Source organism: Alexandromys fortis, unplaced genomic scaffold (assembly GCF_014885135.2).
Source record: "Alexandromys fortis isolate MF-2015 unplaced genomic scaffold, M_Fortis_MF-2015_v1.1 scaffold_85, whole genome shotgun sequence".
NCBI lineage: Eukaryota > Metazoa > Chordata > Mammalia > Rodentia > Cricetidae > Alexandromys > Alexandromys fortis.
In genome coordinates, this window is record NW_026067975.1 from 5,665,773 (window position 1) to 5,737,861 (window position 72,089).

Below are 72,089 nucleotides of genomic sequence, written 5' to 3' on the forward strand. Positions count from 1 at the left end.
TTCGTAATCTGGGCACAAAACATAGGTTTATTATTAATTAGCTCTTACAACTTAAAGTCATAATTCTTATGCATATTTGGCCATGTGACTTGGTACCTTTTCTTAGTAAGGCATCTCATCGCGCTTTCTCTACATCTGGCCGATGACTGTGTCTCTGCCTTTTCTCTTCCCAGAATTCTTCTTAGCCAGGTCATTCCGCTATACTTCCTGCCTAGCTACAGATCAAACAGTGTTTTATTAAATCAATACAAGTGACAAATCTTTATGGTGTACAAGAGCATTATCCCATAGCATTTCCTTTGTTTTTCTTTAAAAAAAAAAATCCTTAATCTAATCTTCTTTGTTTAGCTTTTTTTTTCCTGAGTCATCCACAACAACTTGTTACCAACACCCTAAACAAAGACAAACATCCATAATCCATTTTTTTTTAGGAATGCAGGCATAGTTCTAGGCTACTTCCTGATGATTGAGGGTGCAAATAATCTCTATGGAGACCCAAAGAAATTCAGGATATTCTCTTTAATGACCCTTATACTGTTTTATCAGTGGGGAATTTATTCAACATTAATGACTTTTGTTTAGTCTCTGATTCTTATCAGTCACTGTATGGACAATGAAGCTATACTATAAACATTGCAGGTAACGTCTTTAGTTTCTCAGAGCTTGGGGTCTTTATTTTTTTAATTATTTTTAGCTGTGTATGTGTGCTTGTGTGCATGTGTGCCTGTATGTATATATGTGCACAATGTGCGTGAAGGTCCCCTCAAAGGCCAAAAGAAGTCGCTGGAAATCCTGGAACTAGAGTTATAGGTAGATATGATCTGCCTGACATGGGTGTTTAGAATGAAACCTTATCTTCTGCAAAAACAGCAAGTGAGCCATCTCTTTAGCTAGCTCCTTCAGAACTTGTTACAAACAACTAAATAAATTATATTTCTGATGACTGAATTCTGAAAATAATAAGAAAGCAACTTTGAAGGACAGGAAGGTTTTTTAAAAAATATTATTTTAATTTGAGAATGGCAATACATTAATCTTATGCTTGTCCAGTGTGTGAGGGTCAGGTTAGGGTAGTTAACATTTCTCCCTCCACAGAAACTTTAAAATTTTGATTAACAAATAATAATCATAATGATTTATGAAGTATAGTGTGATATTTTAACATATGTATACAATATGCACTAAGCAAGTTGGTGTGGACAATATCCCCACCTCCTTATCTTTGCTCAGTGTTCGGAGACATTGAACTCTCCTTTCTCCTCATAAAAACCCTGTATTACTCTGGACAGTTCCCAAGCTGGGCTGTAGAATACTGTAATTCTCATTTCCTGTCTTCTCAGATCAGTTTAAAAAAAAAAAAACCCTCTCATTGTTTCTCCCTCCAGTAATCACTGTTCCACGTCTGGGCCTTCACTTTTACCAAACCCTTCCTTCCGTTCATTTTCACTTCTGAGTGTATGTGGGTGTTTAGAATGTTTCTTTGAAAGAAGCATTCAAAGAAACACTTTCACGTCCAAGTTTATTGCTACATAATTTGACATGACCACGATATGATATCAAAGCAATTACTTATCAACAGATAAGATGGAAGAAGAAAAGGTGGTATACATACATGTCAGAACAATATGTAGCCACAGATATGCTGACATTTTTGCAAACTGATGTTGTAGGGTAAAACGGACAACTGGAGCAGGAAACCAACCAATCACTTGAGCACCCTGACTCTGAACCCAGAGTCAGAGAAAGAAAGACACCCTGTATTTAAGACCTGGACCAGTGAGAGAAACATCTTTATCCCTGAACCCAGGACTAAAGACATGTACCCTGAGTCTGAAACTAATGTCAAAGAAACACCCTTTTCTCTAGAATCAGAGCCAGTGAAAGAAATATGCCCTGGTCCTAAGATTAGAGTCAAAAAGCTAAAAAGCACCAGTGAAAGAAATACAGTTTGGCCATGAAGTCAGAAGCATCTCTGCCCCTGATCAGCTAAACTGACAAATCCCTGAGCAGGGAAAAACTAACCAATCCCCCTTCTCCCTGGGAAAACTCTGCCCCTAAGAAACCCTATATAAACCTCTCCACCCTTTCCGTTAAGAGCTGCCATTAACCCCTCCCTGGCAGAGCCAGCCACTCTCCTGGATTCCTCCTTTCAAACAAATTTCTTTCTCAAAAGAGTCTTGGGTTACAACCTTCATTCATTTGCCAGTGCAGAGTAAAAGAACCTGGCTGGGATGTCACTTAAGGGACTGAGCTGAAAAATCTTACTGAGACCTCTCTAGGGGGCCTCAGCAAGGAGGGGCAGAACAGAAGAACCTTGTTAGGATGCTCCTTAAGAAGGGCTGAGCAAGGCCGGAGCCAAAGGAGATTGCTGCATTTCTACAGGGGGGCTTCCTTTTAGCAGAGTGTTAACAGAAGAAACATCTTGGACCAGAGAAGAAGCAGATAGCTCTGCTAGAACAGAGCAGAACTCAGCTGTAGCGGCTCCAAGAGCAGGATCGTTATATCCTGCGAGGAGGCCATGCCCCCAGCTTCAGGTAGCCTGGCTTCCCAATAGTCAGGATATCCCATCACCACTATGGTACAACATTCCCCTACAGATGTAACTGCGGACCTTGTGCTAAGTGAAATTAGACACAGAAGGTCGTATGCTACACTTTTTTCTTCATTGATGCAAGTATTTTCAAAAGAGGGGCAAGTTGTGCCTTTCTGCGGCGATGACTTCTGAAGAAAAGATAGTTTGAGATAACAAAACATAACACGGGCTTGTTTGATCTCTCATTCAAGTAAATGTAAAGTCAGATGTTTTCAAATGGACCCCAATTTGCTAAATCCCTAAAAGTAAGTGCATGAAGGGAGTAAGAGATTCTAATTGATCAGAGATTTTGTAGCAAACTGAGTTTTGTGGTTTGAGGAGTAGTAATTCACTTCTAAGAGATGGTTTCCCAAACAGCACAACAAAGAAGAGAACTTAAGGCATTCCTGTTGTTTTTTCATTAGCACAAAGGTTGTGCTTTAATCTGCTGCTCCTCCAGGAAGTAATCACAGCTCTGCAGTTGCTGATCTGCTTCTCGGGCACTGGCCAGGCTGATCAGGTGGCAGCCTGGTGGGAATTGCGTTCCCACAAGCCACAGGCATGGACTCTGTCGCTGCCACCAAATGCAGCTTTTAACTAAATCTCTATTGGTTTGTTTATCAATAAGACTTGGGAGTCAGAGACTGGGGTGAAAACCTTCTAGCTCAGCGAGGTTGAATAGCAATTAGCTGACATTTTTGCTGGTATCTTTAAAGAGCCCTTCCTGCTCCTTGAAAAAAAATAGAAAAAAAAGCACAAAAACCTTCCTACTACTTCTTGTGTGTCTCTGTCATTTCCCATTCTCTGACCATGATTACTTTCTGTCAATTATTTGCTAATTCAGTCTAGGACTTTACATTGCATTACATTTTTTTTTTTGAGACAGGATAGGATTTCTTAGTTTTGGAGTCTGTCTTGGAACTAACTGTTGTAGACCATACTGGCCTCAAACTCACAGAGATTCGTCTGTTTCTGCCTCCCCAGTGCTGGATTAAAAGCATGCACCACCCCACTCCCCTGGATTGCGTTACATTTTTAAAAGAGCTGCATAGGTTCAATACCTTAAACAAGAATACAAACATGTATACATTATGTTAAAAACAAAATAATTTTAATTTGTATCAATATATAAAAGTTCCTTAAACAAGAGTGGAAACATACATATAGCACCTTCTAACAGAAATAACTTTAAATTTTTATCAATATACAAAATCCCTTAAATAAGGGTAGAAACATATATGTATAAATATATATTATGTTCTAACAAAATTAATTTTAAATTTCTAGCAATATACAAAAATCCATAACAATGTAAATTATTTGAGATTGATAGTTGTTTTTTAGTTTAAAAGTAGATTTAATAATCTACCTATCATCTCTATATCCTCTTTTTTTTTCATTTAAGAAAGAGATCTCTGAATCTAACCTCCTTTGCTTAGTTTTTTCCCAGACTGTGACCAGTTGGAACAATGGTCAAGTACTAGGAGAACTAGCTATAGGAGTTGTTGTCCAGTCTCTGTGTAAAGGAAAATTTCATGGCGTACCTGAAGTCCTGCCTAGAGTAGTCTGTGAGGCTGGACCCTCTCAACTAGCAATTTTGAAGTTGTACTGAGTAGTTTGTAGTCTAAAACTGATCTTTGGGTGGTGTTTGTCAGCTTAATGGCATTACCACACTTCAGGAGGATTTGTCATTGTAGGACATCTATTTGGAGACCTTAGATGTTGCTGTTAGGAATGGCCATAGTTCACTGCAGATAACTTAAATATTTTAAATCCCGTATACAGATGAAATCTGAAAGGTTAGAGAGCCACAATCTATTAAGTGCATTTGGGATATACAAACTTATTTCCTAATTACCTGCTTCACATTCAAACACAAACTCATATACATAAAGGTAGGTGAAGCTTATTTCTAGAATTAGTTAGTACCCTTTATGACTTAATATTCTGGCAGAAAGATATATAGATACAGGTATTCAGATATATACATATATGCAATAGTCTTGTAGATTATGAAATAATACTTATATCTTAAGAACAGATTTAAAGGGATAAAATTAAAGAAGTGACAGATTTGTGGGCAATAGAATGGTTACTTAATTTTAGTTTCCTTCTGTCCGAATTCCATGTGGCCCTTCTGACATAAGACAGAGATTTTGAATTTTTAGTTAACAAGCATGTTTGGGTTTAGAGAATGAGAAAGCCATGTTCCAACTCTAAAGCGAGCTTAATTTTTGCTTGAATTGAGACCAAAAGAAGACGATTTGCCTTCTATGTTTTCAGAGAGCAGCAGAAACAAGCATTTGGGAAGACTTATGAAATTCCATCTGGTTGGCGGCATGCTAGACCATTAGGCCAGTTTACTCTTTTTCTTGGAGCATTTTCTCTGGATGCTTCATCCTTCTTCTTCAGATGTTTCATTTGTCCAGTGCTCTCCAGATTCCTTAGTTGAATGTTTTTATTCTCCTGGAAAGACAAAAACCAACTCTGCCCCAAACCTAACTTTGAGGAGTTACTTTTTTTTTGACAGGTTATATCTTTGTTAAGACAAAATGTACTTTAGCAATAGAAAAAGCATGGTCTTCTAATTGAAAATTTTTGAAACTAAATGTATTGTGGTTTATGTGATTATATATGTATACACACACACACACACATATATATAAACTTAAGATGTATTTAATTTAGACCACAAGGGACCTTCATTTTGAATTCTAACCTGTCTTTACAATAATCCTTTGACTTTTCTTAAATCATTCTAAATCCCTTAACTGGGTTTTTAATACGAAACAATAAAAATATCCTTTTTATTTAAGAAGAAAATTCAAAAGCTGATGTCAAATATGGTGTGTGCCATATGGCAATCTACAATTTAACATTCTAATATGGAATTAAGAAATCCATTTTTCCTTTCATGTCAGTAAGGCAATTGTGCTTCTGGGAAATTATCATTTAAAAAGTACTATTATTATTATGCATTTTTTAATCTTGATAAAATGAAAGGCATTTGTTAGCATTATAACGGTGTGGACTGAATGGCCACACTGTTTAATGAATTATCACCCCTCTTTAATCAAGCATTTTCTCCTGTTCAAATCTAATCTTTATCAAGCTTGATGGTATCCATAGCTTTTCTGATTCTATAAAAATAAAACTTCATAAGAATTCTTATAGGTGAATGATTAGAAGGTAAAATAAGCAAAATACAATCAACTCTGGATCCAAACGATTCACATGTGCATCCTGTAATTTCTTTTCTACTAGACCCAATTCTCTCACAACTTCAGCTGATAATTTTCTTGGACTTTTAAGTCCTTATCATCTTGTAAGTTTTGAAATAAATTATGTACTTCATGGGTGGTCAAACCAATTGTGAGCCATAGCCAATTAATATCTCCCAGCAATTCTTGTAAATTGTTTGTAATTGGTCTCTCCTGATTTGTACTTTTGTAGTTGTATTTTCTGGAAACCTGTCTTATATCCTAGGTATTAATAGACCCTCCTCTTTATATTTTTTAGGAGCAATTCATAATCTCCAACAAGGCAACATTCTCTTTTCTTCATAAAACATTTTTTAAGATATGTGCATCTAAATCAGCTACTAAGATATCATTTATATAATGGTAACTTACAGATTGAGGACAATTTTAAGATTTCTAAAGGCTGTTTTAAAAACCTTAACATAAGGTGTGGCTGTTTAACATTCCTTGTGGCAAGACCCCCCGACTGGTACCTTCTAATAGGTTGAGAATTATAAGTGGACACTGTAGAAGCAAACTTTTCTCTATACTGTTCTTGTAAATGTGTAATAAAAAAGTACTCTTTTAAATCAGTCACTATAATAAACCATACTTTAGGTAATAGAGGAGGCAGGAGAATTCCAGGCTGTAAGGAGCCTGTTGGTTAAGTCACCTTATTTATGGTTCTTAAATCTGTCGATATTCTCCATTTTTCTTTCTAGTGACAAATAGAGGGGATTTCCAAGGACTGGCCTAGTATCTAACTGGTCGAGCATTTAACTGCTCCTGTCAGAGCTAAGGTCAGAGAGCTTAGACCTACTCCTGCTCCTTCAAGGTGATATGACAGGAGATTTGACCTAAGCTGTGGCTACTAACAGGATGTTCTGACCTAGGATATGGTTACTAGATAGTTTGTGTACTAAGAAGGTAACTAACTACGTTGTTTGTTCTTTGCATCTTGGTAAAGTAGTCCTTTGCCTTCCCCTGATTTATGGATTAGTGTATATACAGGCTATGAGAAATAAACACAAAGCTTTTTTTCAGTATTTACAGAGTGGCCTCCTGACTCTGTTGTCTCTTGTCTATTTCTTTCCCATTTAACCATTTTAAAGGTAGGGTTGTTGATGCCTTTGAAATATCAGAAGCTGTTGTGCTCTGCTTAAATACAACCTGAATGATTTTTGACAATTCTTGATAACACCTTTTAATATTTTTCTCAGACGCAGTCTTTATTTTATGGCTTGTTTCTGAGACTGAAGGAATATTAATCCATGTTTTCCATTGCTGTAGTAAATCATGTCCCCATAAATTCAATTGTTATGTAAGCCACATATGTTTTAATTTTCCTATCTGTTATTCTGGTCCTATATACTCAACCCATTTTTCAGTTAGTTCACCTGAGATATAGTTCCAATCACTAGAAGCTAAATATTTACCTCTTGAAGAGGTTAATCTGGATGCCAAGTTATTTGATGAAACTATTATTACAACTGTGCCTGTGTCTACTAAATCTTCAATTACAATGTCATTTACTCTTATTTTTAGTTTTGGTCTCTAATCATTTATAGAAATTTGCCAAAATACTTGTTTTATGCTCTCTCCTGAATTTTTTGTTTTATCTACTGAAGATATTCTGTTATCCAGAGCAGTATGGTTTTTAAAAATAGGCATTAAATCATTTAATTGTTCTGTGGATAAGTTTATTCAATGCTAACAGAAAATTATTGAAACAAATTCGATATTGTGGCCCGTGAGAGGCCCCCTAAGGTGCATGTAATGGCAAAGGGTTATCTTGCCTGTCCCATGTGAATCTGCATTCCTCAGTTCAACACTGGCCTTTGCCACACCTTTTGCGTACTCCAGAAAGCTGGAGTCTTTTATTTCAATTATATCTAGAAAACACAAAAGAAACCATTGTTTCCAGGAATGCCTTGCCTACAATCGTTCTTCGGATAACCTTGCTTGCCACAATTAAAATATCTGATATTTTGATTTTTTAAATATTTTAGAAATCACTTTTTCTATTAAAGCAGCATCATAAATATGATGTGTAATGTCAGGTGTATTTTTAATCCATTCATCTATGAGTGCTGCTGATCTTATCTTTAAAGGCCTAATTATCCTCTTACATCCTAAATTAACATTTTAAAGAGCCAAAAATTTAATTAATATTTTTCTGACTGCTAGATCTGATACTATTCTATTTACAGCTGAAAGCAATCTTTGAAAAAAAATCACTAAAGGTTTCTTGGGTACCTTGTATAATTTTAGTAAAGGACTCAGACCTCTTTCCTGATTCTCTAACCTTGTCCCAAGAACTCAAAGCTGCTAAACAACACTGGGTCAAGGTGTGATCATCAAATCCAAACTCTCTTTGGAAATCAGCGTATTGGGCTTCACTCTCTGACTCTCTATGATTACTTTCCACCAACTAGCTGTAACTTGAGCTCCTGCCCCAAGGTTGATTTTAATTAACCCAAATGAAACTCGCGTGCATTGAACATCCCACAACACATTCCTCTAAGCAGTCTTCCTCACCAAGTAAGTAATTCCTCACTAAGAATAAATATTTCGTTTAGAATAGATAGACACATGCAGTTGATCACATTTGTAAAACTTCTAGAATTCTAAAGTGAACATCTGAAGTATACCTAGACAGGTATTTCTTTTTGAATGGTTGGATTTGTTGTGGCTTGTTTAGTTCATGAATACTGTAAGCTTGGAATGATTTAATATCACTTAAGAAGACCCTAAAGTAATGTGATTTCCCTGAACTCTGAAAACAGAAATGGAATCTGAAGCTTACTGAGAGTTTTGAAGGAGCTAACCAAGGCATAAGGGACCGACATTTTTCAGTTTTCCCTTACTTTGTCTCCCAGACTGGAAGGGTATTCCCGTAAGTTTGTCTGTGACTCAGAAGTATGTTCCAATGACTTCATGCTTCCACTTAGAGGGGAACATGACTATTTTCTCTGTCCATGATCCCCAGTTAGGATGGCTGCAGTCTCAGAGGAGATAATCTTGTGGCTTGGCTTTCATCTTTTCTCTTTCCCTTCAGAAAATCAGTACTTACAGTTAACCTTGTTACCAGATTTTTTTTTTTTTTATCTCTTTGGATGTTTCTGGGTCAGTTTGCTTTGAGACTGTACAAAAGCCTGTCTAACCTGCCTTACATAGAGCAAAGAAAATCCTTTTTTTTTTTTCATTTTTACATCACTGCTACATCAAGATTCAAAAAATCCAGTTATCTGAAAATTCTCACAATAACATTGTCATCAAAGCAATCAGGTCATTGTGGAGTTAATTCTTTAGACACAGCCATGGAGAGCACAGAACTTCCTTCCTAGGATGCAGGCATTTTAGCAAGGGTGGCTGCAAGTTTCAGGCCACAAAGTCTAGTGAACAATTGCAGTGACTCCTGGTGACTCTAGAAAACACCCAGAACTTGAGAGGGCGATGCATACTACTCACAGTTGGATATCTTTCATTTGCAGTGCAAGCATTTGTTATTATTTTTCATTATGTCTCTGTTGTGTGATTAATGGAAAGCTCTGGGAAGCGGCGTTTCTACATTGGCAGGGATTATAGTCTTTCCTTCAGAAGAAGGTTGCATAGTTTATATTGGAAAATGACATTGAAATCATCAGTTAGGAGATATGTTTCTCTGAATTCCTAGCTGAGCAGACACAACACATCTGTACCCTGAAGTTTCTTTCCACACAGATAGTAAGTTGCAAGAAAAGACCTGAGTTTTCTACACACACACACACACACACACACACACACACACACACACACCAGCCCACCTGTACTGTCCTGATTTAGAAACATTTGCATGATTCAGATTTAAAAAAAAAAAAAAGAAAGAAAAAAAGTAAGATTAGCAAAGCTAAAGCAAGTACAATTGGTTAATACAGTTGGAAGGGAAATGTGTTGGGTTTGGGAGTCATCTGTCTATTTATTGTGTTGAGTAAGGGAAGCTTGTTCAATATTCAGGACTTGTAGAGAAGGAGAGAGATAGACATTTCTAGTCAACATTACCTAAGAGATTCTTCTCTGTTACCCTCCCCCCCCAAATTTACCCCCTTTCTCCTTCTTTTCAGAAGAATTGCTTTTCAGTGACTTTTAGAGTAATTTTATGTCTGCAGGGTTGCAAGATTTCACAGGTAAATTCCTAGGGAAATACTACAGGATGCTCCAATTAGATTGCATTTTCATCAAGTGTATTCAGAAAAGCAGACTATTTTATTGTGAGTGTAAGTAAGTTTCAAGTATTTTCTGGAACATGTCTCTATTTAAAAAAAAATGGTGTTTGGGGCCTGGAGCGATGACAGACATTAAAAGTATGTAGTACCCTGTTAAAGGATCCAAATAGCTCCCCAGCTCCCATTTGGGTGGCTCAGAATTCTATTTAACTACAACTCTAAGATCCTGTGTGTCCAGACTCCTAGGACACCTACTCCCCTATACAACTACCCCCCTAAAATGACTGAAAATAATACTTAAAAATATCGATTTCTGAAATTGACATTTATGTGTGCACTTGTTTAGAGACAGGGTCTCATTACGTAACCCAGGGTGGCCTTGAGCTTCCTGTTTTAACTTCCACAGGGCTGAGATTACAAGGTTTGGGCTTCCACACCTGGTTTGAAATTTGCATTGAAATAGACTTCTTGTATTCCATGTAGCAATTTCATTAAAATTCATGAAAGCAAGAAAGTGTATTTTATTGTTTTATATGCAAATTGGGTGAAAATTTCCTGGAGGCAGACATTCTTAAATTTGAAGTCAGGATAGAGTCCTGGGGAACTGTGGTACCCTGCTGTTGCTATGGAATCCGGTCAGGATGTAGAATTTCCCACAACTTCTAGGTGACTTCCAAGTGTAATCACAAGAAACTGGACACCAATGCTCAATAGCTCTTGATCTAACCAACACAAAACCCACATGAGTCTTAGAACACTGTCTGGCATCTATCTTTAGAAAACTAAATGAATAGCTAAGGACAGATGCTTGTTCATATTCCAAGGAAGCTTCTAGTACTCTGGAGCATGACTACTTCTGGCTCCAAGGAATCCTACATTCTATTTTGGCCTTTAGAGGTAGCTACATGCACACACATAACACACACACATACACATATACATATTTCTTTCTATTTTTTTTTAAGAAAAACATTTGTGTTCAGGGGTAAATATGTTGTTGTTGTGCTTAAATGTAAAAGTCCTTCAGGACAAAGAAAACATATTCTTCATTTTTTACACGCAGGTTTGCCACTGGATTTTTCTGACAGCTATGGGGTAGCATTACTTTATTTTAAAAGTCTTGGGTAGAAGTCCATATTTCTGTCATCTTGTTCTATCATTCAATTTCTGCTCTTAAGATCTGTGCACAGTATAAGAAACTCTCTGTGTCAACCATGACATTGACACTGGAGTCCACAGGGGAAAAAAAAAAGACAGAGAAGGTCATTGACAAAAAACATAAAAGCCAGTTACCATTGCACAGAATGGGCAGCCACCAGGTCTCCATCTAGCTGTGCAGAAACACTTTATGTCCCAGGCTTCATAGTAAATTAGAAATGCAGTGTTGCCTAGGAAACGGGCAACAGGCTTGAATGGATGAGCATAACCTCCACCTTGATCACTCACAATCTACAGCACTCTTGTGCAGAGAGAAGGTGTTAGAGAAGACACCTGAGTCCTTTTCAGCCCTCGTGTCCTTGCTGTGAATGGAGTTGACTTTCTCAAGGAATCAATGTGAAAGGCAAGAGTGGGCATGGGCAGATCTGCCCCCTTTTGTGTGTCTTTGGGGAGGCAGCCTGTTTAAGAGAGTGCATAGTCTTAGCACACCCATGGGACACATTTTATAGAAAAGATGCTGTGGGGCCTTCTAGTCGCCTGGGACAGGGAAGAAACTCAAGCTGTTGTAGCATTGTTAGGCTGATTGTTACAAGAGAATATGGCATGTTCTTTAATTAGCCTAACCAGGATAAAAGTGATGTTTGTTTCCTTCCTGTCCCTGTTTCAAAACCAATTTTATTCACACAGGAAGATCACAAAAATACTGGTGATGAAAGCATTTTTTCTATAGAAGTTATAAAGTGAAGAAACAACACCATCTGAATGTGATTTCTTCTGTCCATATTTCAAAGAAATAGCAGGGACACTTTATAAACAGAAAGCCACAGGAAAGCCAAATGGAATGAAGAAGATAGTAGAAGCAGAGGAACCAGAAAAAAATGTAATAAGAAAATTAAGTAGATCGAATAGCCACCCCGTCTTTACAGCTGATGAGGCTTCACATTCGACTTGTCAAATTTTTTGCATAAAATATTCTCACACACCAGCCATTTGTCTAAAAGGTGTTTGCTGGGCCAGCAGGCAGGCCAGGCCACATGTAGGCAGAATTAATGATGCCGTTGGTCTTATTTCCATTATCTACTAAACTCAAGGCAAACCCTTAATTTATTAGGAAAGTAATAAAAATATAAAATAAATGAATGAAATAACAAAATCTTATTTTTGCTTGTCTGAAACTTCTCTTAGACACCTGGAGGACATGGCTAGGGATATAGGAAGAGTATCGATTTATTCAAATGAAATATGTTCGTAGATTTCCCTGCTTTGAAATTGCCATCACACACACATAAGTGAAACATACCCTTTTTAAATTTTTAAATTTGTGTTTTTATGCAGGAAGGTTATCATTTGCCCAACAGTTACCTGGAACAGATGGATCATTTTCATTATAAAAATACATTACAGGAGCTAGAGAGATGACTCAGTACCCACATGGGGGCTCCCAGTCACCTATAATTCCAGTTTCAAGAGATACGATGGTCTCTTTGACCTTATACATACAAGCGAGCATGCACATACGCACATAAAATAAGTAAAATCAAAAAAAGATCTCAAAGCTGTAAAAAGTGTTTGCTTCCTTACAAAACCATGTTTATTTGTCCTTCATGCAATAGATCTGCCCGCAAAGTCTTGAGTCGTCAGCGGTGGCCACAGAGCTCCCGTTATTACACAGCTCATTACCCCAGAAATGGTATGCAGCCAAAAGAAGCCACACCCAATGGCTTCTTCCTCAGGAGGACCAAGGTGTTCCTTAGAGCTCCTTAGGGTCCACATTAAAGGATCAGTTCAGTGAATCTCTGGAAAGAATCATTTTCCACCAAATGACTGAGATTGACCACTCTGATGTCTGGCATTTTCCACTCCCCTGGGATAAACTAACCTCCGAAGCGGCAAGAAGAACGTAACTGTTGCTGATGTTCTTTCTTCTTGCCCTGAGGACTGGACAGTGAGAATGCTAGGTTACTTATGTAGACTGACCACATGAATGCTGAAAAACACCCTTGAAAGCTAAGAATAATTCAAAATACCAACGTTGTGAATCACGTTGCGTTAAATGTTTTCAAAACTCTGCGAAAGTCGTGGTTTTATGGCAAGGACATGGAGAAGAAAATAAAGAAAAAAACAAAATCCAGACCTGTGCTTTCACTTTTGTTTCTGCGGTGGGTGTCTCACCTCTATTTCTTTCAATTCCCTTATTTCTTTCAATTCCCTTATTTGTAGATTCGAATGTACAGCAAGTGGCCCTAAATGTCCCTTCCCGGCTCAAATCCTTAAACCTCCTGGACGGAAACAGATTGAGTCTGGCTGAGAACGACTGTGGTTTCCGAATGAAACCCGTAAGCCTGTGCTGCCCCCTGTCGCCCACCATCGTATTCAGCTTCCTGACTCCAGCGGTCGGAAGGCTGCAAAAGCAGACAATACTTTGGTCTTCAGTTGCTTTACAGGAGGATCCTCCATACTTTGGTCTTGAGTTCCTTTACCTGAGTATCCCCGCCCCCCCATTTATGCATTCCTACAAAACCAACAGTATGAAAGACAGTACAATTTTAATTCTGTTGTTATATAGTACAACGCAAGAATTGAAACTCTAATTGTTCTTAATGACTGTTAGTGAAGACAATTTGGGTCAACTTTTTAAAAGGTTGTTCAGTGAAGATGCCCTATAATTTGGCAAAAGACTTTATTTGAGTCTAGGATAATGAATGTGGTAGGGACAAAAGTTCTTAGAAGTTGTACCTTCCACCTGAAGCACCTTCTAGGCTAATTGGAACGTCTACAATTGTGGGGAGGTTGAAACGTTCTCGAGCTCAATTGCAATTTACCCTGGGCTAGCTTTAGCCCCTAAATAGCTGTATCTTGACCACCTCAGTGTGGGACCTAATGTTCTGTGATGGCTGAAAGCCTTTGGAACATATTAACTTAGCAGAACACCAGTTTCCACCAAATCAAAGGCTAAGAGACAACACAGAGCACCTGAGGCCATGGCTGAGGTTCTCTGTTTTGCTATAGCCTGCCTCTCTGATTTCCCCACCAGTGTATCTGGTTTATGACTTTCTTTTGTCTGTCACTATGAAAGCTTCCTGAAACTGCTTTTCCATTGAACACGGAATCAGGGGTTACTAAATCTGTGTTCATGGCCACACATATTTGGCTCCAGAACAAACTCTTCCTTGTTCCCTTTGAGATGAGAGTGGTGTTTCTGCATCAACAATCTTTTATCTAACAACAATATTAGGAGTTTTAAGATTTAAATACAATCTGGAATTTAATGATGTGATGATTGAAAGATGATGTCATTTCAAATAGAAAACAGAGGCCTAACATACTGCAATGATCCGCTAGCACAATGTAACTGCTTGATACGTATATTATAGAATTTCCCGTGCTTACCTAGTACCAAATTTCATGCTAGCTTGTTTGTTTCAGCAGTTCCCTTCTATTGCTGTTATGATTGCAAAGTAAATGATTACAAAATTCTCTTGCTGTAGGAAGCCTAGAAATTCTGGCTGAAGTATAAACCAAAGATGTACTCTGATGGCAGAGTACAGCTTGATTCTAGACAAGTAAGAATTGGGAAGAAGTTAACAGTGAGAAGTCATCTGAATGCCTGACTATGAAGAGAGGCTGGATGGAAGTCTACCGTCCCCATTAACAAACAGCATCAATTTTATCATCCCTGATGATGCTGGTGGTCAGCCTTGGTTTTAACAAGGTGTGGTTTTAGAGCAGAGACTTGGGCTGGGTGGTGGGGGGGTGGTGCATGCCCTTAATTCTCAAGAGGCAGAGGCAGGTGAATAAGCATGAGTTCAAGGCCAGCCTGGTCTACAGAGAAATTCCAAGAAAAGTCAGGGCTGTTTTAGAGAAACTCTGTCTCGAAAAACCAAAAGAACACAGACTCTTCAAGCCCTATAGGTACACACAATGTAAAGAGTGGACTAGAAAAATTCACCCGGTGTTAAGCGGACAAGAAAAGAATTGTGTATATATTATGCTATAATTAATATTATGTATTAGTTATATAATGTTTTATATTATTTTTCTTGTGCTATAGGTAAAAATTACATTGCTTGTGGAGAATTTAAAAACAAAGTATTGTCCTCATTGTTTAGGATTTTATGTGTTAAGACGTGTATGAACACAGGAAGTATGATTGCTTGGCACCACTGTGGCACTAGCAGGAATGATACTGAGCTCTGAAGAGAGCACACCTCAGAGAAGACCTCCTTCCTGCCTCAAGTCCTTCTCAGCTCTATTCCAGAATATCAAACATGCTGCCATTCTGCTCTGTTTATATATATGACATTAAAATGAAAATTAACTGAACACTGCCCAGAAGAACACAGCATATAGTTAAGGTATAACTCCTGATCCTTTTATGCAAAGTAACATGTGAGAACCATATTCAGGATGTGTTATGTGAGAAAAAAATCTATTTTCAATAAAAGTTAAAAAAAAGTGGTTAGGGATCTGAGCAGAGAGGTCTCAAAAGAAGAAATGAAAATAGCTAAGAAATATGTTGAAAATTCTCAACATCCTTGGTGGGACTGCAAACTGGTGCAGCCCCTCTGGAAATCCAGACAGAAAATTCTCAAAAAGCTAAAAGTAAAACTACCATATGAATTTGCCATACCTTTGGGTCAGATACCCAGAGGACTCAACGTCCTACTCCACTGATAACTGCTCAACCACATTCACTATTCTATTCACAATAGCTAGGAAATGTACTTAAACTGATGGTGACCGCCTGCGCAGTGATGGCCTGGGTTCTTCTACATCAATTATTAATTACAAAACTTGCCAGTAGGCCAATTTTATAGAGACATTTTCTCAATCATGTGCTTACTCCTCACGTAATCGAGATTGAATCAAGTTGACAGCAAAATCAACACGGGCACTGTTGCCCATGTGTGCCTTCCAGAAAAAGAAGGGAAAACTTTAATGCTGAAGATACCACACACTTAGGGCAAGAGACTTGGAGGAACTGAGCTGCAACTGACTTGGAGGCCCCCTTCCCGAGGGCTAGCTTTCAAAGTAGTGAAAAGTGCAATACAAGCTGCCAAGGAAGAAAAGTAATCAATATCCCTACCCACCATGCGCTGGATAGGTATTTGTCAACTTGACATAAGGTAGAACCATTGGGGATGAAGAACTTTCAATGAGAAAATGACTCCATGAGATCAATCTGCCAAAGTTTCTAGGGCATTATCTTAAATAATGATCAATGTTGAGAGGGTCTGTCACAGTGAGGGCGGTGCCACCTCTGGGTGGGGGGTGCTGGGTACTATAAGAAAGCAGGCTGAGGAAGCCATAAGGAGTAAGTCAGTAAGCAGCACTTCTCCATGGCCTCTGCTTCATTCCCTGCCTCTAGTTTCTTATCTTAATTCCTACCCTGACTTCCCTGGACTGTGAAGTTTAAGTAAAAGAAACCCTCTCCTCCCCAAGTGGCTTTTGGTTGTGGTGCTTTATCACAGCACAAGATACAGCTGTGATGCTTAGAAACCATAGCAAGGACCAGAATACCAAAATATACCTAGGGTACTATAGAGACATTTATATCCCTAGAGTAATCAACAGCTGCCTAATTGAACTGAAAGGCCTCCTTAACAGGAGAAAATTCAGGTCCAGTACTCTAAACCTAGCCAACTACCCATGGATGGTGATGCTGTGGACTCTAAAGGAGGACCTGTGACTGACACTTTCTTAAATGAACATAATTATATTTTCATCCTAAGGATCTAGATAGACAGATGACAGATAGAAGAAACTCCAAAAATAGTGTTTTAATTAATTATTTGAGAATTTTGACATTATCTATATTTTTATCATATTCACTCCCCACTCTTGTCCCTAACCACTACATTTCATGTTCTTTCCTTTTTTTTTTTCATTTGGAAGAGCATATATTACGGCAGATATCTTAGTGATTTAGCACTTACTATCTTTTGCCTCCTCCTCTGTGATGCTCCTAGAGTCTGAGGTATACGAGTTGTGTTTTACAAGTGGAGTGGGAGGGACAAGGAAATTGGAGGGGGGATAGTATATGATATAAATATAGTACGCGTATATGATTTGTTGTTATTGTTGTTTTGGCTTTTCAAGACAGGCTTTCTCTGTGTAACAGTCCTAACTGCTAAGGAACTAGCTCTAGTAGACCAGGATGGCCTTGAACTCACAGAGATCTGCCTGCCTCTACCTCCCAAGTGCTGTGATTAAAGATATGTACCACCACCGCCTGGCTAAAATTTTGGATAAAATAAAATAAATGTCAAATATTAATTGGGGCTGGGCATAAGACTCTCACTTGTTCTCTGTATTTTGACCACTTGGGGGATTTCTGTACCAGTCTCTGTCTGCTGCAGTAAGGAGCTTCTTCAATGAGGGCTGGCAGTGAAATTTTGAGCAAATATAAACTGGTATAAACACAACCGGGGGGTGGTGGTTCATGCTTTTAATCCCAGCACTTGGGAGGCAGAGACAGGCAGATCTCTGTGAGTTTGAGGCCATCCTAGACTACAGAGCGAGTTCCAGGACAAGCACTAAAGCTACACAGAGAAAACCTGTCTCAAAAAACCAACACACACACAACAACAACAACAACAACAACAACACTTAGCCAAAGAAGCTTCCTTTTGTAGCAAATGGAGACCATCACAGAAATCCTTCAGAGAAATCTCAATAAAATCAATAAAGAAAGGGGAAAAAAATCTCAAATTATCAAATATAATTGACAAAATATTTAAAAAGGAATGTTAGTTACTATTGTTCAGTGCCCCAGGAATTAATTAGTAAATCTATATAAGAGTGAAAAGAGCTTAGTAATTAATAAGCCATTACTGTTACTATATCGCTGGAAAGCATTCAGACTCAGTCACAACTCAGGAAATAAAATACCATCTTACAATTAGTTCTATTACATGTTTATTTAAAAGTCTAAGAATCTAAGGGGACAAGAAACCACTTAACTATAAAAAAGAATCTGTTTATTTTTTTAGTTACATTGGTCAATCTTTTACAATCAAATTCCATTATGAGATACAAAAATTGCATGAATTACATTAAAATATGACACCACTTTATTATGCTTAAGAATTTTTTTTTCTGTTAGAGAAGTATTAGTATCACAAACACTAAAGTAAGAAACACAGAGATGTAAAGTATCCTGACTTGCACTACCAACGTAAGGTAAGTGTGGGAATACAGGGCTGTGGGTGGGTAAAACGACAAGTTCATACACAAGCTCTAAACAGTATGTGCAAAATATAAGATAGCACTACAAAAAATGCATACGTCTAGTCAAGATTAGAGTTGAATTTAAAATATAAGGTATTGAGTTTTTAGAAAACAATCCATATATCATATTTTTATAAAAAATGAATAGCAGCAAGTAACAATCTGTTACAAATAACCGAATAAACCAAACTTTATCATAAAAAGATTACTGTAATTGAAAGTGAAGCACTTGTTTCAAAAAGAGTGGTGGGCTTAGCCTCTTCTCTTAATCTTCATTTAATAATCTCTGAAAGGAAACATCCGTGGAAGAACACAGTCCACTTGTAGACAGAAGCCAGAGTGAGAGACTCACTAGTTGGTGTATTCATACATACACCGACCGTCCTTAGTACGACCTGCCGGTCCTCCATAGTCCTCACTAATAATCGAGAGAATGTGGAGGCAATATATTTACTGTGTTTTCTGATTGTTTGTGTGTAAAGAATTGTTTAACATGAAAATCAGGTCAAGTACTGTTGAACAATGATACGATTTATACATTCAGTTTTTATAAACTGTTGTCATTAGGACACCCTGATCATTAGACTGATTTTGAAGACGTGTCAAATGAGATACAATATGTAATCCTTGACTTCAGGATAAACATTCGGATATAAGGTGTGTGTGAATGTTAAATGTGCATGTAAGAAAATGTACAAGGTACTGGGACACGTATCCTGACTTTATTCTTGAACTTATACCGGTGAAAACAATGTTCAAACCAGAGAAATATACTTGTGAATAACTGAAGGCTGGCTGTGAGTCCAATGTACATTTCTCTAATTTTGTTTTCACCTGATGCTCGGCTTGATCCCTCTATACTGATGAACGCCGAGAAGGAGTCCTTTCAAAGTACATGAAGTCCTGAAATGGGAAAAGGATTATAGTATTTAGATTGAGAAAGGAATGGCAGATAGATAGAAATAATTATACCAAGGCATTTTGTAATTTATCACAGGAACATCCTATTCCAGTAAAAGTAAACAATCTAATGGAATATTTATGGGTATCGCTAACATGTGAGTATGCAGATTGACAATAAAGCTTTTCATATTCAGCACCGACTAATTTTTAGCATTAACTGAAGGAAAACCTCGGAGTAAAACGGAGAGCGATACAACACTGACGAGCGTGATTACAGTTGACACACAAGAGGAAGGCGGCAGCTGCTTCGTAGTTACTTTATTATACTAATGATCCCCGGACAGCTGTTTGGAAGTAGTGAGAAAGATAATGGGAAACAATGAATACTGTATCCTCTGTCTGACGCCCTCCAGGTATGCCCCAGCAGCCTTTACTTCGCTCAGATCGATCACTCTGTCATGACAGAATTTTTCTCCCTGCTACAAACCTGTAAACCCCATCACCCAGTGCCAAACCTGTGCCTAGAAGTGGCACAGACAGAAGCTGGCCTAGCTTCAAAATGAATTTTCTCCTATAGAATACTGCTTCCCATCAGACGAAATGATGCTGAGAGCAAAAGGCTTACAATGAGGAAGCATGCACCAAAAATCATCGCTTTCATCTTCACGTCCAGATCCAAAGGGAAGCGAATCTCAAAGTGGTCGGCGTTTCCCATTGTTGATAAAAAGCCGTTCCACTTCCTGATGATACTGCCGATGTTAGAGGCTCCATCTAGAGTGCTGACCTGCAATGCCAAGAGCGGGATGTTATGATGGCTGAAGAGTGTTGAGGGACATGCCTCTGTCCTCTTCTTAGAAGCAGTTTGTGGTAGGATAATATAAAAGAAACCCACCAATGACATCATTTCAAATGAGGAATCCTAGGATGAAGTGTCCTGAAACTGTTAATTACTCACCTGGGATATACCTTAAAACCCCCCAATCTAGTGACTTTTCCTCCTCCTTAAATATATCTTTTGGGGATTTTTTTCAGGTCATGGTTTTAGTTGATGATTAAATTGTTTTCTGTAGTAGAGGGTGAGAATTTGGGAATTGGAAGTCACCAATCAAGGGAGCCTCTAAACAAAGCTAGGGGGCGTGTAAGACACACTGAACACCACTCAATCTCCTGTGAGCTAAGCCCAACCAGTTTCAGCAGTTCTAGGTATAAGAATGGGCTTCAGCTTCTAAAAAAGGGACCTCAACATTTGACAGTAAAAACACCTCTTACCTAGCTTCTAATGTCACCTAGTAACAGAATGACCTTATACAACCTGCACCGGAAACCTGGTTTGTTGTCATTTTCTACAGTGTTCTTAATAAGTGAGTGATGTTTCATTACATGGTGATATAAAATAAAAACTAGAAAGCTTTTTTTGTATCATATGAAGTAAAAGAAGGAATAAATAGTAATAATAGTAATTTAGTGTGTTGCAAGCTTTATCTTCTTAAAAGGCTTTGAGAAAGTCTCCCAACATCAAGGCTTTTTTTCCTAGCAATTTCTTTGCCAGTCCCTGGGAAAATACAATGCCAAAAATTGCTCTTTTTTTGAGAAAATATTGCACTATAGCCCTGCCATTCATTATATCCATCCCCTTATGAATTCTCTAAGTGTTGTGATTTGCTAGATTTTGCAATTAAAACCTTTACTCCCATTCTAAAAATAACTAGGGGAAAAAAGATGATACATATCAAGAACAGTTATTGATCTATTTATGATGTTTACTCCCAAAAGTTTTAGTGTTCTAAGTGGGGAAAAAACCCATTTTTTTTTTTTTAAAAAAAGGCAATGCCATTCACATTTAGAAAATGTCAAGTAACCACAAGGAACCATGCTAGAAGGATTTGTTGTCAACTTGTGATTAACTTTTCCTTCATACCATTCACATAAATCTGAAGACAAGAACATTATGAGGTTATAATGGACAAGGTAGAAGCAACATATGTATTGACCTCGAAGACAGAATCTGAACCACAGCCGTAGGTTGCACACGGCCCACGCACTGTCATCATACTCTCTCTCTCCGGATTTTGGATGCTGTAAGTGGCTCTGCATAAGTTCCAGTGTTCTGCAACAAATCCAATGGTGGCACCGGGAGGACACTGCACTTCCAGCTGCAGAGGAAATAGGAACAGACGTTATGATGTTGTATGTGCACAATGCACACCTATACCACGCAAGTGCACACACCTGGACATTTTCATGGTCGTTCTAGGGCAAGGGGAACTAATGCTGGCAGGGGCTCATGTTTCCCCAAGGCCATTTGCAGGGCTGTATTTCCAAAAGCACTCTAAAGACATGAGCTCATGTTTTCCTGTGGGGCAAAGGACAGGATTATTTACGACTGAGCTGCTTGATATAGATTCCAGTTATCTAAGCCCAGTGTTCCTAACAGGACTTACAGCATTGTCTGGCTAGATTTGCGTCCTCTCCCAGTCAATTTTAAATGGTCTGAGGCAAAGAGGACCCGACATGAATCATTCATGTTGCTGTGCCCATAATAAAGACCTTTGAGCAAGTGATGGCCCACGTCTTTAATCCCAGACATGGGGAGGCAAAGGCAGGTGAGTCTCATGAGTTTGAGGTCAACTTGGCCTACAGAGGGAGTTCCAGGACAGTCAGGATTTACATAGAAACCGTATCTTTAAACAAGAAAAAGAAAAACAACAATGTAGTAATGACCTTTGTTTCATCTAGGGCTTTCATGTCTTTTCAACAAATATATTTAACATGACTAATTCACTTAAAAAATCATAAGCAGCAAAACTAAATCTCCTACATGACAACTACAATGGGGAACAAAAGTGTTGAAGTAGGAGCGGTAGGCGGAATAGACAGAAGAGAATGCTGGGAAAAAGAAGCTGAATAGAGGAGTCGCCATGATTCTCCCACGCCAGACAGACGCAGGTTAAGATCCTCCCTGGTAAGCCACCTCGTGGGCTACATAGAATATTAGAAATGCGTTAGAACAAGATGTAAGAGCTAGCCAATAAGAAGCTGGAACTAGCCGGGCCAGGCACCCCCGCAACAGAAAAAGGTCTGATCTCCAAAATATATAAAGAACTCAAGAAACTAGACGTTAAAATGCTAATTAACCCAATTAAAAAATGGGGCACTGACCTGAACAGAGAATTCTCAACAGAAGAAATTCAAATGGCTAAAAGACACTTAAGGTTATGCTCAACCTTAAGATATCATCTTACACCTGTCAGAATGGCTAAAATCAAAAACACCAATGATATCCTTTGCTGGAGAGGTTGTGGAGAAAGGGGTACCCTCATCCATTGCTGGTGGGAATGCAAACTTGTGCAACCACTTTGGAAAGCAGTGTGGCGGTTTCTCAGGAAATTCGGGATCAACCTACCCCTGGACCCAGCAATGCCACTCTTGGGAATATACCCAAGAGATGCCCGATCATATGACAGGGGCATTTGTTCAACTATGTTCATAGCAGCATTATTTGTAATAGCCAGAACCTGGAAACAACCTAGATGTCCTTCAATGGAAGAATGGATGAAGAAAGTGTGGAATATATACACATTAGAATACTACTCAGCGGTAAAAAACAATGACTTCTCGAATTTTGCATGCAGTGTTTAATAGAACACAGTTTCTGTGTAATTATTTCGGGCATAAGCTAGCCATGCGGGCGGCCGGGTGCCTGGGACACAGCCTCACTGCTCCTATCGCTACACAAAAGAGAAAGAAGCACTGGGGAAATTGTGTGAAAGTGCCCCCGTTTGATGGGAATGTGTTCCAAGACATTAGTGGAGGTCTCACATAGTACTGACCCCAATACATATTACCCTTTCCAATAAACACATGCCTATGGCCATACAACACATGTCTATAGCAATGTTTAATTTATCAATTAGCCATAGTACAGCACTAACAATCAATACTCTGTCCTATAATAGAAACTATGTGAACGTAGTCTTTCAACTGCTACCGTGTGTATGGCAGGTGCATCTTGGATACGCTGAACAAAAGAATAATTCATGATCCAGAATTCGCCATGCTGTTCAGCTTATGGATTTGTTTATTTCTGGAAGTTAGCATTAATATTTCAGACTACGTTTGTCTATAGTAACTAGAACCACAAAAAGTAAACCTGCTGGTGGAAGTGGAGCAGTTGCTATGCTGGAACAGTAAGAGCCTGTGTGTAGGGACTGACAACAGCATTTTATTAAAGGCTTCAAAAATATTGTACACAGTGCTGTTTTATTTAATTACCTGTATGTTAAAGTTTTATAAAAAGCAGTCAGGAGTTGTATTTCCAGAGCCATTGTTCATATATACAAATTTGTACCTATACAAAACATTAAATTGGATAGAGCCAAAATGTTATGCCTATGAAATGAAAAAAACCTCAGAACTGTGTAAAATCAAATTACTTTAAAAGTTAAGTTAACTCTATCTTAAATAATGCATAAGTGCATAAGAGGGTGTATATTAGTGAAGAACTATGCCTTGACTAAATGACTAATATATGCCTCGCTTATTATATAACATCCTTGAATAACACACTGCAGAGATGCAGAGCAAATTAGTGATTTCCAATAATTAATGATGGACATGAGAGAGAAAGAACAGCGAAGATATGAAGACTGTTTTTATAGTTATGAAATTGTTGGGACTTTGTTATGTGGTGATAGGTAAAGGAGTCTACATAGGTGATAAGGCTATGTAAGGAAAATACACCAAATGAGTATAAAACTGTCTTAATTATGACATTAGACAAAAAGTAAGTTTATAAGTTTGCAGTTCTGGCTTGCCTTAATCTATTTCTGATCTCCTTTATAGGATTAAAGGCTTTGATTTGAAAACAAAATGCTATGTATGATTATAAATGCCTGATGTATTGAGAAAAACAAGGACTGGAAAACGTCACCTCAGATATAAAGCTCCTATTACAAAGATAATAACTGCAAAGAACAGTTGCTCTATTAAGAACAACAGAAACACTGATGGGCCTCAACGGTACTATCTATAACCAGAAATTGAGTTTAGAGACTAGAGTGTACTGAAAAATCTTCAGTCTTCAAAGCAACCACTTTGTCAGAGAAGAACTGTTAATTATAATCTCAAATTTGCAGATAAATTGATAAACAGAGACTGTGATAAACAGATTATTATTTATAAACATAGCATACCATTTAAAATTCCTAGGTAGTCTAATTCCAGGCCTAGACAAGAAAGTTTACAAAGTGGTGAAATTGAGGAGAAATTATAAGACACAGGGAGGAGAAAAAAATTCAGCAAGGAATTTTAGACTCTGAAAAACAAAAAGAGAGAAATGTTGAAAATGAAATTAGCCATCAGTCAAGTAAATAAAACACACAGTGGAAAGCATAATGACAGGCAAGACCAAGCAAAAGCATGAGTTTGAGGACTCAGGGCAATGGCAAGGCAACAGCACATATCTGTCTGTCTATCTGTATGTATGTGTATATGTATGTATGCATGTATGTATGTATATGAAGAGAGATATGCATGTGTATGTACATTTATATATAATACTATTAAACAAAATATGTATATATAAATTAACACATATGAACAAAGCTTCCAAGATTTCTGGGGTATATGCAAGATACCAGATCTAAGAATCTCTGGAGTAGAAAAAAAGGTATGTGATAAAGTCTAAATTCCAAAAATTATGGCAAACCTAGAGAAAGTCATAGCAACAAACTGGAGGCATTTAGAACCACAAAGGGAATGAACAGAAGAGAACCTCTCTATGGCATACCATAATAAAGATGCAAAAAATACAAAAGTAAGAAACAATACTAAAGCTACAAGGGAAACACGCCAAGTCACAAACAAAGGAAAAGACATGAGAAAGAATAGCATCGGTGTCTTGCCATCAACCCCCAAACCAGGATATCATGAAATGAAAATAAACAGCTGCCAAACAAGATGGAAACACCCAGCCAAGCTATATTTTAAATATGATAGAGACATAAAACATTTAAAGAAAAGCACAGACTAAGACAATGAATGACAACCAAGGCAGCCCTGCAAAAACAAACAAACAAACAAACAACAACAACAAAAAAACTTCGAGTTTAACAGCTGTCCAACATGGGTGCTGGGAACCAAATGTGGCTTCTCTGGCATTAAAGGTACTCTTTTCTCAACCGAGATGCCCTTTCCTCAAATGATTCTAGCTTGTGCACAGTCCACAAAACCCTAGCCAGCACAACTATAAAATAATTGCAAACATTCTGGCATGAAATATTTAGTCTTTCAGTTTCATAAAACAAACAAAAGGGCAGAAGACGGTCAGACAGTGGGAGTGGAATGATGGTATAGGAGGTCTCAGTACCCCATTACCATCTTCAGGATTTCTTCTGGACTGAACACTACCTAAAAGCCTAAAGAACTTTACAGCTAAACTATGCCATCATTCTTTCAGTGGCACATGGAACCTTTTATAAAAAATTTTTATTTAATTTTTTTTATTTTACATACCAATAGTAGTTCCCCTTCCCTCCCCTCCTCTCATTGCCCTCTCTCTAGGCCTTCCTCCCACCCATTGCCCCATCTACTCCTCAGAAGGGGTAAGGCCTCCCATGGGGACTCAAAAAAGTCTGGCATATCAAGTTGAGGAAGGACAAAGCATCCTTCCATCTTGTATTAAGACTGAGCAAGGTATCCCTCCAATAACAGTGAGATTAAAGCAGTCATTACTGTATCTCCTTAATAAAAAAAAAAAAAAAAAAAAAAAAAACCTTGGACATCCAGAGCTAAATTCGACTAAACTTTCAAGAATGAGTTAATGTCTTAAACTATTTTTCAAATTGGAAGGTAAGAGAAACAAGCAAATTAATTGAGCAAAGGTAGTATTACCCTGGTACCAAAACCAAATAAAGGCAGAACAATAGCAACAACAAAAACCCACCACCATCAACACCACCACCAAAACCTACAGAGCAACTCTCCTGCTCAACAGCCAAAAACCTATCAGTAAAATATTGGGAACTGAATTCAAGAACACAGTAAGAAGATCATACTTTGTAACACATGATCATATTTCTTGGTCCATTCCAGGGATCCAAATGGCCAGGAACATGAGATTAGATAGGCCATGGGCATGGAGGAAAATTTACCATTATTGTGCTAAAAGAACATATTGCTATAGCCACAGAGCAGAGCCTCGATCCTCATCAGAGAAGCTTCTTGCAGTAGAAGAGAATTAACATAGAGACACACAACTGGCCAACATGCAGAGGGTGAGAGACTTTGGAGCACTCATTCATAAAGGGAATGTCTTCTTCAACACCTGGACCTCAAACCTTAGGATCTATTCTGAATAAAGGGTGGAAAAAGCCTGAGAACTAGAGGTGATGGCATCTTCCAGGCACAAGGACTAACGGACATGAACTTACAGAGACTGTGACACAGGTGTAGGTTATTTTTCAGTAATGCTTTCTTTTTCTGAACCTGTGTATATAAAAGGGGTCGGACCAACCATAACAAAGAACATTTGCACTGTAGGTCTAGCTCTGCCATCGGCAGGGCACTCCAGTCTGGCATTTCATTTATTAGGACTTTTTTTTTGCACCGTGGTGTAGGCTATGATGGGTACAGCAATCAAAAGCTCTTTCCAATTTGACACCTGGGAAATATGTGGATACCAGTACATATCATATGACTACTGGAAGTCCCTGTAAGTACCTAATTGATCAGAAAGCAGTTGTTCACAAAACAGTCTCAAGTTGTACTTGATCCCCACCTCTCACTAGAGAAGAAAAAGGAAAAGTGGGTGTTTCTGTCCTGTGAAATAACTCAGCTTCCTTTCTCCCCACTACTCAGTTTCAGTTTTATTCTGAATGATAGGGTCAAAAATCTCCATCCCATGTGGTACTGGAAGGAAAAGGCAGACCACACTGTAAAGGGCAGGTCAGGAAGCAAGTGTCGATTCCGCTCCTGTTCTCTGACCTCTTGTCTCGCACAGGAGCAGCAGAAGCAACAGCAGGTGCATCGGAAAGGCCTCTGCATGGTCATGATCTCTCGCCCCTGGCAGTCAGTGACCCGGAGCACGAAGGGTCGTAGGTTCCGATAGGCATTCCTCGTGTAGTCATCTGTGTCTTCAGTTACGATGTAAACCATCTGGTCTATGTTGTTCTTGATGTCATACCTATTATTAGTTTCAAAACCTGTCATCACTAAAAGTTAGAATGGAGAAAGAATCTTAAATTAGAATCAGTCAAGACAGGCCTCAAGTTGCCTTCGTTATTAAAAGAAGAGAAAAAAAGGAAGACAGGAAGAAAGGAAGGAAGGAAAGAAGAAAGGAAGAAGGAAGGCAGAAAGGAAGAAGTATGGTTAGGAGTTACGAAAGCCAAATAGCTTTTTAAAATTTCAGGTGAAATCCAACCATGTAAGCCATGAGTGTTAAGCATTTTAAGAATTTTTTTTTTGAGACTGTGAGGCAGACTGAATTTACTTATTATGATGTATTTCTTCCATTCAGCATTTTACACTAAGACACCCACTGCAATTATGGATTGCAATTTTTTAAAAAATTATTTTAAATCAATTTATTAAAATTTAAGGCCACATATTGTGTTCAAAGATATAAATAGGGTCGTTTGCCTGATATACTTTAGGAGAATTATGTGTTTTAATTCTTTGGTTGTTTTCATCTTTTCTTATTCTAATGTTTTTCTCTTTCAGTTTTTTTTTAATTTATTAAAGATCTCTGTCTCTTCCCCACCTCCGCCTCCCCTTTCCCTCCCCTTCCCCCAATCAAGTCCCCCTCTCTCGTCAGCCCAAAGAGCAGTCAGGGTTCTCTGCCCTGTGGGAAGTCCAAGGACCACCCACCTCCATCCAGGTCTTGTAAGGTGAGCATCCAAACTGCCTAGGCTCCCACAAAGCCAATACGTGCAGTAGGATCAAAAACCCATTGCCATTGTTCTTGAGTTCTCAGTTGTCCTCATTGTCCGCTATGTTCAGCGAGACCGGTTTTAACCCAGGCTTTTTCAGACCCAGGCCAGCTGGCCTTGGTGAGTTCCTGATAGAACATCCCCATTGTCTCAGTGTGTGGGTGCACCCCTCGCGGTCCTGAGTTCCTTGCTCGTGCTCGCTCTCCTTCTGTTCCTGATTTGGACCTTGAGATTTCAGTCCGGTGCTCCAATGTGGGTCTCTGTCTCTGTCTCCTTTCATCGCCTGATGAAGGTTAATATTCAGGAGGATGCCTATATGATTTTCTTTGGGTTCTCCTTCTTATTTAGCTTCTCTATGAACCCGAATTATAGGCTCAATGTCCTTTATTTATGGCTAGAAACCAAATATGAGTGACCTAAGGTCATGCTCAACTTCCTTAGCGATCAGGGAAATGCAAATCAAGACAACTTTAAGATACCATCTTACACCTGTCAGAATGGCTAAAATCAAAAACACCAATGATAATTTTTGCTGGAGAGGTTGTGGAGAAAGGGGTACACTCATCCATTGCTGGTGGGAATGCAAACTTGTGCAACCACTCTGGAAAGCATTTTAAGAATTTTAAACAATTGCTAAGCTTAATAAGAAATTAAGTTTTCCCACATAAAGTAATGGCTAATTCAGTTTTCTTGGAATAAAGGAATTCAGAAAATTTTAGTAATAAAACCATTTTGAAGAATCAGACATCAGGTCATGAATTGATCAGCACTTGGAACTGATGAAATGACTTGGGACATGCTCCCCGAAGATAAGAAAATAAATCCAGAAAAATCAGAGCCCTGTGTGGTGCCCAAAGGGGTGTGCCCGGCTCCTACCCGAGAGTGAGTAAGCAAGCAGGTAACTGAGAAGAGCACAGCGTCACCTGACTGGGATCATTTTTTCAGACTTCCATAGCAACAGCCACAGACTGGAACTCAGCAGTCTTAGACTCTGCTTTCTCTTTGCCACTGACCCTAGCAGAGTGTGGGGCTCTAGCTAGCTCAGATCACCTCTCACCTTCTTCTGGTTGTACTCTTCGAAACAAATTGAATGCAGAGAAAGAAAAATGGACACCTGGTCCAAGGGACTAGCCAGATAAGCTGCGAGTCATTTCTGAGTCTAAGAGATTATCAGTGTATGGAGGATTGATCGATAAAACTACATAGAAAATTCATTCTATTGCTTTTGTGAAAATAAGGTAATAGGAAATAGTCTTCTCTCGTTGAATCACTAAAAGCTCATCGACAGAAAATAAGGCACTAAGTACGAAGTAATATAAATTTCCATCTGATTAAAACACTGCTAATCAAGGGGTTGGAGAGATGGCTCGTAGGTTAAGAGCACTGGCTTCTGGCTGTTCTTCCAAAGGTCCTGAGTTCAATTCCCAGTAGCCAAATGGTGGGTCGCAACCATCTGTAATGAGATCTGGTGCGTACATGTAGATAGAACACTGTATATATAATAAATATACATATCTTTTAAAAAAATATGCTACTCAAAACACAATGCTAGTCAAAACACAATCATACATACCTTCCAGAGGCTCAAAATGCTGAAGCACGTGTATGCTGTCCAGCTGCGGGAACAGAGCAAAAGCAATTAGAAGACAGAAAACCAGAATTGATTTTAATAAGCAAGAGGAAAGAATGTGATGACACGGTATTAAAATCTGTCAACCAGGGGCTGGAGTGCTGGCTCAGCCTTAATAGCACCAGTCGTGTTTCCAGAGGATGTTTGTTTGGTTCCCAGAACCCACATGGTTGCTCACAACCATCTCTAACTCACATTCTAGGGACTCGGACACACACTTCTGGTCTCCCTGGGTACCAGGATGGAAGTGGTGCACAGATACATATGCAGACAAAACACCTATGTGCATGAAATAAAATAAAAATAGTAATTAGAATGTATCAATTGATGCCAGATATCTCTCTGAAAATTGAATGAAATCAAAAAATGTAATCAGCTGAGATTATCTTATCTGAATCCAACTAGATGGATATTAGCAGAGGTGTCTAAATGTGAAAAAGACTTCCAGGTAGTTCCACGTTAATCAGAGAGCCGACTGACATCTGGACAGTGACAACACATTGAGGAGCCAAGTACATGTAAAGGATCTCTGGCTGTTTCTCAGTCAACTTCTCTGAGATGTTCACATGGGAGCCAGTCAGGATGACTTGACATAGACTAGACTCATGTGATGCTCTTGTGGTATAGGGAAGGTGAACAAGCCAGAGTAAGCCTGAATAAGACCTCTGCTGCACATTACCTCCTGAGTACCTTTCAGAGAGATTAACTGCGTGGATTTGCATTCAGCTGCATTCACCTAATGCCAAGTTCTTGAAGAAGTGCATACTTTAGTATGGATGCATGAGGGTAGCACCATGTGGGTAGGATCTGGAAAAAGGTGTCTGGAGGGAAACATTCTAAAGTAGCAGTCATGGAAAGGAAAGTTAAGAGCACCATTAGAGAAACTTCTACTTTAAGGTACTGGAATTACTTTGACAATGGACAGTTTAGTGGTTTTATCTTCTGTTACAATTCAGAACACCCCAGCAGAAGATAGACAGTCTCCTCTAGGACAGACAGATCTTAACCAACACAATTATAAATCATTTATGTTATAAGACTATTCATAATCACTGAACCCAGAATGCTGCCGAAAATGTTACATTTCATCAAAACTCATTAAATAATGAAAGGTATGTGAGTGTAATAACAAGGAAAACCCCAACTGGTTCTGGATGAAATTGTGTGATTAGCTACAAAAGGATATAGGAAGACACAGTCCATGTTCAATGTCAAACTTACAAATTAATAAGGGATCATTATTCATACAAGATAGCAAAATTAATAAGGGATCATTTCATATAAGATATCAAAATGGCTGCTACAATTGCTTGCACTTTCCTTTGTAAAATACTAAGAAATTAAAATATAGAAATAAGAATAAAAGCATTGACTACGTGGCGAAAGTGTCTACTGCAGAGCGAAGTGTTCTGATCACTGCTGATGCTGAAGTTTCCTAGTGAGGTGCTGTGCCAGAAGGAAATACACAGGAATGTGGGGTCACTGGCAAATACAAGGCTCTGGAAAGACTCTAAGCTGCCGTGGGTGGAGAAGGCCTCGTGGTAGTCTTATCAAAGTAGCACATGATCTGTATGTGTCACCTCAAGCCACCTAACAGAGAAACAACCCAAGAGTGTGTAACTAATAGTTTCCGCAGCCGGCATCTGTAGGGCATGCCTCTGTGTGTTAACAACATGACAACCATTACACGTTTATCCACCAAAACGTCTCACAACAGCGCTATGGCTTTTATTCTGGCTCTTTGATTTACATGCACAGAAATTTGGCAGTCACTGTGCTGTATGAAGAAGACATGAAATTTGACCTGAAGCAGTATCTTATGCTTACTTAGATTTATGTATTTTGGGGCTCAGGAATGTTAAAGAGGCTGAGATGTTGAGAAGAAGTTGTGGGTTGTACATTTTGGGACCCACTGCCTCCCCTTGTCTAGTTTTCTCTTCTTACTCTCTTTTTCTCAATGTGAACACTTTACTTCTAAGTAAATGGTATAGCATCAGGTTAGTGATTCTCATTCTTATTTTTCTTATTTCCTTGAGAAAGTCACTTTTATTTCAACAAAAAGAACTCATGTATCCTATGAATGTGTCCTTGCAACCACTGTCTACCTGTAAATCCTCCAATCATGGCTCTCAGCGAGCCAGCCTCTGTCATCAGTGACCCTATTCACTCTAGCCAATATCTTGCTTCCTCTGTTCACACCCCAGGGGCATACTTCAAAGGAAAATGTTTTTGATACATTACAGTACCTGAGCTAAGTATTCCAGACCAGGAGGGCAGTTGGGCATAGGAGTTGGTCCTGGCATCCACATTACTGGAGCAGGCTGATTGGTCATGGGATATCTGCCAGGCTGGTACTGAATAGGATGGGTACTACCAATAGGATAATACAAAGAGATGGCACCAGGATGCTGTGGAATGTTGTATCCTGTAGGCAAGCCTGTAGGTGGAGGGGCAGCTGGTCCAGCAGGGCCTGTGTTCTCAAAAAGATGAAAATATCATGTATTATCACTTTAGTGTATTGGAAGTTATATACTTTTTAACGTTAAAAAGTAACCATGCAACATGTTCTTAAAGAAAACAAGTCCTCTGTTTTCTGAGTGTGTACCTGATATATTAGCAACATACTAAGGGAATTATTCACATATTAGTTAATCTGATTCTCTTAAAACTTGTAACATAATTATTCCCATTTAACAGATATGGAAATAAAGATTGACAGACTGAGAAACAAAGTAGCCTCTCACTGTATGAGGCTTCTTCTTTACTGATCATAAACGCACTTCATTGGTTTTAATGGGGTCAGAACAAGGTCTAGCACGCAATTATCATCATCATTTTTACTAGTTATGCAAAGGGGTCCTTACCATCTATGCTGAGTTGCCTTTGCTCAATCACTTCTCTTTGTCCTTTCATCTAGACATCAGACTGCTTACCAACATTGTTATCTCTCAGACCCAACTTCTTAAGCTCATTTCTTTATCAGGCTACTGAAAGTGGATTATTTTCAATGACAAGCTTTACCTTCCCTGGCTCTAAGCTTGGAACTTCAAGATGAACTGTAAATCCAGCCTGTGTTCGCCCTCTTCCTGGCCTGAGGAGCGCACTCTTCAAGACTACTCAGGTCATCACTCTCTTGCCATCTGTCGTAAGAGCACCAACCCCACCATAAATGGCTTCATCTTGGGACCTCTAGAAACTCCTTGGAAGCCTCCACCCCCCAATCCTTATTATTGGGTCTAGCAGGTAAATTTGGAGTAGGGGTAGACAATGTTCAATTCATAATACTTATCCAAAGTTATGGTCAATTCTCAATACTCAAAAATAATCCAAAATCTAATAAACCATTTCTAGGCCATCATAAATCATTCAAGGGCCCAGGAACAACATTCCCCAATGTTTTTAGAGGGGTATTCAGAATAATAAAATACCATACAATAACTAATGCATAACCTCCTCTTCCATCAGGCCTGCTGAAGTCATGTTTGCTACAGAGGGAGAATGTATGGAAAAACAAAACCAGATGTAGATTTTTAAAAAGTGGTTGTTTAAATTTACTACCCTCAAACATATAAGAAAATTATTTCAGGATTGTTTGTTTAATTGTGGCTCAATATACCACAATTATAGTGTTTCAAAAAAAAAAAAAAAAAAAAAAAAGAGCCTGGTGTTCTCAGTAACAGATGCCTGGCCCAGGTTTCAACTATTTCCAATTCAACATAATGGAGAAAGTCATCTTGATTTCTTTCCTTCTCTAAATGTAGAATTCAGTGGGCTTTGCTGTTCCTTTAGTGCTAGCAAATTTGAGAAACTATCCTCACTGCCTAAATCCAGAAGAGCTTTGATTCATTATCATCAACTTATGTTTTCCTCTCTCATCTTTTGAAACCATTATCTGTGGTTTTTCTAGGCAGGTCACGCTGCATCGATGAATGTGTACAGCATATAACCTGTGTGCTAGGTTTCTCTCAATCTGCACGTTTTTGTCTTCCATCCATGTTATAGCACATGTATAGACAAGTATCTCTGTGGCATTCTGACTGAAAATTCTTCAGGTGCATAACCAGGAATGATATGTCAGTTCTGTTCACCTTTCTGAGAAATTCCATGATGATCTCTATTGTGGCTGCCTGAATTTACATATTCAGGCCACCAACAGTAAATTAAGACTCTTTTTCTATATTTTCTCCACTATTGAACTTGAGTTCAATCCACAGAACCCAGAATGAAAAGAGAGAAACAACTTCGAAAGTGAGCCTTTACTTCCACACTCACTCTGACCCTTGTATGCTTGTACTCACTGCCCTCCCCCATAATGAAACTTTAAAAGTGTTTTGGGGTGCTATTATTCCTCTTCTGAACTGTCCACTCATGCCATTAGCCTGTTTGTTGATTAGGTTTTTGTTTATTTTTTTATTATTCTAGAATTAATGCTGCATCTGATGTGCAGCCGGCAATATTTTCTACACTTTGTAAGCTGGCATCTTCTGCTGCTTGTGACCTTTGCTATGCAAAAGCTTTTTAATTGCATGCAATCCCATCTGTCCATTCTTTCAAGTGTCTCCTGTGCTACTAAAGCCCTTCTGATAGATGTGTTGCCTGTGCCTTTATCTTAAGTGTTTTTCTACAACACTTTCACCAAAGCCCCGATCATTTAATTTCTTTCTCTAGCTTCATTTGTTAAAAGATACTGTCTCCACCCACCAACCCCCCCCCCAGAGTGTATGATCTGTAAACTGAAATAAACACTTTACCTGTCAGCAATAGAACCACCTCTCTCTCTCTCTCTCTCTCTCTCTCTCTCTCTCTCTCTCTCTCTCTCTCTCTCTCTTTTGCGAGCCAGTATCATTCAATTTTTGTGACTGCTTGTCTTTAATACAATTTAAGATTATGCATTTTGATATTTTCAGCATTGGTTTTTCTGGCTTGGGAACCTTTAGGCTGTTCTGACAGTTTTGCTTTTGTATGAATTTTAGGATTATATGTTCTAGTTTTGTGAAGAATACATTGAGGTTTTGTTGGGGATTGTGCTTAACCTGAAAAACATTTTTAATAATACAGCCATATTTATAACATCAGCTCCCAATTTATGGTCATGAGAAGTCTTGTGTTTTCTTCCACTTCTTTCCTTCATGGCTTCACTTTTTGCAACTTTTATGGTTAGGGGTTTTATCCTTATATATTTTATTATATTGAAAGCATTGTGAATGGAATTTTTCCTGAAAAGCTGTAATTGGTGTAAAGTAAGACAACCGGTTTTTTAATGTTGTCTTTACATCCTGATATTGTTCTGCAAATGTTGTTAGAGATAAGTGCTTCATGCTAGAATTCTTAGGATCTTTTAAGTACAGAATCATGTCATCTGCAAATGGGAGTGTTTAGACTTTGTCCCTTTCTCTTTGTAGTCCTTGAATTTCTTTTTCTTGTTTTACTGCTCTAGCTTAGAGTTCAAGCATTAGGCTGCATAAGATGGAGAGAGTGCGTGCATTTGTTTCAGATAAGAAAATACTCATTTTTCTCTTTTGAGTATAATGCACATTATATATGGGGCCTATATAGCCATTATTATATTCAAAAGTTTCTTCTCTTTGTGTTTTCTTCAGGGTTTTTTTAATCAAGAAAAAATGTTGAACTTTCAAAGACCTTTCGTGCATCTATATTTCTTCATTATATAACATTTACTGTACACTTAGCTACATTACATCAATATCCCACTGTATCATAAGCAAACATGCTATCTTAAGTAAAAATAGGAACACTCTCTAAAGGATTTTGTGGAGGGCCTTGGATTTAGCAACTCTAATGCCAACAGCTATCTCAATCCTTAAATTACGTACACACATCCCAGTCATGGAATCAAAGAGGTCTCGGATTAACCAATGCTGAGAAAAATCAGTACAAGGAAGACACAATCTCAGAGCTTGAAGAAGTTTCTTTAAGTGAAATATAGCAAAAGATACCATTTTCTGCAAAACGTGTTGTGTAAAAGCTCAAATCCTTGTGATGTAGACATTAAAGAAGTGTAGTTTTGAAGTAGACATCAAGGAAGAGTAGTTTTGAAGCTAAGGGAATCTCTAACATTCCAATCTCTAATAAAAAGCAGACTAATAAATAGTCATGAATGACAAAATCAATTCTCTAATACAATCTCAAAACGAAGCTATGAGATATACATCACTTTGTCTAGGAAGCATTTATCATACCAGCTTTGAGTACCAGCAGCTATAACTGAGGCTAGAAACAGACCTAAACACATATTGGTATCTTGGAGCATATTCATGCTAATAAGAAAAGCAAATGGTCATTATAAAGCAAGTAGCTGATGAAATCACAGAGTGATGCTTAGTGTACTAAGGGATGAGAAGAGTGGCTGTTAACCCATGCAAGCAAGATGGATTATGATAAATTCTAACTCATTTAACCTGACCTCTGTTGAAGAAACAGTTTTATGAGAACACAGACCAGAAGAACTTTACAAAATGGGCTTAACCCTGCAGAAGTAAGGACTGTATGTGGAGTGCTGACGGACAAGGCTAGAAATAAGGTAGGTAGGAATATGGGCAAACCTGCTAGGTAGTCAGGGCGCACGCCTTTAATCTCAGCACTTGGGAGACAGAGGCAGGAAGGTATCTGTGAGTTCAAGGCCAGCCTGGTCTACAGAATGAGTTGCAGGATGGCAGGGCTGTTACACAGAAAAACCCTGTCTCCAAAAGCAAAGAGAAAGGTGGGGGGGGAGAGAGGGAGAGGGGTAAGAGAGAGGGAGAGAGAGACAAAGACAGAGAGGGAGGAGGGGAGAGGGAGAAAGAGAAAAAGGGAAAGGGGGAGAGGAAGAGAGAGGGAAAGAGAGGGGAGAGAGAGATAGAAAGGGAGGGAGTAAAGGAGGAAGAAAGAGAGGGAAGAAGGGAGGGAGGAAGGGAGGGACGAAGGGAGGAAAGAATATGGGCAAATTGTATGTGTGACTAGAGCTTGAACTTTGTGCCAACAGTCTGCAGAGTGCAAGCTTCACATTTGTAACCCTCACCATACAAGGGTACATTAAGCAGGAGGTGCTTGCCAGAGTCCAGATGTAAGGCAAGGAAGTTCAGCTGTGACAAAGGCAGAGTAAAAAGAAGAAATCATTAAAACTGGCATTTAAAAAATGTGTTAATTTGGTAGTGGACTGGTTATTAAGGAAAGATTCTAAAGTTTCTGCTTCATGTTCCTATATGTCTCCAACATGTGGAAAACAGTACAAATCTGGGAGGAAGATGTCAAAGTTGGTTTGGTGATTATGTTGGAGAGCCTGTAGCTATGCAGGGAACATGGTTTACAGGAAGTCGCAACTGTAAACCTAAAGTGTAGCATGCCGATGTGAGTCAGGATGGGATTTACAACCACGTTAAAGTGCACAGAACTAGTGGGATTGTCAAGATGACTTGATGAGAGAGAGCGAAAGGAAATGAGGTTGGAGGAGAGGGGGAGCCAGGCGAGAATGGGAAAAACTAGCTTTTAAGGATAGGGATAGAGCTCTTGATAAAGTATAATTAAATGATGGAGAGTAGTATTTAAAAATGCTTTAAACTTAGAACTAACTGAGAGCAATGGTGAGTAGCTATGGAAGAATGAGGGACAGTTTGAGTTTATCATGAAGAATGTACTTTCATCCCCAAAAGGACTATTGTAAGAGTACCCTTCCAATAATCAGTGATCCTCCTCAGAGTCTCAAAGCCCTCGGTTAAAGAATACTGATCACTACATTATGTGAAGGAGTTAATTACCATATCTTGTACTTTTAATATAAAAGCACTTGAAGCAATAAAAGTTCATGATCAATAGCCAGAAGAAAAGTAGAATTTATGTTAAGGACTTATTCAATATGATTAAATTTCTGTAGTTATATACCAATTTATACAAATGAGTGAGTTTTGTTATAAAGATGCATTAATCCACATTAAATATGAAGAAGAAAAACGTGGTAAAATTATGTGTAAGAAACTAGCAACCTATGCTTTTCTGAGTTGGAAATTGCCCTTAAGGGTTTTGACTGTTTCTGCAGGAAAACAAACTGAAACAAAGCAATCCATGTTTAAATTTGTGTAACCACAAGAGCTCACATTAATTTACAGAAAACTCTAGCATAAAGCCACCTACCAATGTCATTGTGAGAAAATGCCTATGGGATCTCCTTCTTAATAATTTTTAGTGTTACCATTGTTTTTTATTTCAAAAAACCATGACATTTTTCTTCTCAAATGGATTCCATATAACAATGGTTTATTTATTAACTACTCTTTTAAAGAATAATTCTGGACAGTATTGCTTTTGGTTGGAGAATACATTTGTTTTTTTTTTTTTGGAGAATACATTTAGAACTAGAATGGAAATTTAAATTAAATTTGAATCTAAATAATTTCATTAAATCAAAATTTGCAAGCATATTATTTCTGGTTTCTGTGAATTAGAAGAACACAATTCATGTCATAAGAATTGACACGTCCCTGAGTTGTTGGTCATGGAGGAGCCAGAGGCTCTCGAAACCAATAGGTTTGAGTCATTGCTCTTGGTCCCACAGCTGAACTTGATGGGGCAATCTCATTGCCAAAACACAAACCATACCCTTGGGATATAGACAAAGACACAGAAATCAAGCTGGAAGTGAAGTAGAAGCTTCTTCCCTGATGGCTGGTTTTCACACTGCCAGAAGGTGTCACACAAGCTGCCGGGACAGCCATTGACAGACATCAGTTGTCTCACCCAGCGAGGCACCCTGTGAGCTACAACACCGACTTTCCAGGAAAATGTGCTCACTGGCAAAACAGAAGCACGATTGTCATGAGGAACAAGGAGGCATGATACAAAAGGCCATCTTGCGTACCCAGCACAGGTGTTGCCTTCACGAACCTGCTGCACCTGTGGCTACCTGCTCATGAGACCTCACATCTCCCTGAGGAACTACTAGCATTTAATGGTTGCTGGGAAAAAACGGTATCATTTTTATAGTTTATACTCTTATAACTAAGTAGCCTCCTCCTATCTTCATGCAAGCAATGCTAACCATACTCTGGGACATACACACACGTGCGCACACACACACACATGCACACACAAACACGTGAACACACACACCAGATAGAGACCGAAAGAAGGTCAGAGGGAGAAACCCACAAAGACAGAAAAGATGAGACTGAGACGCACACATACGGAGAAGGGTGAGAGAGATACCCAAGTAGGACGGGACTTCCAGGGAAACAAAAAGAAGATGGAGGGGTGACAAAGTATCACAGATGAAAGCTACTGAGATTCACCATAATTCACCGGATCCACAAGTGTGGAACTGTCAACCACTTTTGAAGGATATGGCCTAGCCACTAGATGGCGATCACAGTGATTTTTCCTTTTAGGGACAGTTCATTAGCTGTGTATTTTCAACATTTTCAACCTACCTATTTAATTTTGAAGGCTGCCTCCTGGGACTGAACAGGGCCTTCATTTGCTAGACAAGACTTTACCAATGAGCTAAATCCCCAGTCTCACCTATTTCTGATATAGAGGAAAGCAAGTATTTCCCATAGTGACCAATTCTAACCAATGTTTACTTTTTAGACATGGTATAGTTACTTCCTAATGTGACTATACTATCTAAAATTTACTCTAGTACTGTGAGAACCCCTCCTCCTGAGTCTCCACCAATAGTCTTAAGACACAAAATTCTATGCCAGTGCCTTAATCACTGCTCATAGCTATGTCTTTCTACGTCTCTGCCCCCTCCTGCCATTTACCAGAGCTTCATAAACACTTGTGTAACTTTATCAAATTATATACAACAAAGCCTGCTTTATTCAATCGCAGCTGCCCTCCAATCCCTGGTAGGGTCCGACAGCAGCATCCTCTGTGTTCCCACCATGCCCTCTTCATCTGTCCACTAGGAACATAGAGAATGTTATCCTTACTTTGACAGCTTCCTTCCTCGGTGCCTCCACAGCACAGCCTGTGATCACAGGAATATATTAAAAGTGACACTCTCTCAACATTTGGTACATATTTGCTGAATCAGATGTTTACTGAGAAAGTAACCTTAACTGTCGCTATGGTGTTCGGGAGGAGGGTTATTCTTAAAACTTTACCTTACCGGGCACAAAATGAGAATTGTAGTCAGGAGGGGCATCGGGCACTGCAGTTGGTGATATTATCTGCTTTTCCATCTCTCCTGCAGGTTGCTCAGGGTCTGTGGGGACCACACCTTGAGGAAGCGAGGAACAACCCACACAGTAAGTGATAGCGTAATTGTAAAATGTACTCTTTTCCTCTTACAAGTACCAGCCAATACACTCATATTTCTTAGGGAAAATATCTATTTATAAGTTTCATAAAGTTTACATTGACCGTAGTTTAGAAAATGAGGCCAAGCATCAGCCTGAGCTTTCCTGCTCCTGCTTCAGCTGACCTTCTGCTGACTCCTGCATGCAGTTAGTCCATCACAGACAGTCGTGATTCACTCTCTTATTATGTGGGAAACACTAGAAATAGAAAGCTGATTCTTCATAGTCTTTTGGGAATATGGTGTCTAAGTTCAAAACATTAAATAAATAAATTCTCACTCGCTAAGAATCTAACATAGTCATAAACACATCAGTCAGAGTTGGTACAGCCCACACCTGTAATGGCGCACATTCTTATTGTATTTTTCCAAAAGCCACTTGGTCACAGTGTCCCGGTGGTTGCTGTGAGGGTAATAAAGAAGCCAGTTCATGGTATTATAATTTGCTCTCTTGATATTAAAGGAAATCCGTACTTGACTCAGTATAAGGAGGGGGAGTCTCAATTTTATAAACAACTGATTGAATTTTACATCAGAGGAAACAAAAGACCGTAGCTGTGATGTTTGTCTTCTTATACCCAACAAGGAGAGCCAACATTTTGCTCTCCCACATCCACATCAAAGGCCACAGCTCTTTCTGTCTGCATTTGCTCTCCCATTTTTCTTTTGTTTCATTTGAGTTATTCTCAACATTTCAAGACCTTTCAGGTCTATGTGCAAACACGAGCTGCTTTTACTCCTCTTCCAGAGGGTTATATGTACAAAGAACGTCCACACAAATATACCGAAATGCTAACTAGTCAAATATTTCAGAATAAAATAGACCTCTTCAAAGAAAACAATCACATAATTCACATGTGACACAAAACATTAAAAACTAGTAAAAATAAAAGGGCTGGAGTGAGGGCTCAGCAGTTGAGTCCTTATTTCTTTTGCAGCCCTTTTGCTTTTTCCAGGTTCAGATCTCAGCAACCATACTAGGCTGCTCACAACTGTCTGTAGCACCAGCTTAATGAGGATCAGATACATATGGCCTCCATGAGCATCAGAACTCACGTGTGTAAACCCAAACACATGCACACACACACATACACACACCTTAAAATAATAAAATAAATCTTAAGAAATTAATAAAATTGTACCTGACATTTTTATGAAATCCAATTAAACCTGAAAAATAAAATACGTTAATGAATTTGTGTATTCAAATACAATATATGTGTACAACAACAGAGATAGCAGAAAGTTTACAAATTCATAGAAACCAAACAACTCACTACTGAGTGAAAAATTGGTCAAGATAGAAATAAAGAAGAAAATTTAAAACATTTTATAATGGAATGAAAATGAAAACACAACATATCCAAACCTATGGGACACAATGAAGGCAGTTCTAAAAAGCAAGGTTCTAGCACTAAGTGGTTACATTAAAAAAAGAAGAAGAAAGAAGAACAGGAAGGAAGGGAGGGAGGGAGGGAGAAAAGAAAGAAGAATGGATAAAGCAAACAAACAAACCAACCCTGGAAAACTGCATAATAATAACTCAGTGACACACCGACATACTCTAGGGAAAAGCAAGGAAGAAATAATACCACCAAAAAGAGTAGAATGTAAGAAATAAGTCCAAGGCTGAAATCGATGACTTGAAATAAACAGGAAAAAAAAATACAAACTACAAATGAAGTGAAGATTTGAACTTTTGGGAAGATTAACGAGATTCACAAATCAGTAGCCATATTAATTAAACTGGAAATGAAAAGGGAGATTGCAGCAGAAACTGAAGCAATTCAGAGCATTTATACAGACACATTTTAAAAATTTGTATCCTTTCAAACTAGAATACCTCAATAAAAAGAGTGAGTTTCTTGATGTATATAACCTACCAAAGTTAAGTCAAGATGAAATAAATAATTTAAACAGATCCATAACCCTAGTGAAATAGAACCAGTAATTAAAAATTCCCCAGTCAAATAAAAAATGAAAAACATCCCCCCACAAAATCAAGGCCAGACTGATTCAGTGTAGAATAAAATTGTATCAGACCCTCAAAGAACATATTATTCCCCAAAAAAATATAAACTGAAGGAACACTTCGTAAATATTTTTACGAAGCTATTGCTATCTTGATATTTAAACACACAAAGACCTGGAAAAATAAAGAAATAAAAATATAGACCAATATTCCCTATACATACAAATAGAAAAATTTTCATAAAATACTTGCATATAGAATTCAAGAAGATATCAGCAAGATTGCCCACAATGACCAAGATGGCTTTAGCGCAGAGATTCAGGGTGGCTCAGCATACATCCTTGCAAGGCAGCTTATACTTCAAATGACACCTGGCAACAGCAGAATGCCTATTCAATACCACACATTCTAACCTAAAATAATTTACTTGTTTTTATTTTTTGTGCACTGATGTTTTGCCTGCATATATGTCTGTGTAAAGGTGTCAGAACTAGAGAAAATCCTTAGCAAATTTGTATTATTATCAATTCACTAGTAAATTAGGCATGGGTAGAATTACTATTTAAAATTTATGTCACTCCATCACTCAGCATGTACTCCTAAACAACCGCCAGACTATGCTGGGTTTGGGGAAAAAACTTAACCTCTCCCAGAGGCTTAAGTTCTAGCAGATAGAATTGTAAGCTTAGGAAGGAACATGCACCTAGCTGTAGGCAAACAATTAACAAGTGTTGGTGAATACAATTTGTTTACTAAGCAGTATGTTTTACAAAGAAAAAAAAGCTAGCTACAAATCAAAAGGACTCTGAGATTTCATCTTATATATGTCATAATGACTAAGATCGAAAACACAAGAGACAGCTCATTCTGGAGAAGATGTAGAGTAAGGGGAACACTCCTCCACTGCTGGTGGGCGGACAAACCTGTACAGTATGGAAATCAGTATGGTGGTTTCTCAGAAAATTGCAAATCAATCTATCTCAAGACCCATGAATTGGGGGTGGAACAAAGGGGGTTGGGAGGATATGAGAGGGGAAAAGGGAGGGGAAACTGTGGCTGGGATGTAAAATAAATAAATAAGCAAATTTATTTAATTTTTTATAAAATGTTAGCTACATTAAAGCCCTACCCCTTTTAGAGATAAGGTTTCACTAAGCAGCCTAGGATACCCTAGATTTCACAGTGTATCCCAGGTTGTCCTTGAACTCACAGAGAACGTCTTGCCTTTGTTTCCCAAATTCTGGGATTACAGTACTGAGTCACCTTACCAAGCTCATTGCATTTTCAACATCACTGTTCTTGGACTAGAGAATCAACTACATGCCTTAGCATAGTACTCACAGTTGAAACCTAAGTGTTGTAGGCATCTAAGTGATACTACTCTCGTGTGGGAGTCATATTACATTTAGTGAAAATGAAAAGAGAAAACCAAAATTAACAAAATTAGAACTAAAAAGAGGGACATAACAACAGACACTGAGAGAATCCAGAGAATCACAAGGACATGTGATTTAGAAACCTGTACTCCATCAAACTGGAAAATCTAAAAGAAATGGATAATTTTCTCTATACCATTTACCAAAGTTATATCAAAATGAGATAAACAAATTAAATAGACCTGTAACCCCTAGTAAAAGAGAAACAGTCATTAAAAGTCTATCAATCAAAAAAAAAAGGAAAGCTTAAATAGAATATGCAGGTCTCTTCCTATGCTCATATTTAGCTTCATATGTCACAAGGATCCAAGACAGTTGAATATGTTATTGTTTTAACAGTTCTCAGGAAGTGCCTGGGCCTTATTTAATGAAGGAAGCTCTGTTAGGCCTTAAGTTAAGTGCATTAAGTGCATTTACTAGGTCTTTAAAAAGATATCCCTAATATCTTTTTAAAAAGGGAAGTTTGCTAGGGCTTGCTGCCATCCGAATTATTATTTTTTTTCACTTCCATTGAAAGCGATAGTTATTAAACTTTTGTTGTTATATATGCAGTTTAGTGCTAGATAGCAACAAGCCAATGTGGTTGGTTTTGTTCTGGGTTCTAAACCCTGTCTCAGTAACAGGTTTATTCTTGTTATGCATGGTGACCCCCCGTTCAGATCACACTGGAGGTTACATAGGGGGGTGACTCAAGATGTAGGCTGGTCATGCCAGAAAGACACATCACATGTTTAGAGGGTAAGAATGTTCCTATTTGACTGACTGCTAGGGAGGTGGGGGACTCGGTGGCTGGACTTAGTCCAACTCAAAGCCAAGGATTTTAGCTCTCATCCCTAAGTACTGAGCACTGAGGCTCAAGTCAGCTTCCTAGCTAGTAAATCCCGAAGTGTCAGGAAAGCAATCACTGCAATTCCACTGGGTGAAGAGGTGAAGGTTTTGCTTAGGGCAACAATCCAACCTTTACACACACCCTATATGTGTAAGTGATGACCGTAAAAGAGGCATGGCGGTTGTGCAGAGGTCAGAGAAAAACTTTCAAAAGTCAGTGCCTTCTTCTACAGTGTGTGTTCCAGGGACTGAACTCAGGTCCTCGGGTTCTGAAAACACTCAGCACTCAAACTCACTGAACCATTTGCCAGCCCCTCCCTCATGTGTGTTTTATTTATCTAATTTTGATTCATGTTCTTAGAATAAATCTTTACTCACCTGTAGAGGGCTGTCTTGAGTCCTGTGAGTTGTTACAGAAAAGGACACCCCTGAAGGGGTGCGGGGACTCATGAGACTGTCAAGAGTGTTGTAAGTGATCTGGAATCCTCGAACTCGTGTCAAATGCCTGATGGGAGGGAAGTCTTGTGGGCTGTGAAAGTGCAGAGTCGGTATTGACTCTGGGTAGTCAATGTCAGAACTAAATTGAAATAAGTACCCAGACAACTGAAAAGGTTACTAGCCCACTTTGACTACAGGGGTATAATCAGGAACACAGGGCAAGAAACTTCTAGTTTGTTTCTGGTACTCCTGGTTTCATATTATTTCAGAGTAGCCTGAAATATGGGGGCAGACACTTGGTTGTCATCAGAGCTTGCATGCCTTGTGGTTCTGGTTTGGGCAGGCAAGGGTTACTCTAGAGAACTCCCAGTAATGTTTCCCAGAACCTAACAAAGACCTGGAGAACTAAACAAGATAGAACAGTGCCCAGTGTGAGACTGAGTGCTGGGTTACGTCCACTCAAGAGCTAGCTGAAAGTCACAGAAAATAAAGCTGGCATTGAAGCCACACACTCAGAAGCTGGCCAGGGAGACAGACATCAAACCAAGTGCATGAACTGCCTGGCAAAAGAGAGACTGCTGACTTTCTCCCTGGAGTTTAATAAGACTCGGATTGTCCTAAATCATACTCAAAATACCCAGGGAACAACACAAAATTATAGCACAAAAAGATCCAGACAAGGTCAACTTCTAGAAAATAATATCAAAATATATTAATGCTGGTGTGATATCAATGTTGACTTTCCTGAAAAATAATATACATATTTTTTTTTTGATTTTTGAGACAGGGTTTTGGTTCCTGTCCTGGAACTAGCTCTTTTAGACCAGGCTGGCCTCGAATTCACAGACCACCTGCCTCTGCCTCCCGATTGCTGGAATTAAAGGCGTGCGCCACCACCGCCCAGCTTAATATAGGTATTTTTAAAATGCTCCAGAGCCTAGAGATGGCTCGCTGGGTGAAAGAGCTTGCCACACAAACAAGATGACCTGAGTTTGAGTTCCAGAACCCACACAAAGGTGGCAGAAGAAACTGACTCCACAAGGTTACCCTTTGGTCTCCACATGTGTGCCCTGGGCACAGGATCCCCCCACCCCCCACCATCACATACACACATAAACACACATTGTGTACACAGATGCTAAAACATTTAAAAATGGTCCTCTGCATGTGGGCAAGAGTTGTGCTGCTTAGTCTGTTTGAGGGACCCCTGGCAGTGGGTCCCTGGTGCATGAGTTTTTTGGAGCCCATTTCCTATGGTGGAATGCCTTGCTCTGCCTTGATGCAAGGGAGAGGAGCTTGATCCTGCCTTAACTTAATGTGCCAGGATTTGTTGACTCCCCACGGGAGGCCTTATCCTTTTGGAGGAGTATGGAATGGGGGGTGGGTTGGGGGGAGGTGAGGGGCTAGAGGAGTTGTGGGAGGGGAACAGTGGTTGTTATGTAAAATGAATAAAAATAAAAATAAAGTAAAGGCAAAAAAGACGATTTGTTCTTTTCATTTTTGCTTTCAAATTGGGGCGTGTTTTATTATACACAGTGTACAGAAATATTCTCACTACATTTATATAGAACATTGTATTAGGTCCTTTTATATAAGGATCAAAACCTAGCTTAGTGCACTCTCAGAAATGTTGCCAAGTCATGACTGCATTGTCTTCTGGCTAGGTAAACAGAAAGGCACGTGGCTTACTTTAGAAAACCTTGAAAAGCTACTTGTACTAAAAAGACCTTTTAAAGCATACACGATCTGAAAGCACTTACACAAGCAGTTAAGCAATTGCATAAAACAAATTCACTCCCCATTTCTCATCTGTATATTGAACTTTTTGTGATTCACCTATATGTATTTCTGTGTAGTTTTGTGTATATAATATATATTGTGTATGTGAGTGTGGGTGTGTGGTTTATCTTTTAGTAGAGAGGAGTATCTTTCATATTTTGTCTTAGTAAAATGTCTATTCTCATTTTATAGAACTATTCTCATTTAATAACTGAATGTATTTGACTGACTGGTGGCTTAACAGTGAAATTTTAAATTATTTCAAAATTTATTCTATAACAATTGTGAAACAAACTTATGTAGACAACTCTGTATATCAATGCCTTAAATTCCAGAAGTAAAATATTTGTGCGCTTTAAACACTGTTAAATTGATATCCAAAGACTTTAAACTAATTCACACGCTGGATGAAAAATGGACAGTCTTCCACAGTTTTTGTTGTTGTCAATCTTGACGAAAAGAAAATTTGGTTTCATTTCCCAGGTATCTTGTAATGGAGGAGGGTGCGTAGCTTTAATTGCATATGAAAGTCATTTCCACCTCCACTGCAGGAAATGTCTCATTTGTCATTTGCTCATTTTCTGTTTATTATTTTCATTTCTTTATCATTTATAGGAAGGGTATTAACATTTTATTTCACATTAAAACTTTTTCCTAAAGTTTTTATTTTTCTCATTCATTGGTTTGACTTTTGCTTCTTAGGATATTTTCCTTCTTAAGTAACAATATATCTACGTATTTAATCCAGAAGAATATGTGCCTATTAAGGTGGGGTTTAGCACAATGTTGGTGAAATATATAAGAAATATGAACTCGCCTTTATTTTCTGCCTTTGGTAACACTAATGAGTATGATACTCGATATACAAAAATTTTGTGCTTTTCCCCCCTTTATAATAAACATCATAACCATCAGTATTCTTGAAGAAGAAATCGGAGTTTCCCAAGGGAGTATCTCAAAAGAATCTTTAAAAAGAGAAAAATGAAAAGAAGATGGAAATCTTCATGAGAGAAAACACATTTTTCCCATAGTAAACAATAGCTATTCCATCCAGAAGAGAAACAGATACATGAATTACAAACCACAGATGCTCTCATTATAACGTCAGATTTTCTTTATAAATATGCATACGTAAAGGATACGAACACCTTAAGTAACAATAATTCATTCTGCATTCCAAATGTTCTCAAAGGCTGCAGCGTCCATACAAGCTATAACTGGGCATCCACGTGATGCGCGTTCTTTTGCTCACTTTGTATTTGAACTAGTACTTTGCCATACTTCCACGTTAGAGCATTGGGCCTTCCCAAGGTCTTGTGCTTTAGACTATATATCTTCTCTCTCCTGATGCAGCATAAAATAGTCTACAAAACTTAAGAGATTTTTTTTCAATTTTGTGCTATTTTATACTATATTAAAGTCTGGTTTTTTTTCTGTACACTCCAGATTACCTGTAGCTGAGTCTCACATGACATAAAAAAAAGTAGTTTACTAAACTTTCTTATTGTCCCTAAATCAGCTGCTCCTTATGGACATTTAAAGAATGTACATATATTCTCCATAAAGTGGCAGCTTTCTGTCCTCTGTTCTGGTGATGCCATTAGTCCATATAATGTCACAGTGCAACTAATTTAATGGTAATAGCATTGCTTCCTCATCTCCCTGTGACCAGGCGCAGGAAGGTGGAAGTTTTGGGTTTACTTCTGTAGTAGTATCTGGATCCCTGCAGTACCCTGGAAAACAACCTTACTGCATAATGTCTTCATTTGTACGTCTGTTAGCGGCTCCACATAAAATACTCTACACAAAATAAAACCACAAGCGGATCTAAAGTGTATACACATTCAGACAATAAATATGAAATTCTAAGTCCCAAAAGGCAAATTCTGTACTCTGTAAAATAAGAGGAGAAACAGGCTGTATCTAAAAAAAAAAAAAAAAGAAAAGAAAAAGGCCTCTGCCCAACAAACTTTGCAGTTATCTGAAGACATCTTAACCGGGCAGAGGCCTGGAGACCTTTGAAGCTGGTTGCCACTGGTGTAAGAGGGAACAACTGGAGGGGGTTGCCCATATAGGGCCCGCACCCTCAGGAGTTTATGTCACCAGGGTTACCAGGGTCGAATGACTCTCCCATGGAGCCTTAACCTGGCGCCCCATTACCCTATCAGAGCAAGGGTGTACACAGGATCCCAAGGCAGGAAATTCCGCCCCACACCACCACGCCAAAGTTGCGCAACCACCTGCTGCTAAAGTCCTGCCTGGGGCGCTACCCCGCCTCCACCAGTGCCAGGGACCCAGCGCCCTCCCGCATCCCGCAAACTTCCCGTGACCCCCGCTCCCCGAAGACCCCCGCTCACCGCCCGCATCTGCAGGCGCCTCCAGCCGCGATCCACTATTCCGCTCCGCGAAGGCGGGAGGGTGCAGAGGAGGTGGGGCGATCCACGGCGGGCAGCGGGCGAGGCTCCCGAGAAGGGCTTCCTGAAGGGTGGGGCACCGGCCTCCTGAACCCCAGCCAAGCGCGGGGAAAACATGTTGCGGTCGCCAACGGAGCCCGCAGGGCAGCGCTCCGAATCCGCTCCCCTGCTTTGGGGCTGGCCTCACTGCTCTGATCTGGGAGGAGGAGGGACAGCCAGGAATGGGGTTCTGGTGGGGGCAAGAGCAGGCTTGCTTATGGTTTCTGACTCTAGAAAGAGGACATTGGTTAACTGGTTAAGTAACGCTCTCGGGCACAAATACAGTATCAGACTAATGTGGGTCAGTCCAATGTAGGAAGATGAAGGAAGAGGGTGAACCCAAATGTCCGGTGACCTCACACAAAACCACAGCTGGACACAAACAGATCTGAGAGCTTGGCCTTGCTGTGCTCTGGGAGGAGTTTACAAGGGGCAGACACTTGGGAGTGAAGTATTGGAATTTTCCATTTTGCTTCGCACGTGATTTGTCAAAATTGATTTAACAATTAATAATGTTTTGTCAGTAATAGCTGCCAAGAACACGTCTCAAATGAAGAAATGGTACTGGATTGAAAGCATAAAACGGAGAATTTGACATCAAAGTCTTAGCAAAAATTAATGCTTAGCTTTGTTTTAAACTTGTTGAAGGGACCAAGAAATGGAGCTAATGAGTGCTAATATCAGCAGTGGCCACATGAGAGACACCAAAAGTTCCAGATCAAAACATGTCTGTGAAGCATTGTTTGGGATACAAAATAAATATGAGAGCAACCACACGCCCCCCTCACAGGCCTTGAGCAGCAGGCAGAATGACCAGCTATCAAGGGGTTCTGCTTTTTAGATCGGGTGAGCTTCCAATATGAACCCTTCTGTGGGGGAGTGGGTGATTGATACGCTGCCATCTGTCTGACTCCCTGCTGCTTCCCGCCAGTGCCTCTTTGAAATTCCGGTTTTGGGTTGTTTTTGTGTCGGATTTGCAATTCTTAATGAATAGGGTAGTTTAAATATATTGACTCCCATAAGCTCATAGGGAGAAGCACTATTTGGAGGTGTGGCTTTGTTGGAGTAGGTGTGTCACTGTGGGAGTGGGCATGGAGGTCCTCTTTGCTTAAGCTTTGCTCAGTGTGACTCTCAGAAGACTTTCTTTTTTTTTAATTAATTAATTAAAGATTTCTGTCTCTTCCCCACCGCCGCCTCCCATTTCCCTCCCCCTCCCCCAATCAAGTCCCCCTCCCTCGTCAACCCAAAGAGCCATCAGGGTTCCCTGACCTGTGGGAAGTCCAAGGACCACCCACCTCCATCCAGGTCTAGTAAGGTGAGCATCCAAACTGCCTAGGCTCCCACAAAGCCAATACGTGCAGTAGGATCAAAAACCCATTGCCATTGTTCTTGAGGTCTCAATAGTCCTCCTTGTCCAATATGTTCAGCAAGACCGGTTTTATCCCAGGCTTTTTCAGACCCAGGTCAGCTGGCCTTGGTGAGTTCCTGATAGAACATCCCCTTTGTCTCAGTGTGTGGGTGCACCCCTCGCGGTCTGCCTGCAGATCAAGGTGTAGAACTCTTAAGCTATCTCTCCAGCACTATGTCTGCCTGCACGCTGCCATTTCCCACTATGGTGAATATGGACTAAACCTCTGAGCTACAGGCCAGTCCAAATTAAACGTTTTCCTTTATGAGAGTCGCCATGGTCCTGGTGTCTCTTCACAGCAATAACATCCCTAGCTGGGACAATTCCTATTGGAGTAGTCCAGTAAAATTAAATTTTTAATAATGGTACCTTGCATTTTTCACAGTCCTGTGTTTCTGCCCTGATGTTGACATACACATGTTATAAATGGTACAACATATGAGGTTTACGTCAGCAGTCAATCATTTGTCTTTTGCCAAAACTTAGAGGAAAAAAAAAATAAGATAGCATGTATAAATTTCCAGGGATGTGATTTCTTGTAATTTGCTGTTTTTCTTTGTTTGCTTATGCCTGTATTTTCAGTTCTCTTAAGCCTGGAAATGATTTTTTTTTTGTAGGGCACAACTGTTACGGGTGATTGCACAGTTTTTTTTTAAATCTGAAAATATTTTATTGTGTATATTTTGTATTTAAAACTTATACATAAGCACACAAAGTAACAGATGGCATTGCACTATTTTCTTACATATCTGCCAGTATACTCAGTTGTTATCCGTGCTGCTCTCCACCACCCTGTCCCATTCTCCTTCTCCCTTTTTGTAAGGTCTCCCTTTTGGTTAGGAGCCACACCACCCTACCTCAGTCCCCTTTCTGGTTTCATGTTCATACATTCCATTAGCTTCTGTCCTCATTAGTTTCTTCCCTGTTGTGATAAAGATCTCCAGCAAAAGCTATTCAAGGGAGCAAGAGTTTATTCTGGCTCACAGTTCAAGGCTGCAGCCCATCATGAATGGAGTCATAAATGGAGTCAAGACAGCACGAGTTGGAAGTAGGGGGCATCAAAGCACACACATGATCAGAAAACAGAGAATAAAGAGTTCTTTAATTATTCTCTACATTTCCTTGAAATCTGTTGTAACACATCTCTTTCATCTCTAATTTTATTAATTCATCTCTTCTATTTTTGCTAGTTTGGATACAGATTTGATAATCACACCCATTTTTTCCAAAGAACCAACATTTAATTGATTTAACCTATGTGTTGTTCTTTTCATATCTATCTCATTAGTATCTTCCCTGTTCTTTATTATTTCTTGCCATCTACTATTTGGAGGTTTGGCTTATTTTTGTTTATCTAGGACATTGAAGTACACCGTTAGTTCATTTATTTGCCGTCCTTCTCATGCTTTTTAGTTTTGTTTTTATTTTTTATTTTATTTTTATTTTATTTTTTTTGCATTTTTGGTATATGTAGGAGAAGGGCAGGCCTTGGCTTGGGTGTAGAAGTCAGAGGATGATGTTTCGTGCTGGGTAAGTTATCTTCATTTGAACTTCCGTTTTCCAGTCTATTTAAGTGGAAACCTCCTGAAGTAATGAAAACCACAATCTGATGTTGGATTCCCCTCTGTATGCTGTGAATACCATTAGTTAATAAAGAAACTGTCTTGGGCCTGTGCAGGGCAGAATAGAGTTAGGCGGGGAAAACTAAACTGAAGGCTGGGAGAAAGAAGGCAGAGTCAGGAAGAAGCCATAGAACCACCAGAGGGGAAAGACACGAGCTGTCACACGGAACCTTGCTAGTAAGCCACAGCCAAGTGGCAATACACAGATTAAGAGAAAAGGGTTAAATTAAGATGTAAGAGCTAGCTAATAAGAATCTAGAGCTAATAGATCAAGCTGTGATTTAATTGATACAGTTTTTGTGTGTTTATTTCGGGGCTAAACAGCCAGAAAGAAATAAGTGGTCTCCTACTACAACATCCTGTTATTTGCTTAGAGCGAAAGGCTCTTATGAATTTCACATATATTTCTGATAATGTTCAGAAGCAATGTCACCTATGTTCTTTTGCAGGGGAAGAGGGAGAAATATAGTGTCATCAACATCCTATCCAGCTGTAAGGTCTAGGAATGAGACTAACCTGAACGCAATTCACAGCTGTATATTTGGATCTAAGGCCCATTCATTATGAGGGAATTCATGGCCAATACTGTATACCTCACTAAATACCCATAGCTGATGATGTCATGTTCCCCAGAGGATAACCTACAACTGCCATTTTCCTAAATGACTGTAATTTCTGACTGCATTCTAAATATTGCTTTTTATCCACAGAGATAAATGTAGCTCTCACCCTTCAAAAGCTTCTTCTTTCAGTAGATGGAGACTACCACAGAGAGACGCAGCTGATCAAAAAGTAGAGAATAATGAAGTGATTGTGAGGTGACTATCCCCAGACAGTATATCTACAATAAAAACTCTGTACACCTAAGACTATCAGGACATAGAAGCAACACACATGTAAGAGCCAGAATATCCTCTGTGAGGCATGACAAGGAAATTACAGCCATGAAATCTCAGCATTGTGGTCACAAACAAGATCTTCACAGTGACAACGTTGTGAATTGGCATGTCAAAATGGATAAAGGAAATCTCACAAGACCCCACCCCTAGATGAAGAGCTGCAGGTAATTAATGGGTCCTGAGAGGGGAATCGATCTTTCTCAGGGGTTAGTCCTTAATATTTTATCTAACCCCATGTGGTTAACCTTAAATACATACACATATAAACAACACTGAAAAGACTTTTCAGGCTGTTATTTATATCCACATATGCATGTGTGAGTATGTATGGTTTTCTAGGACACATCACAATAAGGAAAGAATAAGTTATGAGATCATGAGCTTGAGGGGAAATGGTAAGGGATGGACACAGGAGGAGGTGAGGGGAGAAGAAGGTTTGGAAATAATATAAATATAGTATTCCTAGATTAAATTCTCAAAACATTGCTAAATGAAAAGCATTTAGTGTACAATCTTTTAAATCTAAACTTCTTAATAAATAAGGCCTATAAAGGGAATGGGAACAAATGAAAAGAGGAAGTAAAACAGGAATGAAAGGGGAAAATCTATGGGTTAGTAATGTGAGAAATAATAGATTTAAAAATTGCAGAATGAATACAGAAAAAGAGCAGTCATAAAAGCCTACCAAAGGAAGATACAAGCTAAAAGAAAATAAAAGATTGAGATACAAAAGTGTACATTCAAAATGGTAAGTTAAATTAAATAGTACAATACTGTCACCTACCTGGAAGGAATGAGGTTCTTCCCATCGTCTTTGGATTTTCAGCAGGTGGCAAGAGGACCTTCTAGTCTTGGTAATTCAAAATTGATGGACAGTCCTACTTACTGGATGAAATTTCTGCACAGAGTTTACCATTCTGTAAGAATGTCCCAGTCAAAGACTCTGCTTGCCAGCCATACCCTCTCTTTGAAGAGCTGGGCATCTTACTTTCCATGGAGCTTTTCTGTGTTTCAGACTCTGGAATATCTGCTTTTACCTTTGCCCCTGGATGTTCCCTTCCTGCCAGCATCCTGGACGTTTTATTAGGCAGTACCCCACAGGTTTTCCCTGAGATACTTGTATTGGCACACTTTTCAGGATTCTGTGTTAACTACCTAGGCTGTGATGCATGGTAGTGCCTTCTATATATTCTATATATTCTTAAGGTTGGTCACTGAGACTCTTGTGAAGAATACAATCTTCAGGCCGCTGCACCACACTTCTACCACACTTTCCAGAGTCAGTCGGTCCCAGGTAGCTCTCTGCCCATGTTGTAGTCAATTTCTATGCTCTGGTCAGGTCTCTGCAGCAATCCTTAGTCTCTTTCCAGCTTGCCATTTCTTTGGTGCCCAAACTCAGAAGGGACAAGATCCTCTCTTTCTTTCATTGCCAACCAGTCCAGTATGTACAGCATGGCTCTTTAAGGGCACTAGTTGGTGGCTGCTCCTTTCTACTTCTCCTACAGAGGAATTTGTAGCTCTTTCCTCTGCTTATTTCCTCCTCTGCAGTACTCACCAAACTCCATTTCAACTGTCGTGCTACTCTTGGCTATTTTCCTGCTTTGTTTCTATTGTTCTTACACTCTTTCTGTTCTAAGGATGGATTCTACTCATCTCTCTCCTGACTTTATCCTTCAATAGATCACAGAAGAAGCAACTTGTCAACGCCAGTTTATCTAGAATGTCATGCGCTTTTAAAAGTATTTTCACTGAGAATGAAATTCTGTGTGCACAGAATTTTCTTTAATTTCCCAATAGTTTATTTACTTCCTTTTATCTGCTGGGACTTATAGTCATGGTTCTAATATTTACTATTGTGCAGCTAGTCTAAAATGTTTGATTTCTTTGTATCAATGCTATTTGGGGTTCTTTAAGCTTCATAAATGGCTTCGTTTCTTTCTTCAAAACTGAAAAACTATTAACCAGTTTCTTTTTTTTTATTCATATTCTCTTCAAACACTTTCCTTCTTTTCCTGCTGGCAATTCAGTTAAATATGTATCAGGCTAAGAGATTGTCTAACAAGTCTTTGTTTACACTTTTGTCTTTTAAATTATATAAACTTTAATATGCTAGGAAGTCTATGGCAAATATTGGATTTGTACTGTCTCTATTTGATTTCTTCTTGAAACATTCATATCTCTTGATGAAAGTTCATAACTAGTAATTAATGAGAATCATTGTTTTCTTTGAATTCTTGAACATCCTTTTAAGATTTCTTTTCTACTGTATTCCAATATTGTTTCCTCTGTTTCTGTGGGCTGATACTGAACTTTGGCAATGAGTCATGGGCACCTGTTTCTTACAATGCATTGCAAAGTTATATGTGTGTGTGTGTGTGTGTGTGTGTATACAAGATATTGTGGGTAATAAAGATTTTGACTTCTATCTTACTCCTCTGAAGAGTTAGTCATTTGGGTGGTCATAGGCTAATCATTAACTTCTAGAGCTCTTTATGTATACTTTGGTAAAGCAGGTCTACTAAATGCCTGAGGCTAAAACTTATCTATCTTTGCCATTTTTCAAATCCCAAATTCTATCTCCTTTACTGTGGACAAGACTTGAAATCTATGTCTAATCCTTCCATCTGCTGCTTTCAATCTCCTACTGATATTATAGGAGTCTCTGCTAACCTTGGTCCTTCCAAACCCCACCATGCAAGAGCATGTTAATAAATTCTCAGTCCCTAGCCATGGCAACCATTGAAAGGTAGCAGAACTTGTAGCCAGTGAGGCCTCATGGAAGAAAAGTGGTTACAGCTATGGCCTTGATTGAGATATTAAGATGTAGCTCTTCCTCTTCCCTCTTTTGTTCATGGACCATCTCAGAATTGGGGGAAAGGATGTAAGAGGTGGTGAAGGAAAACGAGAGCTGTGAAATGCTGACTTCTGAAGAAGACATGGTTGCTGCGTATATAACTCATAGCATCTATGGTTACCTGCATCAGACCCATGCAGTCTCAAGTCAATCAAAATTCCAACATGAATGATAGGTATCAAGAGATTCTACCCTTGGTAGAGTGGCTACTTACAGTAGGTGGTTGTTGAGAGAGTAAGACTCTCTCTCTCTTTTGGGAAATGGCTTATGGTAGGTTGTACATTTCATTGTGAATAGCAGTCTGCCCATGAACTCATGACAGTATTAATTGGACTTAGGGGTTTTAAAAACAAAACTGGAGGACAGGAAGTTGGGAGTAAGATAGGGTAGGGGTCACTAGCAGGAGTTGGAAAGAGGTAATGGTGATAGGATCATCATCTGGATCCATGGTCTTGTATATCCTTGTCTCCAGAGATGGGAGTTATAATTTGTTGCTGTTTTTAGTATGTGTAGTATAAAATCATTTTTTCAAGTAGCAGAAGTGTACAGTAGATATAAGAGGTGGTGAAATGGCTCAGTAGTGAAAAAGGTTTTCAGTGCAAGTCTGATGATCGGTTCAGTCCTGCCCAAATCATGAGTTTAGGGAGAAAGGAGAGAATTGGCTCCTGAAAGTACATGCCACACATTCATCTGTACTTATTCACTCACATACTAATAATAAATGGAACAATAAAACAGATGTATTCAATATGCACATATACATATATAACACAATGATAGTACTTATATAAACCTGAACATGTTAAGCATAAATCATTGTTTTAAATATAGCCTATGTTGTAGAACACAGTCTTTGAGCAAAACAGCCACCATCTTTAGTGGATCAGTTGTGCCTGACTGTGGAAGATCATCATCATGGGGATTGTTGACTATTGACATCCTTTGACTAGAAGGAGGCATTGGAGCCATCACTGAACTCTCTCCTGAGACTTCAGCCATTTGTATGAAACTCTGTTTTAGTTTCAAGCTGTTGGCTCATCTCAGGAGATGTTAGAGAAAGTAGCTGGGGAAGGCTAACTGAAAGGGCTCCACCTATGCTGTTATGGAGAAATCACCATACTGAGTAAGGCATTTTTCCTCACCCATGGTCTGTAAGTAAGACCAAGATTCCTCTGGTGGAATCATACTTAGATTTGTGCCTGGGATCTTGTGAGAAAAGGATAAACAGGAATTCATGGAAGAGGCCATCAGAAATTCATCAGTGGTAAAACATGACAAGGAATAAGGATAGTGTGGCTTGAGAGAATCGATTAGTGTGGCTACACTGTAATGGGTCAAAGGTCCTAAACAGAGTATTTATTAACTCTACACTAATTACTTAAGCTTTTATTGAGTTGTAATTATGATAACAGATTCAATACAAATTTAATTATATTACATCTCCTTCTTATTTATGGCCTTATTAGTGTAATAAATACTGTTTACTTATTATACACAGTGAGGAGCTAGGGTGTGGTTTTCCTTTGCTTATTACATGTTGACTAATTTGTCTGGCCTGTCCATCTAAATATATTTAGTTATTTATGTATAATTAATTCAGGAATGACTTATTTATGTGTTCAACATTTATTTATAAATTTTGTAATAATGCTTAATGTAATAATGTTTCAAAAATGTTTAATGCAATTTGACAAAAATTTCTGGAACTACAAAATGGATCAGCATTTCCCCAAAGAAAAATGGTGTAAAAGAAGTATTTCTTTAAGTCTGGAAGTCCATTCATATGTGGATTATAAGATAATTTCAAACTCAATTTACCCATGTCAGGTTCCCAGTCTATGAAAGTATTCTAATATGGAGGGATTTATCTCTTGTCATTAAATACAGGCAAATAATTACCTTAACAGAGCCCTGTTTTATACAGGGACTTCATCAGAGCAGTCTGACACCTAAAGCTATATTAAGCAATATGAACTTTTATAATAAATTAGAGTTTTAAAATAAGGAACTTTAAAAGAATTGTCGATATTTTATGAGTAGGTCACATAAGTAAACAAAATCTAGTTTCAAACACATATGCATATTTTCTCCCAAATTTTCTTTAATAAATTCATTTTTAAAAAAATATAAAGTCTTGTTTTCAAAATGAATTTAGCATTTATCCCAAAATGGAGAGTTCTGACTTTTTAAAGGCATCTACTTATCAGGCCTACTACCTACCATTTCCCCACACATGCTCCGTGTTGTGTTCATTCTCTGTCTGTTGCTTATGCCATATATCTTTGCCTTACCATGCTCAAGACTTTGAATATTTTACTATTGATGAAAAAAGAGAGAGATGTGATATATTCCTGGAAAATACTTTCAATACAGAAGACTTGCATGACTCCTACAAAAATGTGGAAGATGTTAGAGATATTGCTTGAATGATAGTCTGTGGAAGTTAATCTGAAAAAGAAATATGTGGTAGCCAGCTCTTGTAGAAGGAGCCCAAGAATTGCTGATACTTCTCATGACACACATATGAACTCACAGTCACACATATGACAGAAGCAGCAGGCACACAGCCTGCAGGAGTCTGTCCAGATGGGATCCTAGAGCAGAAAGGAACAGTAAACACAAGCCCCAATCCCTAACCAAGAAGCTCTCTTCCATCAATAGCCACTTGCAATGAAAATTGAATTTTCTCCAATAAAGTCTCAAGGAGAAACAAACTATTCTTAAGAGTAGGCCTCATGACGGACAGTAGACGGCCAACAGAAGACGAACTCAATGGCATCTTTGGAGGTTCCTTTTCTTATAATTTTATGTCAGTGCTTTTCTTTTTGTTTATTTTTATATTTTTAATTTTTGTTTTTATTGTACTCTACGGGTTCTTTGTGTGTGTACACTAAACCAAAGGTAGGCAATCTTAATTTTTGTCAAGAAGAAATTCGTAAGCTTAAGTGTTACAACTGTCATAAACTTGAGTTCACTGACACTTGTATTAATTCAAGAAGCTTGTTGTAACAGTGAACTAATGACTTGAGTTTCAGTGGGCCAAGCCTTTTAGTGCATCATATGATGTCTACTAAACCATCAAAAACATAATTGAAGAGGGAATAGCCAACACTGATGAAAATAAACACTATATAAGCAAAACCCATAGTTATTCATCTCTTAATCCAAATGGCACTGTGATTGCATGTGAGTGCTCAAGATGTTGAGGCACACTTAGACTATATTAGTAGAGACCGACTGTCCCTGCACAAAAAGTAAAATTGGTTATGCACTCTGCAATGATGAGAGTGTTTTTTGGAGCATCATGTAGTTCCCGTGGCATCACTGCAAACAAGACTGTGAAAGGTGAACGTGTCCTAAAGAAGGGTACTGAAAGAAGAGGGTACTTACAAATGCTTTAATTTTAACAATGCCATACTACAGACAATTAGCTCAGAGAAGTAAAAACTTAGGAAAGAAGGATATGTCACTTACCATGAGATAGAAGAAATATTTAGAAGCAACTTCGAAATCTTGATGAATTACAGATAGAAGCAAGTAATCAGATTCTCGGGGGAAAAGCAAACAATTTCTTTTCAGTATATAACTTTGTAATATTCAGAAGTTTTAGTGGGCTGCCTTCCACACAGCTCTTCAGGATTGCTTTGAAAGACTCTGTACATAAGTATTATTTCTATTCTGCTTCCAACAGTTTAGCATGATCACGAGTCGCGTCATTTCCTTTGTAGCTCAATGATATCTAATTCTTTAACCATAGAAAGAGCTTTTCTGGAAATGATAACAACCATAGCTGGGACAAAATGGTGATAGTAAAAATGTCACAATCATTTTCCCTCAGAGTTGAGAAGTTAGAGACAGTACATTTGTTCTCTTAATCTTTCTCCTTTTTTTTTTTTTTTTTTTTTTGATGAGTAATTCAAACTAGTATACTACATTCTACTGTGGTACAATACCCTTTGGTGATCAGAAGACAGAATCAAAGACAGAGACTCAGTTAATACCCTCCCATGAAAGCTGTCTCTTTAAAGGAGAGAGAACCCTGGAGCTAATGTTTATAATTCTTGTCCCGTGTCATCCTGGCAGAGATGAGAATAGAAAGCTGTTTCTGCCCAACTCTGTGTTGCAAGCTGAATGGGGCTCATTAGGGCAAGTCTTGAATTTCCCAAAAGATCAAACAGAAGGGAGGATTTTGTAACACAGATTTACATATTTAAAAAAATGCTCTGTATTCTTTCCAACATTGGTGGACAGAGAGCAAATACTGTGTTGTTCAGTCAGACATGACCAGACATTATCAACATGCACTTGACCTTCTGTATATGCCCCTTTTGCCAGCAAATTGTCAATCAGTAGTACTGATGGATAGTTTTGAGATTGTATCTATAAAGGACTTATAATACAAAGTGCTGGAAATAATTTTTTTATAGCATCAATGATGCTTGTCTCAAGCAAAAGTAATTCTAATTAATGAGAGCTTTCTGAAGGGCTCACATATAGGATTGTTATAACATCAAGAATTAGGCTTTTTGGTTTTTACAATTATCTAAACAAAACTATGGTTTATTAAACAATATGGTCTTATTTTTTTTTAAATTACTGTTAAAAGTCAGGTAAGAATCCTTCCAGTCTCATCCCCAGTTCTGTATCAGGAAATCTGCTGGAGTCTCCTTTACCTCTCAGACTCTATCCTCAATAGATCACAAGGATCTTCTCCTCCAACGTTCTTTTCCCAAACTCATCCCATTATCCCAGTCTCCAACACCAGCAGGCTTTCACTGGGAACACACCAGCTGAGCAGGCCAGGGAACCAGATAAATCAACTGAAGACCTTCGCTCCTCCAACCCAAATCCAATCCCCAGTCTTAGCCTTAGCTCTACAAAAGAACACCAGCTGCAGCTTTCCTTTCCCCCTACCCACATCTCCTGTGGAGCCCACAGACCATCCCCTCCAAACCTCTCTCTATCTACTAGTAACTTTATCTCAGCCCTCAACCCCAGCAGGCACCGCCTGCTAACCCACAGGCCACACCTGCCAGAAAGCTAGATAGACTGCCTGCAGATCCTCGCTTCTCCCATTGTTCCCCCAGAGTCAATCCCCCAGCCTCATCTTCAGCTCTGCAACAGAACCCGTGTCAACCTTCCCTAACTCCCCCGTTCCCATCTACTGTCAATTTCAAGATCTTCCCAGTCTACCCTCTCTCTTCCCCACTTGCTAATTTTTCTCCAGCCCCAACTCCAGCAGGTACCCCTTGCTAACCCACAGGCCACATCTGCCAGAAATCTACGTAGTTTTTCACTTCTCCCTCTGTTTGCCCCGATCCAATCCCCTAATCTCCTCCCTGGTGCAATAGCAGACCTTTTGGAGTGACCTCTCTGCACTGTTTCTCCCCGTTCAAAGGAGATGAGATAAGCAGGTCCTGGTTGAACATTGCTCTCCTCCCTCTAGTGAAACCCTTTAGATTCCTAGCCTATCCTCATTTCTAAGTGTCAGCTCTCAATAACTGAAGCACGATAAAAACTCAGAGACAGAAATTGGTGTTCATCCTGAAGATCCAAAAAGCAAAGCAGCCAACCACTGGCTCTTACTTCAACCTCAGTCTGAAATGGTGATCCTGTCTCCAGGAATCTAAGAATGAGATTGAGATTGAGAGCTGTCTCCTTCCATTTTATCATTCTCTCCAAGACTGGAGTTGAAGGTGTGCATCATTGGGATTAAAGGCATGCACCACCCGGTTTCTATGACAACTAGTGTGACTACTGGGATTAAAGGTGTATGGGACCACTGCCTGGTCTGTAAGGCTGAACAATGAAGCTGTTTTACTCTCTGATCTTCAGGCAAACTTTGTTTATAACAATACAAATGAAATGCCCCTAAAAATAACCAGAGACATATTTTATGTCAACCCACCAATGGCCACAACTATCAAGTTCAAAGAAAATTTTCTATTAGGCAACAACACAACCATCACACTCTCTGGAAATCCAGAGAGGAAACCAAAACCAAGGGGAAAAAACACCTATTCAACAAAGACAAATCCAGAAACCAGCACCTAGACATAGAATCATCCCAATCCCAGATGCCTAAACACCAGTGTAAAAGCACAATCATAACAACCAGGGACGTATGACTCCATTGGAGCCCAAATATCTCATCACAGTAGGCCCTGAATATTCCAACATAGCTAAAGCACAAGACAAATGTCTTAAAACCACCTGTATGAAGATGATGAAGATCCTTTTAAAAGAAATTAATAAATCTCTTGAAGAAATGCAGAAAATATAAATAAGCAGTGGAAGGAAACAAGAGTGTTCAAGACCTGAAAAAGGAAATAGACACTATAAATAAAACAAAAACTGAGAGAATTCTGGAAATTAAAAATTAGGAATCTGAACAAAAACTTCAGAGTTACACTTCACCAACAGAATACAGGAGATAGAAGAGAGAATCTCAGGCATTAAAGATACAATAGAAAAAATGGATATATCAATTAAAGAAAAATCTAAAACAAATCATCATAGAAAACATTCAGGAAACCTAAGACACTATGAAAAGTCCAAATATAAGGATAATGGGAATAGAAGAAGGAGAAGAAACCCAGCTCTAAGGCCCAGAAAATGTCTTTAAAATAAAATTATAGAAGAAAAATGCCTTAACTTGAAGAAGGATATGCCTATAAGGGTACAAGAAGCATACAGAAAACCAAATAGATTGCATGAGGAAAGAGATTCCACTTAACACATAACACTCAAAGCACTAAACATACAAAACAGTGAAAGAACAGTAAAAGCTGGAAGGAAAAAGATCAAGTACGTTATTAAGGCAGAGCAATAAGAATTGCACTTCACTTCTCAGTGGACACTCTTAAGTCCAGAGGGGTCTGGATGTGCTGCAGACTCTAAGACACCACAGATGCAAACCCAGATTACTACAACAAGTAAAATGTTCAATCACCATAGATAGAGAAAATAGGCCAAATTTGAATGTTTAGCTACCAATCCAGTCCTACAGAAGACACTAGAAGGAAAAATCCAAACCAAGGAGGTTAACTATGCACATGAAAATAGAGGAATTAAATAATTTCACATCAACAAAACCAACAAAGGAGACACACACACACACACACACAGACACCCTACCACCAACACCAACAGCAACATCTACACAAGCACCAATAAAACAATATAATAACAGGAAATAAAAATCATTATTCATTGATAACTGTCAGCATCAATGGCCTCAATTCCCCAATAAAATAACACAAATTAACAGAACAGATACAAAACAGGGCCAGTCCTTCTATTGCATACAAGAAACACACCTCAGCAACAAGGAAAAATATTACCTCATGGTAAATGGTTAGAAAAAGATATTCCAAGCAAAAAGACCTAAGAAGCAAGATGGTGTAGAGATCTAAAAAACAAAATGGTGTAGCCATTTTAATATCTAACAAAGTTAACTTCAAACCAAAATTAATCCAAAGAGATGACAAAGGACTCAGCATATCCATCAAAGGAAAAATTCATTAAGAAGGTATTGTAATTCTTAACATCTATGCCCCAAACGTAAGGGCTCACAAATCTGTAAAAGAAAGATTATTACAGCTTAAATCATATATTGACCCTTACACACTGATATCGCTGAAGACCCAAGACCCAACCCTCATCACTGGACAGGTTATCCAGACAAAAACTGAAAAGACAAACACTGGAACTAAGAGATGTTATAAACCAAGTGGACAGATTTTTTTTGCAGATATTTGCAGAACACTTCACTAAACACACACACACACACACACACACACACACACACACACACAAAATACCTTCTTTTCTGCACCTCAAGGAATTTTCAATTGACCACATATATTCTAACACAAAGCAAATCTCAACAGATACAAGAAAATATATATCCTGTCAGACCACCACAAATTAAAACTGGATATCAATAACAACAGAGAGAGCAGAAAGCTTACAACCTCAGGGAAACAACTCTCTACTGAATGAAAAATGGGTCAAGACAGAAATAAGAAAAAACTTCCTAGAACTCAATGCAAATGTATGCACAACATAGTCACACTTGTGGAATACAATAAAAGTAGTGCTAGAAGGCAAGTTCATAGCACTAAGTACCTAAATTAAAGAAAAAGGGTGTGATCTGATACTAGCAACTTAACCACACACCTGAAAGCTCTAGAATGAAAAGAAGGGATCACACCCATGAGGAGTAGACAGAAAGAAATAATCAGACTCAGGGTTAAAATAAATAAAGTAGAAACAAAAAGGATAGAACAAAGAATCAATGAAACAAAGAGTTGGTTCTTTGAGAAGATCAACCAGATAGACAAACTCTTACTCAAAACAACTAAAAGGCAGAGAAAGAACACCCAACTTACCAAAATTAGAAAAGAAAAGGGAGACATAATAATAGACACCAAGGAAACCCCAAAATCATAAGGACATAGTTTGAAAACCTGTACTCCACCAAGTTGGAAAATCTAAAAGAAATGGATAATTTTATCAACAGATACCACTTACCAAGGATAAATAAAGATCAAGATCAGATAAAAAAATTTAAATAGACCTATAACCTCTAATTAGATAGAAGCAGTCATTAAAAGTCTCCCAATCAAAACAAAAGGAAAAAAAGCTCTGAGCCATATGATTTTAGTATTGAATTCTACCAGACTTTCAAATAAGAGTTAACACCACCTCTCATATTACTCCTCAGATTGAGGAATTATTGAGTTACTCCTCAAATTATTTCACAAAATTGAAATAGAATAAATCTTGCTCGATTCTTTTTTATGTCCACAGTTATTCTGATATCAAACCCACATAAATTCCCAAAGGAGAAAGAGAATTCCAGACTAATTTTCTTGATGAACATAGACACAAAAATATGCAACAAAATATTTGCAAACTGAATCTAAGAACACATGAAAAAGATCATTTACCATGATTTCAATCCCACAGATGCAGAGATAAAAATCAATAAATGTAATCTACAATATAAACAAACTGAAAGAAAAATAATAAAATGCGTTAGATGTGGTAAAGGTCTTTGACACAATATAATACCCCTTCCTGATAAAAGTCCTGGAGATAATAGGAATACAGGAGATATACCTAAACTTAATAATGGCAGTTTACAGTAAGCCTATAGCCAACATCAAATTAAATGGAGAGAAACTCAAAGTAATACTAATAAATTAGAAATAAGACAAGATTGTACACTCCCTACATATGTATTTACTATAGTGCTTGAGGTCTTGGCTAGCTAAAACAATAAGTCAACTGAAGGAGATCAAGGGGCTACAAATTGGAAAGGAAGAAGTCAAAGCATTTTTATTTGCCAATGATGTGATAGTATACATACGTGATTCTAAAATTCCACTGGGGAACTCTTATAGCTGATAAACACTTCCACCAAAGTATCTGGATACAAAATTAACTCACAAAAATCAGTAGCCCTCTTATATACAAATGACATTCAGACTAAGAAAAAAATAGGGGAACAACACCTTTCATGATATCCTCAAACAATATAAACTCCCTTAGGCATAACTCTAACCAAGCAAGTGAAAGTGATAAAATCTTCAAGTCTTGAAAGAAAGAAATTGAAAAAAGTTATCAGAAGATGGAACTAACTCTCATGCACATGGATCTGTAGGATTAACATAATAAAAGTTGCCATCCTATCAAAAGTGATCTAGAGATACAATGCAATCCCCATCAAAATTCGAACACAATTCTTCACAGAACTTAAAAGAACAATTCTCAACTTTACATTGAAAAACAATATACATATAATTTTTTTCAAAAAAAATTTATTTCTACCAGTTCTAGAAAAAGGAAAGAAAACCATATGCACATGCAATAGAGTAAATTTTAGAGTTTCATGGAAAATGTAACAAGAAATGGACAAGGACTTCCCCAAAAGGATTTAAATTTTAAATAGTATTTTAGAATACAGGAAATGTAAACAATGTGTTTAGACAGAGAATCAATATTTAAAAATGAATGATGTTAATTTAATGTGCAAAATTCACAGTAACTGAGTCACTGAATATTGTCTCACAATAACACAATTAAAAACTACTTACTGGTTATGTCTACAAATGTATAGCAATTATAAATTATTTTATCTACTTCCAAATCTTCTTGTTAAATCTACATAATATGCTTTCTTTTCAATCATGATTTTCTTGTAATGAAGTTTTAATTTTTCTTTCTTTTTGAGTCATTGAATTCCTATGTATTTATTACTGGCCTGGATTCACTACAGAGTCTCTGTATCCATTACCGGCCTGGAGAAGAAACTGCTTCACCCAAGGTTAGTTTAGAGAACTAATGGATTTCATTGATTTAGTGGATGGGACACAAAGAACTTACAGATGGCTAAAATTCCAAAGAAAAATGTCTGCCCACAAGACCCAGCTCTTGTTAACCACTTATGTATCTTCAAGGAAGAGAAGAACATTATGCATATGGTGAGTCCTTTGCCCTCTTGGAAGGGATTGTTCGTGGGCCCTTTGTTGGGAAATCACAGATACTCTGATTTCTAAATAGCAATGGCTAATAATTGATGTGGAAGAGCCCACCCCATTGTGAAAGACCCCGGAGGAGTGCTCAGAAACTAAGCTTTTCATTCCTCCACATCACATCCTTCTGGTTCTCAGATTTCATTTTTTGCCTCTTTCATAAACTGTCCTTTTTACATACTCCATAATGTCCCTTTCTTCCTAGATTACATTATTTGGCTCATTTTGGTTGAGCAACATCTTTTTTTTTAATGCTATCAATGATTATTGACATGTTTAAACCTCCAAATTTGTTTTCAAATAGATCCCTTTCCTTGGTTACAGACATCAGTTCTAGCAACCTACTAGACATTCCCATCTGAGTGCTACATGGAACCTCACAGTCAAGAGAGTCAAAATAAATTGATTTTACCTCAGACATATTTATGTATATTCTTGATGGAAAGTACCACAGATTAGGTACATATCGTAGTGTTCAAAATTTTTCTATATAGCAACAAACTACTTGTCAATAATTGCTTTATGTAAATATATTTTGTCTCCCAAATATTTCTAAAATAATTTCTTCCTTAAACTCCTCACTATCAGAAAAAAGTAGTCACACTGTCTTAATCCTATACACAATCATAACAATGTAACCAGATGCAATTGTGGCTGCAATTAGCTCCTACTGAAACCCTTCAGAGGTGTAAATGCCCTTCTGTCCCATTTTCTCCTACCAGTTCCTAACACTGTGCCCATCAGAAGCTGACCAAAGGCAAAAACATGCACTGAGATGTTTGCCACATGTCTTCCTTCTCTCGTGCTCCTTCCTCCTTCTGGAAACCAGACTGCTTAAAGGATCCGCTTCTTTTTTTCCCCATGTGACTCCTGCTTGAAACTGGCTCCCATCATTCACAAAGCCTTTTCAGCAATTTTCCTTGTTCCTCCCTTGTTACACAGAGAGTTAAAATCATTCTTCATTTTGACATGCTCCCTGTCAATGTTACCACTCATCCCATCATCATTGCCTGTACAGGTTTATGCATTATTAGTCTTTTTCAGTTGGCTTTGAACTCAATTGGAGGAAAAATGATCGATATTAGCACCTGTATGTTCCAGTTGGTAGCAAGTGTTGTTTTCAACGTAGGGATTATGAATAGATGTGTTCATCTTATCTTTTGAGTAGAATTCTTAGTCACTGTGCTCTAAGTACTAAGTACCAGATACTCCATGGCTCAGGACATGCAGTCTGTTCCGTATTTCTCGTTTTCACCTTGTTTCAATTATATTGAAATCAAAGAACATTTAAAAAAACACATCCTGGAAACTAACAGTGCACTGAATACGTTTGTTAAGTTAAAGGTTTCAATGTCCATTTCTGTCCCAACTATTTCCTGCATTACTACATGACAGTGTTAAAACTAATTTTTTAAGGATTTAATTGTGTTTATACATCCCTGTTCACTTACCCTGAAGAGTTTCAATAGCATTGCAACATTCTTGAATGTAGGAAAAATATAACAAATATTGTTACATCTGTTGGGAAATTAGCCATGAGCTAGACATGATTTAATGATAGCTATTACATTCTTGTTCTTCATTTGGTATTTGTTTATGGTCTCCTAAGCCTGCAATGAGCTTTGAAGAATTAGCTTAAGTAATTGATTTCAATAAATAAAGATGCACTAAGTGTGTGCTAGTAAGAAATAAAACGAGGGAAAGGTAAGTAATTGTGATTTCGTTATAGCACATATCTGCCTAAAATATTTATAAAACAAGAATATCTTTAAACATGAATTTTAATAAGGTTTGTTTTATCTGATCCTCCCCATTAAATTCATATAGTGTAATTAAGAAATATGGTTTTGATATTCCTGATAGTTCTGAATGCCTTGAAATAAGAAGTGAACTTCCTTTCTCATTTTAAACCAGGCAGTTCTTACATCATTACATCATGCTGGATGTACTGGTCAAGAGTGATGGTATGACCCCAACCCTACTTTCCTAGGTCTAGATATCTAAATCATGAGATCTGAGATTATAATACAATTACATCATTTTCCTTTCTTTTTCTCATGCCGAACCCAAACATCCCCATACTCCCTGTCTTGCTCTCTTTTAAATTCATTGTCTTTTTCATCAATTGTTATTACATGGATATANAAAAATATGTGTGTGTATATGTATTCATAAACACAAACTTCCCAGTCTGTATAATGTTACTTGTATGAATATTTTTAGGACTGATTATTTGGTATAAGATAACCACTTGGTACATCCTTTCCTGGAGAAGACTATTTCTCCTGCTTCAGCATCATGAGAATTCAACTATGTTATTAGGTGTGTCTGGTAGAGGCTCTTTTACTTTCAACTCTGTATACCCACAAATTTTTTATGTGAACATCTGAGACCTTAGAATTCTTTAGTATACAGTTTCTTGCCACATTTGCCCCTTGTGGATTCTTTACCATTTATCCCAAATATATACTTAAAAATAATAGCTTTATTGATGAAAAGTTGTTTTATTTATTTGTACACTACAAAATCACAGGTTTCAGAGTAGCGGGTTTCTGTGTGTTCAGACATTATGTAATTGTTACCACCAAGCACAAAGCAAGACCTGGACACACAGCACTCTGGCTGCCTTCCCAAACATTCCCTCCTCTTGTGTTCCTGGACTGCCTCCTTCTAAATTCCATTTCCATCTGTTTCCTGACTCTTTTGTGCCTTTCCTTGCTAAGTTCTTGCCTGTGCCCAGGAAACTTGGCTCTGATTTCTACTATTTGCCTGGGGATGGCCTCCTCAGCACACTGGCCTAGAGTCTTTCACCAGCTTTCTTCTTTTGGAGGTTCTCTTCACATGTTTTGTCGTAACAATCTATCCATGAGCCTAGTGCACCTCAGCCATCACAGTCAGAAGAGTGTTTCAGACATTTGCTGACACTCTTCTCCTTCTTTCTCAGTTTTAGGAAAGCTATATCAACCTGGATGAGTTGGGACTCTTTCTTGAGAATGAGAGAAATTTAGAATCTGCCCTCAGGAACATAGTAATTTTCTATCATTTCTTTCTTCTTTCTCTTTATCTCTTTCTCTCCCTCCCCCTTTCTTTCTGCAAATCCTGGCTTATGAAGATGGGAGATAATCACAGTGAGGTAATATAGCCCAGAGAGGTGCACTATTGCATTTGGCTTCTGACTAGCTCACCCTCCCATGATCAAAAAGCAAGCGTAGGCACAAGACCCTGATAAGTTCACTCCCCAAATATCCTGACAGCAAGCCCTAACATGGCAGCATGATTCATTCACTTCCCCCAAAGACTCAGATGGTGAATCTCGGCATTAGAACCCAAACACTCCTATTTGAAGAGACAATAGGAGAGTTTTGTGGTCGTCGCTCTGGTGGGTGCAGTTTAATTAACATTATAAGGGCAGTTACAGAGATGCTGGTCCTCCTGCAGTGCACAGGGCAGACTTTTCCAGGATGTTCAGGTGTTCTTCATGATCCATGTCCTTCGTGGAACTTTAAATGCCTAAGGCAAACATGAAGCAAGCATGTCGTTAGTACTAAAAAACCTGATGTTCTGAGGATTATTGTTCATTCCATCACCTGTCTAGCTTGTTGCTACTTTTGACCTTGCGTTCTGACCAGTGCTTTGGACCATCACCCCTGCTTTGGTCTGTGGGCCACCCTTTGCACACACAATAGAATCCTTGGGGAGGAAGCCTTATGCTCCCTTACCTGGGGGTAAGCTATGTGGATGGTCCAAGGATGGCCATGTTTCAGTAGCTTCTCCAACTTTGAAAAAGCCTTCCTGTGCCAGGACTTGAGTTTCAAAACAGCTTGACAAATGAGGAAAAGGACGCTCAATCCGGCTCCTAGTTTTGCCTCTAGCTCTTACTGCAAAGCTGGGTTATGCAATGGAATGGGGCCTCCACATAGGGGATATGTGTCTCTGTCCTGACCTGGAAATTCTAAAGTTGCTGAAATAGAAAACCCACAATTTTTACTTTCTCTGAGTCCAACAACATATATAGTCACTTCTGCTTCTATAAGACATCTAGAAAGCCAAGAGAAGTTGGTGTTCAGTATGAAAAAACAAAACTAATCATTGGAAAATCTTGGTGCCGTACCATTTCTTTAAACAAGTCCTCTCCGATTAACTTTTCCCTTGCTCAGGAAGAATAGTTCCGGTGTGCTCACTGCCCGCTCTACCCTTGGTGTCAACTCCCGGAGTTTCCAGAAGGACCTAGCTCCCATTGTTGCTCTTGAGAAGATTGTGAATTTGACTTGAGCAAATTCCAGGAAACATGCGACTTCCTCCAATTTACTGAGGGCAAACTTTTGCCCATTTTGGAATTCATCTCCAAGATTCAAGACATGGGAGGATAGAGGAAAGGTAGGAGAGAGAGCCAAAGAACAAGAAGAGCTAAGAAAGAAGGAGGAGGGGGAGAGCAAGAGAAGGGGAAAAGAGAGGGAGGCAGACTCAGCACTATTTACAGGTCCTCTGTCCAGAAAGAAGACATTTCCCCACCATCATGTTGTTTTTGTTTTGGCTTTCTGTTTTGTTTTGGTTTGGGGGTTTTAGTGTTTCATTTCTGTCTTTTTTTCCCTGTTTTTTTTTTGTTTGTTTGTTTGTTTGTTTGTTTTGGGGGGGGGCGTTGAGGCAGGGTTTCTCTGAGAAACAGTCCTGGCTATCCTGAGACTCACTCTGACTGGCCTCAAACTCACAGAGATCCACCTGTGTCTGCCTCCTCAGTGCTGGGATTAAAGGCACGTGTGCCATCACCACCGGCTCCATCATGTTCTTTAAGGTTCTCATAAAAACCCCTTCTACTGTCCATCTGGTAAAAATTTGAATTTGTTATTTCTTTGCTGAGTTAAGTAGGAGACTATTGACTCATCAATGTTTATACTTGGCTCACATTTCTAAAAAAAAAATTGATGAGGTATTTGGTGAAATTAGGTGTAGTGAAATGTCAAAGTTTTCCAAAATTAGTGGATTTAACATTTATAGACATTCCCAGGTGAATATGTGAGAACTCTCTCCAACTAAAATGAAAGGAAATTCTGAAATGGGTGTGTAAATGCTTCATCACTTAAAAGCAATGTTTGCAATTACCTTCCTTCCTTGAATTTTATTTTCTGAGTGCAATTTAGCTAATGTTTCCACTCTTATGATCTTCAGCCTGTTGTATGAGGTGTACTGCAGCCAGTTTGTTTATGCCAGTTAGAGATCAACCTCACATTACCCATACTTAACTCTGTATGCCTATTCCTATTGTATAGCAGAAAAGGGGAATTACAATTTTTGACAAGTGCTGTGTACATATCTTGGTGAAATAACATTAAAATAAGGAAAATGCTTGAAAAAAATAAGAAGAGGAAGAGAAAATGAGAAAACATATGAATAATGAAATCTAATAATATGTACTCTCTTTGGTTAATTTACTTTGAAGCTAGTTCAATATGGTTAATGTGAAGCAGATGTTAAAGATAACTAATGAGACAACTAGAATTGTGTCCAATGTTTTATTATAATGACTCCCAAATGTAGAAATGTTAGAACATGTTTCAGTGAATACCCATGTATTCTCACCTAGAGCAAAGTACTACCTTAAAAAGAAATTCTCCCAGGGAACTCCAATCAGTTGCTAAGTCTAGGGTCACTACATTATTGTATCACTTTTTACATTTTGGTGATAATATTATCTCGACAGTTT

The 72,089-nt window shown here is 38.5% G+C and overlaps 1 protein-coding gene across 4 annotated transcripts; it reads right to left on the reverse strand.

Moving 5' to 3' along the window:
• Positions 1 to 18,137: 18,137 nt before the first annotated feature.
• On the reverse strand, positions 18,138 to 49,829 carry Plscr4 (phospholipid scramblase 4). Of its 4 annotated transcripts, none has more exons than XM_050157258.1 (9): positions 48,969 to 49,829; positions 41,301 to 41,328; positions 39,970 to 40,080; positions 32,111 to 32,341; positions 29,808 to 29,850; positions 27,291 to 27,517; positions 21,299 to 21,460; positions 19,933 to 20,091; positions 18,138 to 19,307 (listed from the first exon to the last, which is right to left on the reverse strand). In XM_050157258.1, the coding sequence occupies exons 3-9, from the start codon at positions 40,003 to 40,005 to the stop codon at positions 19,260 to 19,262; spliced, it is 906 nt and encodes a 301-aa protein (XP_050013215.1). In that variant the 5' UTR covers positions 40,006 to 40,080; positions 41,301 to 41,328; positions 48,969 to 49,829; the 3' UTR covers positions 18,138 to 19,259. The 4 variants fall into 4 exon arrangements, with proteins under 4 accessions (XP_050013215.1, XP_050013212.1, XP_050013214.1 ...); XM_050157255.1 differs by having other exon boundaries at positions 32,111 to 32,334; positions 48,969 to 49,824; XM_050157257.1 differs by lacking the exon at positions 48,969 to 49,829 and adding an exon at positions 42,383 to 42,511 and having other exon boundaries at positions 32,111 to 32,334.
• Between the last annotated feature and the right edge of the window lie 22,260 nt (positions 49,830 to 72,089).

What these genes read in the sequence shown, in the direction of transcription:
- Plscr4 (XM_050157255.1), bottom strand. An exon ending in CAATTCTCATTTTGTGCCCG is followed by an intron (nt 32,335 to 39,969) that starts GTAAGGTAAAGT and finishes TTGAGAACACAG; the next exon opens with GCCCTGCTGGACCAGCTGCC. An exon ending in TTGGTGCATGCTTCCTCATT is followed by an intron (nt 19,308 to 19,932) that starts GTAAGCCTTTTG and finishes TTCCCATTTCAG; the next exon opens with GACTTCATGTACTTTGAAAG.